The following is a 72089-nucleotide window of genomic DNA, read 5'->3' as shown; positions in this document are numbered from 1 at the left end:
TGTAGATAACATTATAGTACATTCAACAAAACCTCCTTAAAACCCTTCAAAGAGAAAATTCACAATAGCCAAACTATGGAACCAGCCTAGGTGACCATCAACAGATAAATGGGTAAAGAAAATGTGGTACATATACATAACAGAGTTTTATCCAGCTGTAAAGAAAAATGAAATTATCTTATTTGCAGGAAAATGAATGTAAATAGAGACCATTATGTTAAATGAACTAAGCCTAACTCAGAAGATCAAGGGTCATATGTTTTCTCTCATTTGTGGAAGCTAGAAAGGAAACAGCAAAATAAAAGAGGATGGGGTGGAAATCTTATGAAAATCAAAAGGAAAGGACTAGTGGATGGGAGGTAAGGAGGGAGGGGAGAAGTGCTGGTATGATACTGGCCAAATTACTTTGTTATACTGTGTGCATTTATGAACATGTAACAACAATCCCTATGGTCATGTGTAACTCTAATGTACCACCAAAAAAAAAAAAATGTGGAAAAACCTCCTTCTCAGACCTCCCCTGCTTGCCAACATTCTTCTCCACCCCTCTTTGCTGTGTCACACTCTTCTTCCATTTTCCACAAACAGGTCAAATTTCTTTGCCATACCTTCATTTGTTGCCCCCAAGTTTTTAAAGTCTAGTACAAGCACTCAGGCAACACTGAATGGATTGGACTTACTGCTATGTACCCACCACTATAATTCACGTCATATTTACTTCATCTAATTTTTTATTTAACAAAAAATAAGATATCATAGGATCAAAATTGAGAAACTTTTTAAAAAATGTTTTTGGTAATTGTTATTATTACTAAAATACTGGTGAACCCAGACCTGTCCTTACGCCTTTTGGGGCGCACCTCGGCATTTGAGCCCTCTTTTTAGAGCGCCTTTGACCTCTTTGTTGCGAAGGCTGTCGATGAACGGGTTCAAGGTCGGTGTGACCACTGCATACACCACGCTGGCCAGGCGGTTGTAACACACGGAGTAGGCAGATGAAGGTCGGAAATATACAAACAGGACAGAGCCAAAGAAAAGCGACACCACCACCAGGTGGGCCCCCCAGGTGGAGAAGGCACTGCTACTGCCTCCTGCCGACAGCACTCGAAGCACCGTGTCAAGGATGTGCGCATAGGAAAGCCACACGAGAATCAGTGGGGTCAGCACCACCGCCCGGCCCTCGGAGAAGATGGCAATCTCCGCGGAGGATGTGTCCGAGGTCGCCAAGCTCAGCAAAACTGTAGCATCACAAAAAAAGTGACACACGGGGGCAGAGTGGGGGTAGGAGAGCGTGGAGATGAGCATGGTGTGGAGCAGCGAGTGCAGGTGAGCCACCGCCCAGGACGCACCCACTAGCGCAGCGCCAGGGTGTCATGACCGCGGTGTAGTGCAGTGGCCGGCAGACCGCCACCACGCGGTGGTAGGACATGGCCGCCAGGAGATAGCTCTCCGTGATGCCCAGAGCCAGGAAGAAGTACATTTGGGCAAAGCATGCTTGGAAGGATATGGCCTGAGCTGGGTGGAGCAGGCTGACCAGCAGTCGGGGGACTGTGACCATGGTAAAGCAGGCATCCACAAAGCTCAGGTGACCCAAGAAGTAATACATAGGGGAGCACAGAGCCCCATCGGACCTCACCAGTACCACCATGCTCAGGTTGCCCATGGCGTTGAGCAGATAGACGCTGAGGAAGAGCAGGAACAACACTGGATGGGCAACTGTGTCATCCATCAGGCCAAGGAGGAGGAAATCTGGGCCGGATGTGAGGTTGACCAGAGCCATACTCCAAGCCAAGTAGGAATGCTGAGGAGTGAGGAGTCAGCAGGTCCGAAATCCGAGGAACCCCAGGTGGACTTTCTGCAGGTTGAGGTTCCATATGTAAATTTTTATACACATCCACCTTGCAGTATTTACAAACATTTTGATAATATAGATTTCTGCTTGCTAAAAAAAATTGAAAACCACATTGCTCGTTGAATGATCCTAATTTTATGAAGAAACTGAATTTCACAAGGGTGTTCTAAGGTAATGGTTGAGTCTCAAGTTTTGTTGTAAGTGATACCTGATTTTGAGTCCTCACTTTACTGCTAAGGTAGTATGTCCTCTTTGAGTCTCAGTTTCTTCTTCTTTAATGAGAAAAATACTAGTTTTTATCCGTGGGTTAAGTGAATAGTAAGTTTAAAATTAGTAGCACAGTGCCTGACACATACTAAGTCTTATAACTTTTAACTGTCAACTCATCATCAATCTATCATCATCATCATCATCACTATTTAGTCAAAATGAGTTAGGACCCAGGCCATCTAAATACCACTCTAAATCTCTTCACAAAACACCTTGCTGCATTTGCCATTCATGAATTATGCTAATTCATGAATTGACCAACTTCTTCTGTAGGCTTGTGGGCCATATGGTTTCTGTTGCAACCATACCACTCTGCCTTTGTGGTGCAAAAGCAGTGACCCACAATGAGTAAGTGAATGGCCATGGCTAGGTTGCAATAACACTTTATTTATAAAACAGGTGGAAGGCTGGAATTGTGCTGTCAGACATGATTTGTTGACCCCCATATAGGATACTGTGGGAGACAGGGAGATGAAAGGATATCAGCTTCTATCCTCAAAAAGTTAGATCTGGAGCAACATGCAGAGTGTCTTAGTATGTTTTTAATTTTATGAACCATGTGGGAGTAAATTATTCTTCTTGGAGGAATTTGGGAAGGATTTTTAAAAAAGGTGTAGGATTTGAATCGGGCCTTGAAGAATGAATAGAAGTTCACCAAAGAGACATGCTCTGGTGTAGGAGGAGGGGGTATTCCTGAGAGTGGGAAGAGATTGTGTGGAGTTGTTGGTAGAGGCGGCATGGACTGGAGATGGTGAAGCATCCACATTATGACACTGAGACCCTGGGCAAAGCTTATTCTTGCTCTTATCTCAGTGCATAAAATCAGTTGTACATAGAGGACAGGAAAGGCAGCAGAATACAACAGACACTAGTATGGCAATATGTAAATCAATGGAAGTGTAACTGATGTGATTCTGCAATCTGTATACGGGGTAAAAATGGGAGTTCATAACCCACTTGAATCAAAGTGTGAAATATGATATATCAAGAACTATGTAATGTTTTGAACAACCAACAATAAAAATTTTAAAAAAATCAGTTGTACAGTTATATTTCTCAGCCAATGGCTCCAGTAATTTCAGAAATAATGCACTTATTTTGTCTCCCATTCAATCTCTTCCCTAAAAGACCACACTTTTCGCTGCACCAAAGTCTCTACAAGTGTTCTCCGACTAAGCTAAGCTGTCCACCCTTTGCCAGGAAAACTGGCCAGGCTTTGATGAGATCCCAGAGAATGGACCAAGTCAGCTCCTAACAAAAAAGCTCTTCACAAGAAGAAGCTGTATCTCCCTGCCTTGTCCAGTGAGCTGTATACAAAATTTATCCAAAATTATTTGTTGAATGAAGCTCTTTTGAAGAACAATGAGTGGAAAACAGAAATGAAGAGAGGATGATGGGGAAAGTCCAATAGTCATATATCACCTGTCAACTTCCAGGACAAGCCACAGATGTATCCTGTTTTCATTTTTCTGCTTCTCTGTCATTATCACCCATTAGCTGTCCCAGAGAATCTACCTCCTTAGTTCCTGCAAACCTTACTCCTTGGCCCATCATAGAACAGGAACATGGAAGAGCTGGTCTCTGGCACTCCTCAAATCCATCCACTTTTATTTCAGTGCACTATTCTCCTTGACAGAGCCCTTGACCTTCACTTCCCACCCCCGCCCCCAGGCAGCTGTGTGATGCTGCAGAAAGAGCATTGGCTGTAAGTCACAGCTACATAAGCTTTCATCCTGACTGCTGTGTAAACTTGGATTCTCCTTCATTTAATCTCCATTGTAAAATGAGGATCTTGATTCCTGCTTTACATGGCTGATGCCAAGATTAAGTGAAGTAATGTACATAAAAGGAGTAACAGAGAATGGATGCTGATAGGTCTTGGTTTCCTTTCTGCCATACATAAATGCACTGGCTTTTTTTCTATGGCTTCTTGGGATGATTCAGTCCAGTATTGGAGGGCTTTAAATATTTAGTTGTTTTTCTTAATCTCAACTAAAATCTGCTTTTCTGCAACAAATGGCCACAATTTTGGCCTCTAGGAACAGGGTCCTGCTTGGGAGGGTCCCTGGATCCTGAGCATTCCTTCTCCACTGTGGCCTTTGGGTGAGCACCCCTTGCCCATCAGTGCCCAGTGTCCTCAGGGTCCTGTGGGTGTGAGCTCCCATCTCTGGAGTGGCGGCCCAGCAGGCTACTCGTCCTGGGTGGGGATGCTGCCGATTACTGCCCCTCGCTTGCCTGTTTGCGGTTGCAGGGGCCTCTGGGGTATGCCCCCCAGGCTCGCTATGGACCACTGACCTCTGCGGCCCGCGGGTTAGCGCCCCTGGCCCATGAGTCCCCACTGTCCTCTGTGTCCTGAGGTTAGTGCAGATGAGCTGTCTTCTGGGTCCTGTGCGTGAGCGCCCCTCTCCCAGCAGTGCCCTAATGGTCTCTTTTCGTTCCTATATATGTTCTTGTCTCTTGCCAGTGCTCAGTCTTCTCTGGGTCTTTTAGGTGTGGGTCTCTCACCCTCCAGGGCCCGTCCTCTCTGATTTTTCATCCCATCTGGTGCCTGGAATGGACTGTGTGAATCGGTGTTTTTTTCTCCCAGGTGTAGGCAACCTCTTTGTTCTGAGTTGTGGGTTCCTGTCAATACCATCTGGTAAACTTGGAGCAATCTGGGCAGTTCGTCTTTGCATTGGCCTGCTTGGTTTTTGGTGAGGCTCTACATATAGGCTCTCAACAAAACCTTTCACCACAATAAAATTGTTAGGAGACCTCACCTCAAAAAGCTCTGAGGATGGGAATCCATTCTGCCTGAGCCACCATTTCCTGGCCATTTTGCTGAGGAGGCTGTTCTTTTGGGCATGATGGAATCATGCCCAGGATTTCAGAAGTCCCTGGGATCAGTTTGTGAAAGGCCAGTTTCCAACTGTTGTCAGGATCTCCTGTTACTTGCCACTGGGTGCACTCTTGGCTCCATGAAAACTCATTCTGATACCTCTGGATCGGGAACAATACCCACCTTGGCAGGATAGTGGGAAACCTGGCAAAAAATAGCTCCCTGCCATCAGGGAGGACTTTGTGACACCTGTGAAACAGCAGCACTGTACCACCCTCACTCAGGTAACTGAGACATGGGGCTGAGGGATCCTCTCCCCAATGTTCCAAGGACTCTGAGGCCTGTGCGTGAGTGCCCCTTTCCCAGCATGGTGCCTGTGGGTGTGCTGCCACAGCCCCCCCACCTTGTCTGGGTCCTGTGGGTGAGTGCCCCACTCCCACCAGTGCCCAGTGTCTTCAGGGTCTTGTGGGGCGATGCTTGTTTTCTGTCTCCCACCAGGACGCAGTCTCCTGTCTGGGTCCTGCAGGTGAGTGCCCCTCACCCGCAGGTTTCCAGTGTGCTCAGGTTTTGTGGGTGAGCACCCCTGGCTCACTATGGACAAGTGTCCTCTATGGCCTGCAGGTAAGCACCCCTGGCCTGGCGGATTTGGGGAAGATTCCAAAGAAGTTTTGAGGCTCGAATTAAGTTTGGAAGAATGAGTACAAGATCACTTTTGGAATGGGAAAGGCAGAGCAAGTAGGTGTAATAGAATGTAAAGCAAAGGAAGATACTTTTTGTGTTTGGGAGAGTTGGAGCTAAAATGTGGCTTCTTCTTCCTTAATACTTAATGCAGTGTGGATGGAGATGGGGTGGGAGGAAGATAGAACACATGGTAAGAAGATAACAGAGAAATGTTGGTTTCTGTCACCTGAAAAGCAGCATGTCAGACCTCAACCCCTTCCTCAGAGTCTGTAGGCTGGTCTCTCTCCTGGCCAGAGGTGTCCCCATTCTTGGAGGAAGATGGTGATCATCTGTCTCTTCCCAGAGACTTCAGTGTGTTTCCTGTGGGTTGGGACAACAGTACTATGTAGACAGAGGCAGACAGACATAATTGCAAGGGCCCTGGGAATTCCTGAGCGATGCTCTTCCCGCTCAGCTTACTGCCCAGCCAGTCTCCATGCTGCCTGTTGGATTCAGTGCAGACTGCTCAGCCCAGTGTCCAAGGCTTTCCAACATGGCTCCCGATATTCTCTCCAGTCTTCCCCGCAACTGCTTCCATAGGCTGCTGCTTCCCCTGACCCCAGCCAGGCTGGCCTTTGTGCTGCCACTAACAGCTTTCTCACACACCTCCCCTGCCCTCTCTACCCTTCCTGGAATGCTTTTTCTACCTTATTCCAATATCCAACTCTGGTGACACTTCCTCCCAGAAGCCCCGTGCCCTTTCTAGACCCTGCAGCCTCCACATCTGCTTCTCTCCTCTATCTCTTGTAACTCTCATTTGGAACTCAGCCCTCCTTTGCTGACACTAAAGTGACTTCTTCTGCCGTGATGCTCATCTTTCCACTAAATGATGAGGCTTCTGACAACAAATATTTAGTTATCCTTTCACATCTGACCCTTGGTCTCACACAGAGCTTTGCCCTAAATCTCTCAACCATCAGGGAAGGCTCCAGAGAAGAGGTGGCACTTGAGCAGGGCTAGCTAGAAGGTGTTCACTGGACAGACAAGGGTGGAAGATAATTTTATAGAGAATAAATAGCATGTGCAAAGGAAATTACAAGGGAAGTTTAAGAGGTTACATAAAATCTTTGAGCTACATTTTTTTTCTCTAAAAATGGATCATTATGCCCTCTTCATGGTATAGTGTTTGAAGCAAAATTCAGCAAATCGTAGGTGCTTATTAAATGTCAAACCCCCCACCTCCTAACTACTTTCAGGGATGGGGAGATAGGTTCACTGGATTTATGTCAGTTCCCCCTGAAATGTCCGGCACAGGACTGAGCAACTGAAGTAAAGGACGAGTGTGATAGACTTCTGGGTACTGACCTGCTTCTGTTGAAGCAGGGCCCTTTTCCTGAGGCCCAGATATTACAGGTGCTGCTTTGAAGTAGGTAGGAAGGACTCACTTAAAATAGAAAAATGAAGCAGGGATGCATCAGACAGATGTAGAACCACTGCCGTGTCTCCCACACAAGTTGCTGCCCTAAACCCTACTGCAGACAATGTCACTCAGATACACCAAGACACAGAAGTACGCAGGGCACACACCTGCACAAAGGTGCAGGGATATCTTGATACACTCAGATACATGGGCATGCCAGACATGCACTCACACTCACTAGGACAGGAACACACACACATGCAAGCACACACGGACAGTCATAGTCACTAACACACAGACACAGACATGATCCATGCACTACAGGAAACCCAGCACATGTGCCACTTACATATGAAGATGTACACACAGATCCCCCCACACTCACATAAATGACAGAGACACAGAGACCTCAGTGGGTCCTTCCAGACATAGTGGGACTCAACACAGGTTCACACATAAATGCCTGCTGGCTGCTCCCTCCCCACCTCCCACCCTTGCTCAGGTCTGTCTGCCTTATTAGAGAGGTAGTGGGCAATGGTGCACAGGGGAGACCATCACTGGCCCCTGCACTCTCAGTCCTGGGGGCTTCTATCCAATTCCATGAATCCAGTCTCTTCCTAAATAGTCCAGATTTGTCTCTCAATGGAGTGCAAAATAACTTTCTCCTTGATGACAGTTTTGACCCAAAATGGATTTTTCTATTCCAAAGATCTCCTCCCCTCCTCTAATTCTCTCTGCCAACATCTCACTCATTTCTCTTCAATAATCTATTCAACCATCTTACCTGTTGTGTCTACTCCGTGTTAGGCAGGCACTGGAGCAGAAGGCAGGGGAGGGACATTCAGAGATGAGTAAGACATCGTCAAGGAGTTCCCCTTCCTGTCTTGATAGCAGGCAATTGGTAATGATTCTTAGATATCATTTCACCCAATACCATGTCACAAGCTGGGAAAGCAGTACCTGGAGAAGACTGTGCCTGAAGCCATTCAGCAATCAGGGGATGAGCCAGGATTCCAGTTCCAGGTTCTAAATCCCACCTGTGGTTAGCCACTTCCCTGTGCTGTCTGCCACACGTGGGCAGGTACTTATTTAACTCCCTCCCTCGGGCATTTGACCTACCTACCTTGCCTTTCTCCTCTGATTATTCTACTCCCTGCCAATAAGTCCCCTGCATGTCATCTCACCTGTGGACACAATCAGGCTCTGGCCACCAGGACATAGACCTAGAGCTGGTCTCCTTGCAGCTGAGTGGGGGGAGTTATGGCAGGTGTACCCTGAAGAGGAAGACTTGGCTCCACAGTCAAAGGTGGGAGGGGTGACAGGCAGGTCAGAGCAGAGGGGGTCACCCACTAATTAATTAACCAGGAAACTCCATGGGGAGCTAGAGCAGCCTCTGCACCCCTGGCCCCATGAGGACCCCTCAGCCCTTGGCCAACCTGGCTTCCCCTCGCTTGCCCTGCTAAAGAGACAGAGTGGGAGAGTAGGAATGAAGGTGTAAGGGATCCTGGAACTAAAATTGACAGTCCTCAGTGTGGTGGCTGGCTGTGCTAACCCACCAGGCTCAGAGGATGATGCTGTCACTCCTCAGCTTCCTACTCAGGGAAAGACCCAAGAGGGCTGGTTAAAGACCAATAGCCAGGAGACTCAGTCCTCTTCTCCCTGGCTTTCTCCATGTGGAACTTCCATCATCACCCCTAAGGTTGCAATATCACCATGTGACTCCTCCCTTACGAAGGAGCTCCTTCTCCCAATCCCCATGTGAGAAGAATATTGTGCCAGAGCTGAGACCTGGATGTCCATCTCCCAGTGTGGGCCCAGCAGCCCTTCCCTGGGCCCCAGGCCCACCTTGGCCCCAGAAGTCCAGCCTAACCCAGAATCAAGGGAGGGAATGAGGAGCCACAGATACTAGCAGTCATCCCAGGACAGCAAGATTGAAATTGGGGCAGCTGAGCTTCATGTCCCAGATTGAGATACTGCCCTTACTCCATGGCCAGATTGGAGATGCCAGGATCTCAGTCCTGTCCAGCCTGTGCCAAAGCAAGATGGAGCCTGTAGTCAGTAAGAAACCAATCTAAAGTGGAGAAATATGAAGGATTTTTTTTGGGGGGGGGGGGGGGGATGCAGGGGATTTAACCCAGGGGTGCTTAACCACTGAGTTACATTCCCAGCCCTCATTTATGCTTTATTTTGAAATAGGTTTTCACTAAGTTGCTGAGGGCCTCGCTAAATTACTGAGGCTGACTTTGAACTTGCAATCCTCCTGTCTCCTGTCTCAGCCACCTGAGTCATTCAGATTACAGGTGTGCAACACCATGCCTGGCATGGAGAATTCTCTTAAGATAAATTTCAGAGCCCAAATATCCTTATGGTCTCAGTGAGGCAGGAAAAAAATGGGCTTATGAAAACAGAGGGAGAATAAACTAATTAAATGAATAATAATGATAATACTAACAACTACACTATATTAAATATCAGGCATTACATTCATTTCTCATAAATATATCATCATTTAAAATTCCTAACCGTTCCATGAAGTACGGTATTATTATATTCATTTTATAGATGATAAAACTGAGGCTGAGCTGTGAGTTCCCAAAAGTTATACAACTTATAGATGTAGGAGCCAGGATTTGTACTAGGTCTACAGGTCTGGCCCTGAGAGGCCATTATTTCCTAAAGACCCTCTTCTAGGAGCAGTGAGATTGGCATTCAAATTTCCTAAAGCCTCAACAACTATCTGAATTGTGAAGAAGAAAAAAATAGATGAAATGGCTGGAGAAGAATCTCTTTACTGAAGATTATGCTAGTTTAAGAAGAACCAATGAGCCGAGGATTCCAGCAAAGACAAACAGAGTGGAATATAAATTATTAAACTTGGTGGGATCCCACTGTGTGGCAGGTTCTATGCTGGGTGCTGGGATGTCAACTCAGTCTGACATGTCCCTACCTGAAGAGTATGGTATTTTCTAGGGAGAGAAAGTATCAAATTAGAGAATGACACGTACTTAGAGCCGCTGTTCTCAGACTGTAGTTCCCAGACCAGCAGCAGCAGTTTCACCTGGGAACTTACTAGAAATGCAAATTTTTAGGCCTGTTCCAGACCCAGTGAATCAGAAGAGGCATCTGAGAAAATGCTGCATAACCTTTACAGGCGATTAGGTGCCCACCAGGTGAGATAAGTGAGGGAGCTGAGGAGAAAACATCATAACTGACTAGTAGTTGTGGGGAGGTGGAGAGGAGGGGAAGCCAGGAACTGAAGCAAGGTGGGAGGATAGGAAACCGGGGTGAGTTTGGGGGATGGTTTAAGACTATCCCAAGCCACTCTTGGTGGCCCACCTGGTGGCTATTTCCTTTCTTACCTCTCTTGTTTTCTCACTAATGAAACCATAATTTATTAGACTGCAGGTGGAGATCCTTTGAACTCAGGGAGGATGAGTCCCCTTACCTACCACAGGGGCTGATTTGTCCACACCAGTCTCAGGGTAACCTCATTCCTTGACATGTGATTTGTCTCATTCTTCTTGGCATATGACCTGGTCCTGGCTAATGAGATGACAAAGAACATTGGCTGGGAAGGCCTCCATTCCCAATCAAAGCATGAGACTGTGTGTCTTTAGAGGGATGAGCTGGAGAAGGAAGGTCCACAATATTCAACTGAACTGGTTGTTCCCTTTGACCTGGGATCTCCCTCTGTACATTATGGAGCACAGAGCTCAGAATAGTGTCCAGATTACCTTTATTCACAGACTTAAGAATTCCTGCCAAGACTGTCTTAGAGCTTGTGTGTGTGTGTGTGTGTGTGTGTGTGTGCGCGCGCGCGCACATGCAAAAAACTGAGACAATGAGAAACAGTTGAAATGTGTAAATCCTCATAATGGGGTTAAGGTAGAGTGTTATCTATTCTTGAGGTTGTTAATAATACTTCCTGTTTTCCTTTACTATTGTCTGAGGAAGCATTTCGTAGAAACTGTTGCAATTTTTAAATTTTTCTCTTTGCTGTTTCCAAGCTCTTGTGACATGAGGGAACTGTAACTTGAAACTATAATCTGAGTTTTCTGAAATATTTTTTGACTGTGAGAGACTGTTTATTTTAAAATCTCAACTAAATATTCCCCATTTCACTAATTTTCTTGCTTCAAACTAAGGAATAGGTCCCTATAACAATTTTTCTGAGATTCTAGGCTTAGCTATATTGGAACCACAAAGGTCAAGATAAAGATGAGAATCTCAACATCATGGCTGGTCTACACCCATTTTCCATTCCTAACCATTCTGTTATTTGCTTTGTGAAAACTACTTCCTTTACCTGGTGCACATGATCTGGGTTCAGGGCAGTAAAACCATAAGCCTAGCCTTTGTGCAATATTAAATTTAAAGAATTGTTGAAGGATCTTTCCATCAGATCTTTTCCATACACATTTAGTGCCTGAAATTTTGACTCTTGAATGGAAATGCACAGGACTAACAAAAGACTAGAGACCATTTATTTCAGGGGTGCTGCTTAAGACAGACACTCAAGGACTTCCTGTTCACTAATATACACATGAGGTCATTTGTGTTTTTTTCAAAGTCTCTCCTCCAATAAAAACCATTGTTTCCCCTAGGAAGACATGGATCCTAATCCATATTATGTTTTCTTAGTTTACACCTGTGATTTTTTCAGTCTGTTGCAAGCATTGCATTGGAAGGCATTTCATCAATTTGTTTATTTATTTATATTTTTAATGGAATCTTTTTAGTTATACATGACAATAGAATATATTTTGACATAAATAGATTATAATTATAAAAGTATAGAATTTTTTCCCTAAGGTACTCCTGCATAGTTAACCTAGTGTCTGGAACAATAAAGTTTTATAGAATAAGCTGTCACTTCCCAGATTTCTTAAGGACTTTTAACAGTTTCCTTTAATGGCCTGGTGAATGGTAGTGACACAAGCTGGAGTTTGTCATAATCAAAGGAACACTTGTGTCCATGACAGAGTTGGTAAGAGAATATTGTCATCTTATCAAACCCAGGAAAGATATTTATTTAGTTATCATTGTTACTGCAATTTTAAAGATTGACTTTCTAGAGGATGGGGGATAGTAGCTCAGTGGTAGAATGCTTGCATAGCATGCATATAACCCCAGATTCTATTCCTGGTACATGTGTGTGCACACACACAAGCACATAAATTGGCTATCTAGGTATGATAGTATAATTGTAATAGAACCAGGCAATTGAGCTTTCCAAAAGCACTGTTCAGCCTCTTTCAGATCAGTAAATACTTCTAGAGAAGAACTTGCCCTAAATACGTAGACTCCAACTACTAAGTGATTCCTCTGAACCTGCTCCACTCCCTGATCCTAGGCAGGCCTCACTAGCCTGTGAGCTCTCTGGTGCTTTTTTCTAAACAGAATTATGGTGGTGAAATATGCATAAAATATACCATTTTAACCATTTTCAATGTGCTGTTCAGTGGCATTCAATATATTCACATTGTTGTGCAACCATAATCACAATCTATATCCAGAATTTTTATTCTTCCCAAATTGAAACTCTGTATCCATGAAACACTAACTTCCCTTCCCCTTTCCTCCAAGTCTTTGGTAACCATTGTTCTACTTTCTGTCTGTGCATTTGAATACTCCAGATACCTCATTTAAGGGGATTCATACAATATTTATTCTTTTCTGTCTGGCTTATACTTTTATGTTTTTAGGAAGATGATCTCATGCTGGGCTCAGTGGTGCATACAATCCCAGCTACTTGTGAGGCTGAGGCAGGAGGATTATATTTGAGGCAAACCTGAACTTAGCAATATCCTGCCTAAAAATAAAATGAAAAGGCTGGGAATGTAACTTAGAGCTAGGTGCTTGTCTATCATGCACAAGACTCTGGGTGCAATTCCCAGTAAAGAGAAAGAAAGAAAGAAAGAAAGAAAGAAAGAAAGAAAGAAAGAAAGAAAGAAAGAAAGAAAGAAAGAAAGAAAGAAAGGAGTGAGTGAGTGAAGGGAGGGAGGGAGGAAGGGAGGGAAGGAAGGAAGGAGGAAAGGGGGAGGGAAAGAAAGAGAGGAAAGGAGGAGGGTAGAGAGAAAGAGAAGAAAAAAGGAAAGGAAGAAAGACACAAGAGAGAAGAGGAGATATTCAATTAGGGATTGATTTTCACCTTGACATTATAGAAATAGATTATTGTAAGTCCCAAATTCACCCACAAGGATTCCCCTTAAAACCCTGGGTGATATCACCACATAGAGTGCAAACTTTGGGTACACTTTTAAAATCACTCTAAGAACTTACATTGTACCTATAAAATGAGTATAATGATGATGATGCCAAATTCATGAAATCTGTGTGTGCGTTTGAAGATGAAACAAAATTGTGCATACAAAATACTTATTATAGGACCTAGAACAAAATAGAGATTCAGGAGATGCTTCCATAATAAAAATCAGTACATTATCTTAATAAGAATGTTTTATCACAATAATGCAAGTATTATGTTATACTATGTTCTATTAATAATAATCCACTGTCACTTTATGTTTCGTCTCCTTGAAGAGCTCCAAGAAGAGGAACACAGATCCACTTGACTGTACAATCTCAATAGGGGCCCTGTTTGGAACCAGTTTAACAGAGAACAAGAGAGTGCTTCAAATCACTCTAAGGCACGTACTCCATGAGATCCTGAAAGATCTTGTCTAGTTAAACCAAGAGAAGTTTCCAAAATAAGAGACTCAACAAGAAAGAGTTCTTAGAAAAATTCCCTCCTCAAATTTTAAAATAAACAAATATGGTTATCATTGTAGAAAACTGAGTTAAGACTCTAGAAGCAACTGTTAAAACTTCTCCAAATTTATACCAACATTACCTGGGGATTTTGTTAAAATGCAGATTCTGATTTGATATGTTTGGGGAAAGAACTGCTATTTTTAATTGCCAAAAAGCTTTCATCTAAGATTGCAGAGTATCCTTTAGGTGGCAAGTTTCTAAAAGATTTGTAGGAAGGCTTATAGGAAAAGAAAAAGAAAAAAAAATAGAATAATTAGGAATTAGGAATGAAATAATAAAACTATGATGGGAAAGGTTTTTTGCTTATTTTTTATTCTCTTAATTCTCTAACCTGTTTTCTTTTTAAGGGATTTCCCTCTCCTTGACTGTGTATAATTTTTTTTTCCTTGTGGTGCCGAAGATTAAACCTGAAACTTACACATACTAGGTTGTTAGTTTTTTTTGTAACTGTGACAAAGATATCTGACAGGGACAAATCAGGGGAGGAAAAGTTTGTTTGGGGCACATTTTTAAATATTTGCCCATGGTGAGTTGACTCCTTTGCTCTAGTCCAAGGAGAGGCAGAACATTATGGCAGAGGGTATGGTTGAGGAGTACGGTTCTGTTCGTGGTGGCCCAGAAGCAAAGAGAGTAAGTAAAGGAGCCAAAGGGAAGAAGAATCCTTCCAGGGCAATCCCGCAGTGACCCATCTCCTCCAGCCATTTCCCACCTGTCTACAGATTCCACCCAGTTAGCCCATTCAAGCCAGAATATACTGATTTGCTAACAGCTCTCCTAATTCAATCATTTCACTTCTGCACATTCCTGCATTAACCCAGGAGATTTGGGGGGATACCTCATATCCAAACCATAGCACTAGGCAAGCACTTTACCATTGAACTACATTCCCAGCCATTGTGTACAAGTTCAATGGGTCTAAATCTCAGTGCCTTGTCACTCCATCCCCCTTGGCCAAGGAGTGGACCTAAGATTCTAGACAGGCCAGCTGGGCACACTCTCCTGGGGTCTTGGATGCTATGGTTGAATAATGCCAAGAAAAGGCAAAGCTGATGGATCCCATTCATTCTTGAGATGTTGCTCAGGTGAGAGTGCTAAGCAGTTTCTACTACTGAAAGCCCTAGGCCATCCAGACAGGCCCCCTGAATTTTCCCCATGCTCAGTCCTCCTTAACCATCTCCTTCTTAAGGGTAGAGTGTCCTCAGGGATCTATGTTTGACTTTTTTTTTCTTTGCTGTTCTCCCCAGCCCCCCTACACACTTCTTTTTTCCTTAACTTTTTTTATATCTACTTTGATTAAAGCAATACATGCACAGAATTGTGGAAGGGAGCCAAAAACACTGTAAGACTTATAACAAAAATAGTGGTTCTCTGACCCATGTCCTCCAGAAAAAAATTACAGAGGCATATTGGTGTTCATATTAGTGGATATATTGTCTCTAGAGAAACCGAACCAATAGTCCATATTTATGCCTAATTATCTGTCTACTATCTATCCTGTCTATCCTCTATCTTTATCTATTACCTGTCTGTCCAAGGAAATGGGTTTAAGGAAGAGGCCCATGCAACTGGGGGAGCTGGAAAGTTTGGAATTTGTAGGACAGGTGGCAGGCTGGAAACTCAGGTTAGAGCTGACATAGCTGTCTGGAACTGATCTTCACATTAGCAAGCTGGAGAGGTTGCAGGGCTGGGATTGTTCCTGGAGCTAGCTAAGGAAGAAAGCACTGGGGCAGGGTGCTACTTTAAACTCTAGAAAGTTTATTTTTTATTTATTACATAGGCTCCCATATACTGGCTTGTTAGAAGCCAGGACCAAAGGCACCTGCAAAAAAGCAAGCCACCAGACTTTTTCCAGGGACAGAGTTTGGGCTGATCTCAAAGTCACCACAGCTGAGGGTGCTCACATAGTTCAAACCCCATTTTCTTTACTTTCTCATGCTTTCTTCTGAACCGTGCTTTCTTTTATCTCGGGGGGGGGGGTTCCCTTTGGATTTTGTTTTTCCCGGTTATCCTCTGGTTCCCAAATACTTTTTTTTCCAGTGGTGTCCATAGTGTTATCAAAGTTACTTATATATTCTTAATTTGGGTTGTTATATTACTCAGTTCTGAAATTTTCATTTAAAGATGCAAAATTTCTAGCATTCTGCAGCCATTGTCAGTCTGTCCCCTCCCATCTCCTTAAAAATAATAACCTTGGCCCATTTCCTGATTGAGTTTTTGATTGTTTGTTTGTTGTTTGTTGTTTGTTTGTTTGTTTTGGTATTTAGCTTTTTAAGTTCTTTATATAACCTAGAGATTAGTGCTCTGTCTGATGTGTGAGGAGTGAAAACTTGCTCCCAAGATGTAGGCTCTCTATTCACCTCACTGATTGTATTTTTTGCTGAGAAGAAGCTTTTTAGATTGAATCCATACCATTTATTGATTCTCTATTTCAATTCTTGCACTATAGGAGTCTTATTAAGGAAGTCAGGGCCTAATCCAATATGATGGAGATTTGAGCCTACTTTTTCTTCAATTAGTTGCAGGGTCACCAGTTTAATTCCTAGATCCTTGAGTTTTGTGCATGGTGAAAGATAAGTGTTTAATTTCATTTTGTTGCATATGGATTTCCAGTTTTCCCAGCACCATTTGTTTAAGAGGCTATCTTTTCTCCAATGTATGTTTTTGGTGCATTTGTCTAATATAACTTTAATTATGTGGATTAGTCTCTGTGTCCTCTATTCTGACCATTGGTCTACCAGTCTATTTTGGTGCAAATACCATGCTGTTTTTGTTACTATTGCTCTGTAGTATAGTTTAAGGTCTGCTATAGTGATGCCATCTGCTTCACTCTTCCTGCTAAGGATTGCTTTAGCTATTCTGGTCTCCTATTTTTCCAGATAAATTTTATGATTGCTTTTTCTATTCCTGTGGGGAATGTCATTGGGATTTTGGTTAGGATTGCATTAAATCTGTATAATGCTTTTGGTAGTATGGTCATTTTGACAATATTAATTCTGCCTATCCAAGAGCAAGGTAGATCTTCTAAGGTCTTCTTTGATTTTTTTTCCTTAGCCAAAAATACAAATAACCCAATCAGTAAATGGGCCAAGGAACTGAACAGACACTTCTTAGAAGAGGATATACAATCAATCAACAAATATATGAAAAAATGGTCATCATCTTTAGCAATTAGAGAAATGCAAATCAAAACTACTCTAAGATTTCATCTCACTCCTATCAGAATGGCAGCTATAGAATCAACAAATGGGACTTACTCAAACTAAAAAGTTTTTTCTCAGCAAAAGATACAATAAGAGAGGTAAATAGAGAGCCTACATCCTGGGAACAAATCTTTACTCCTCACACTTCAGATAGAGCCCTAATATCCAGAGTATACAAAGAACTCAAAAAATTAGACAATAAGAGAACAAACAACCCAATCAACAAATGGGCCAAGGACCTGAACAGACACTTCTCAGAGGAGGACATACAATCAATCAACAAGTACATGAAAAAATGCTCACCATCTCTAGCAGTCAGAGAAATGCAAATCAAAACCACCCTAAGATACCATCTCACTCCAGTTAGATTGGCAGCCATTATGAAGTCAAACAACAACAAGTGCTGGCGAGGATGTGGGGAAAAGGGTACACTTGTACATTGCTGGTGGGACTGCAAATTGGTGCAGCCAATTTGGAAAGCAGTATGGAGATTTCTTGGAAAGCTGGGAATGGAGCCACCATTTGACCCAGCTATTCCCCTTCTCGGTCTATTCCCTAAAGACCTAAAAAGAGCATGCTACAGGGACACTGCTACATCGATGTTCATAGCAGCACAATTCATAATAGCTAGACTATGGAACCAACCTAGATGCCCTTCAATGGATGAATGGATAAAAAAAATGTGGCATTTATACACAATGGAGTATTACTCTGCATTAAAAAATGACAAAATCATAGAATTTGCAGGGAAATGGATGGCATTAGAGCAGATTATGCTAAGTGAAGCTAGCCAATCCCTAAAAAACAAATGCCAAATGTCTTCTTTGATATAAGGAGAGTAACTAAGAACAGAGTAGGGTCGAAGAGCATGAGAAGAAGATTAACATTAAACAGGGACGAGAGGTGGGAGGGAAAGGGAGAGAGAAGGGAAAATGCATGGAAATGGAAGGAGACCCTCAGAGTTATACAAAAGTACATACAAGAGGAAGTGAGGGGAAGGGGAAAAATAATACAAGGGGGACAAACGAAAGTCAGTAGAGGGGGCAGAGAGAGAAGAGGGGAGGGGAGGGGAGGGGAGGGGGGATAGTAGAGGATAGGAAAGGCAGCAGAATACAACAGACACTAGTATGGCAATATGTAAATCAATGGATGTGTAACTGATGTGATTCTGCAATCTGTATATGGGGTAAAAATGGGAGCTCATAACCCACTTGAATCAAATTGTGAAATATGATATATCAAGAACTATGTAATGTTTTGAACAGCCAACAATAAAAAATTTAAAAAAAAAAAAGAACACAAACAATAAGTATTGGCGAGGATGTGGGGGAAAATCCCACTCATACATTGCTGGTGGGACTGCAAATTGGGGCAGCCAATACGGAAAGCAGTATGGAGATTCCTTGGAAAACTGGGAATGGAACCACTATTTGACCCAGCTATCCTATTCCTCAGTCTATACCCAAAGGACTTAAAAACAGAATACTACAGGGACACAGCCACATCAATGTTTATAGTAGCACAATTCACAATAGCTAAACTGTGGAACCAACCTAGATGCCCTTCAGTAGATGAATGGATAAAAAGAATGTGGCATATATACACAATGAAATGTTACTCAGCAATAAAAGAGAATAAAATCATGGCATTTGCAGGTAAATGGATGGCGTTGGAGAAGATAATGCTAAATGAAGTTAGCCAATCCCAAAAAACCAAATGCTGAATGTTTTCTATGATATAAGGAGGCTAACTCATAGTGGGGTAGGGAGGGGAAGCATGGGAGGATTAGATGAACTCTATATAGGGCAGAGGGGTTGGAGGGAAAAGGAAGGATCAGAGGGTTAGCAAGGATGGTGGAATGTGATGAACATCATTATCCAAAGTACATGAAGACACCAATTTGTGTGAACATACTTTATATACAACCAGAGATATGAAAAATTGTGCTGTATATGTGTAATAAGAATTGTAATGCATTCTGCTGTCATATATAACAAATGAGAATAAAAATTTAAAAATAATTACCTTGTTACTTTAAATTTTGAGTCTGATAATTCAAATGTGTAAATTGGAATGTGATTCAGTTCATTTTCTATTGTTCGTAGTGGTTTTAATTTATGTTATCTTATGTTCTGACATGCTTGGTCATTTTTGATGGTAAGTTGTATCTATATTTGCAAATTTTTTGATAAAAACTGTGTATCTTACAAGGTCTAGAGTGAGGATTTACATTTATTTCTTCCAGGCATGTGGGAGCCCTGAAAGTTTAGGATCATATCAACTAAATATTAAGGATACAGATAAATTGGAACTGTCTATAGTTCCTGCAAGGGTTCCTTTTAGTTCAATCTTAACTATTAAAGTGTAGACATTTTGGATCCTAACCCAAAACAAAGGGGTTTATCAGACCCTGAACTCCCATCTCTTTTCTACAGGTCCTTTAGTATTGTCAGAAATCTGGTTAACTTCTTGATGTCTTAATCTTTTGGTTTCTCTGACTTAAATCAATGAGGGGAAATGGCAGCTGTTCTGAAGAATGGCTCAGCTCCACAGGGTTCCCTCTTCCTCCAGGTCCTGTCCAAACAGTTTGTCACTTTTTAAAAAATCTTCTTTGTGGTGTCTGCAAGAATGTATTTTGAAATATTTTGCCCTGCTCTGAGAGTTGTTCTCAGAAGGAGGTTCACTCCAAACTAGGTAGCCAGCTGTGGAAGAAATCAAGGTCCATTTAAGTCCTTATCCTTCACATGAGAATGGAAACTTACTTCCTCCCAGCCCTGACTTGGAAAGCTAATAGATTATTCTCTTTGAGTCTAGTGATTTGAAATTTCACAGAGATTGCTTTGGAGTCAATCTGTTTTATCCATAATGTTTTGAATCTGGGCATTTTTTCAGTTCCAGAAAAAAATTTTTTTAATGATTACCTGGGTTATTTCTTCACCACATTTTCTTTGTTCTTTCTTTAGGGAGCTTTATTATTCAAATATTATAATATTTGGTCCTCATTTATAATTTATTTTTTAATTTTTTAATTGATTTTTAAAAATAAATGACAGCGGAATGCATTACAATTCTTATTATACATATATAGCACAATTTTTCATATTTCTGGTTGTATATAAAGTGTGTTCACACAAATTGGTGTCTGCGTATATGTACTTTGGATAATGATGTTCATCACATTCCACCATCCTTGCTAACCCCCTGCCCCCTCCCTTTCCCTCCAAACCCTCTGTCCTATTTGGAGTTCATCTAATCCTCCCATGCTCCCCCTCCCTACCCCACTATGAATCAGCCTCCTTATATCAGAGAAAACATTCAGCATTTGTTTTTTGGGGATTGGCTAACTTCACTTAGCATTATCTTCTCCAATGCTATCCATTTACCTGCAAATGCCATGATTTTATTCTCTTTTATTGCTGAGTAATATATATATATATATATATATATATATATATATATATATATATATATATATATACCACTTTTTTATCCATTCATCTACTAAAGGGCATCTATGTTGGTTCCCAAGTTTAGCTACTGTGAATTGTGCTGCTATAAACATTGATGTGGCTGTGTCCCTGTAATATGCTGTTTTTAAGTCCTTTGGGTATAGACTGAGGAGTGGGATAGCTGGGTCAAATGGTGGTTCCATTCCCAGATTTCCAAGGAATCTCATACTGCTTTGAATATTAGCTTCACCAATTTGCAGCCCCACCAGCAATGTATGAGTATACCTTTTCCCCCACATCCTCTCCAACACTTACTGTTGTTTGTCTTCATAATAGCTACCATTCTGAATGGATATGTTAGAGTAGTTTTGATTTGCATTTCTCTAATTGCTAGAGATGATGAGAAATTTTTTCATATATTTTTTGATTGATTGAATAAAAGTGGTGAAAGAAGGTATCCCTGTCTTGTTCCAGTGTTTAGTGGGAATGCCTACAATTTTTCTCCATTTAGAATGATGTTGGCCTGGGGCTTAGAATAGATAGGCTTTATGATGTTGAGATATGTTCCTATTATCCCTAGTTTTTCTAGTGTTTTGAAATAAAGGGGTGCTGTATTTTGTCAAATGCTTTTTCTGTGTCTATTGAGATAATCATATGATTCTTATCTTTGAGTCTTGATCATGGTGCACGATCTTTTTGATATGTTTCTGTATTTGATTTGCCAGAATTTTATTGAGAATTTTTGCATTTATGTTCATTAGAGATATTGACCTAAAGTTTTCTTTCTTTGATGTGTCTTTGCCTGGTTTTGGAATCAGGGTAATATTGGCCTCATAGAATGAGTTTGGAAGTGCTCCCTCTTTTTCTATCTCCTGAAATAAATTGTAGAGTATTGGTATTAGTTCTTCTTTAAAGGTCTTGTAGAACTATGCTGTGTATCCATCTGGTCCTGGGCTTTTCTTGGTTGGTGAGCTTCTGATGGTGTCTTCTATTTCATCACTTGATATTGGTGTGTTTAAAATGTGTATATCTTCCTGGTTCAATCTGGGCAAATTGTATGACTTAAGAAATTTGTTGATGTCTTCAACATCTTCTATTTTATTGGAACATAAGTTTTCAAAATAATTTCTAATTATCCTCTGTATTTCTGTAGTGTCTGTTGTGATATTACCTTTTTCATCACGTATGATTCTTATCTTTGAGTCTATTGATGTGATAAATTACATTTATTGATTTCCTTGTGTTGAACCAACTTTGCATCTCTGAAAAAATCCCACTTGATCATGGTGCACTATCTTTTTGATATGTTTCTGTATATTTTTAAATCTTTTGATTGGTGAGTTTAAGCCATTAACATTCAGGGTTATTATTGAGACATGATTTGTATTCCCAGCCATATTTGTTTATTTTTTCTATTTAACTTGACTAAATTTTCTTCTTTGATTAACTTTTTCTTTAGGGTAATACCCCCCTCTGCTGATTTTTATTGTTGTTTTTCATTTCTTCTTCATGGAATATTTTGCCAAGGATTTTTGTAGTGCTGTTTTTCTAGCTATAAATTATTTTAACTTTTATTTATCATGGAAGGTTTTTATTTCATCTTCAATTCTAAAGGTTAAGTTTGCTGGATACAAGATTCTTGGTTGGAACCCATTTTCTTTCAGAGTTTGATATATGTTGTTCCAGGATCTTCTGGTTTTCAGGGTCTGTGTTGAAAAATCTGCCATTATCCTAATTGGTTTTCCCCTATATGTAATCTGATTCATTTCTCTTGTGGCTTTAAAAAATTCTCTCCTTATTCTGAATGTTGGACATTTTCATTATAATGTGCTTTCATGTGTGTCTGTTGTGATTTTGTATATTCAGCATCCTGTAGGCTTCTTAAATTTCAATTTCCAATTTATTCTTCATGTTTGGAAATTTTTCTGATATTTCATTAAATAGATTGTTCATTCCTTTGGTTTTGACCTCTATGCCTTCCTCTAGCCCAATAACTCTAAAATTTGGTCTTTTTATGCTATCCCATATTTTTTGAATGTTCTGCTCATGGTTTCTTACCATTATCACTGTGTGGTCTATGTTCTTTTCAAGATTATATATTTTATTTTCATTGTCTGATGTCCTATCTTCTAAGTGGTCTACTCTGTTGGTAATGCTTTCATTTGAGCTTTTAATTTGGTTTATTGTTTCTTTTATTTCAAGTATTTCTGTGGTGTTTTGTTTTTTGTTTTTCTTAGAACCTCTATCTCCCTGTTGAGGTAATCTTTTGCTTCCTGTGTTTGTTTATGTAGCTCCTTGTGGAATTGATCTTTCCCTGTCTGTGTTTGCTCTCTTATATCTTCCTTGAGTTTACAGAACATTTTAACCATGTACATACTGAACTCCTTCTCTGTCATTTCTTCTGCTATTGCTGCCAATGATTCTAATGATGTGGTGTCTTCATTTGTTTGGGGCACCTTCTTCCCTCGTCTTTTCATTTGCTTGTGTGTCTTCCTTTCCAGCTCTGTGGGTCTAGGGTGTTATTGTTTTTACCCTTTAGGTTTGTAGTGCTCTTGTAGGGTTCCAACATCTCTCCTTTGTGGAGAAGGACTATATTAACAAATCCAAATATCAACAATACATCACCTATGAACAAATTGTTGTGATTAAGATGTTTACAGTTTAGTCTCAATGTCCAGAAATGTTGGATTCAATTATTATTTAAAATATAATCAGTAGTTTCAAAAGAGTTTCACAGTTTCTGATGGTGGACAATGAACTGGAGGTGGAGCGTAAGATAATATGCTGAAGAGGTAGGATGTGAGGATATAGAGTTCATATATCTTAGAAAGTATGAAATAGAAATCTAATGAAGAGGGTTAGTAGCAAGTGAACAGACAGGAATTTATTTAGGGTAGACAAGTACATGGAAGACAGTAAAGTAAATAAAACAAACAAACATATGTATTTAGAATTATACAGGATGTTAAAATAGTAAAACTTGGAGAGGGAAAGAAAAATGAAAGAAGAAAGAAGAAAAGAAAAGAAAAGGGCATATACAACCCTCTATATTATATTATTCAGGTGACTCTGTCCTCAAAATCCTACTTTATGCAAAATTCTTGGTTTCACATATGTTCGGGATGTGAGGCCTGGAGGATAGAGGGGTAGAAGAGAAAGAAAAAAATATATTTAAAGGAAGAAACCATAGTTGTTGCTAGTTTTAGAGATCCATATCTTTCCTGCTTCTCTTCTCATCCAATAGTTGGGGTTGTCTGTTGTAAGCTGGTGTCTCTACCCTCAGGATGGTGGGATAACCAGGATGGGGTGTGGGGTGTTACATTTTGTTTGGCAGGAAAGAAATTGCCCAAGGCAATACATGTGATGCTTTAACATCTGTTATGATGTAGGTCCTGGGTGCTTAAGATTAGTTTGGGGGATTTAGAGGATGGTAGTTTTCCTTCAAAAACCTGGAAAAATAATGAAGACAATGTTAGACTGTATTCTTTTGTCAGATTTGTCTCCCTGTAGCTGTCTCCATGTAGAAGTAAAAATTATAACATTTGCCAAATAGAACTTTGGTTATAAGGATTAAATGAGTTGGTGTGTGTAAAGCTTAGTTTGTAGTGGGTTTTAGAAAAAGAAATAAATGAGGGTGGTTTTTGTTACTGAGTAGCAATCATAAAGCCATACTGATTTAGGAACAGACAATTAATGGAATAGAAGACAGACTATACACACATTTTTAGATTTATGATAATTTAACATGTGAATAAATTGAACATCACAAGTGAGTGGAGAATGTGGTAGGGAGTGAGACATTCATAGATAGTGCCAAGGGAAATGATCTTTTTTTTTTTTTTTAAGGAAAAAACATCCCTTAGATTCATATATTATAAAATGTATCAAAATAAATGCAGGCTGGATTAACATTCTAGGTACAAAAGCAACAGAAGGCACAAAGGAAAAGTATCAATAGGTCTAAGTATCTTACACGTAAACATTTTCCATATATGAATCTATAAAATGTTTTTTAAAGGTCTGGAAAATAATTCAAGTTAGAAGTCAAACAATGAACTTGGGGAAATATTTGCAGAATGTATGAGAAAGTTGGTATCTTTGCCCTCTAAGAACTAATATAAGTACATAGGAAAACACTGAGAACTTGAAAGGTAAATAAGTCTAGGACATAAAGGCACATTACAAAGGCAAAATTGCAAACGTGGTTAACATAATTTTGCCTCCCAAATTAGCAATGATTTAAAATAATGAATACTTGTGATGGTATGGTGAAATGGAAATAAAGATGCCATCTTCCTGATGATAGATAGATTAGCAATATGCATCAAGAGTTCTAAAATATTCATATTGAACATTAAAATGTCCACTTCACAATGGTTAAAAAAACCCTGTCATATATTGAAAAATAAACTTAATGAAAAAGCAAAATTCTAGACTTTAAAAGCCTACAAAATTCTTCTCTAGAAATAACACTTGATACATATCCCTATCTGGAAAGACCAAATATTGTAAAGCTATCAGTTCTCTGAGATCAATCTATAAATTTAACATAGATCTGAGTAAAATCCTAATGGGAGAAAAACCCCAGTTGGTATTTAGTGCTACCTATAGTTGAAATGCAAGAGAAAACATTTGAGACTAATCAAGGTTTGGGAGGGGAGAGTCAGAGGACTCCTTCTCAGAAATCCAAGCAAATCCAACTGAGAAGCTGAGGCTGCAGTGCTGGAAACACCATAGACCAACACAGTATGGTGGAGAATGTAAGGCTCAGATACAGACTAATGTATATGTTGTGGTTGGATCTGGAATGTCCCCAAAGGCTCTTGTGTTGAAGTTTTGGTTCCCCCATGAAACAGTGTTCAGAGGTGGGGCTTTGGGGAAGGGATCGGATCATGGGGACTCTGACCTCATCAGTGGATTAATCCATTGATAGCTGAATGGACTACTGTGAGTAAGGTCTAGTTGGGGGAAGTAGGTCACAGGGGGCATGCCCTTGGGGACTACATCTTTTTCCTGCCCCACCCCCTGCATTCTGGTTGCCATGAGATGAGCAGCTTTCTGTAGTCATACCCTTCGACCCTGATGTTCTGCCTCACCTAAGTCTCAAAAACAATGAAGCCAGCTGACCAAGAACTGAAACTGTGAGCCAAAATAGATCTATAAATATTTCCTCCTTTAAATTGTTCATGTATTTTGGTCACAGCAACAAAATCTGACCAACACAGTTTATATATATATATATATATATATATATATATATATATATATATATATATATATATATATATTTTTTTTTTTTTCAAAGGTGACACTTCAAATTATTATTGGGAACAATTTTGGGAGACAAGCTATAGAGCTAAAAAAATATAAAGAGGATGTATTCCTATATCACGCCATGTACTAAAATGTATTTGAATAGAAAAATTATAAAATACAAAATAAAGTCATAAAATAGTAGAAAATAGCTGATAATTTTTATAAACCTTAAACAAGAAAAATAATTTCAAGTGTGACAGCAAACACAGAAGTCATAAAGTAAATATTTATCTATCTGACTATATAAACTATCAAAACACTATTCGTGTTAAAGAGATAAAACCATAATAGGAGCAATATTTGCAGCACTCATGACAAAATGTTAATATTTGCATTAATATAAGACAGAAATCTCAGCCTTATTCACAAAAAAAGTGCAAATTAAAACAACAAGGGAAGTAATGATTCATGTATGACATAAAGATTTTTTGAATGGTAATTTCTAGGTTTGGTTAGGATTAGGGAAGTGGCCTTCTCACACTGAATTGATAGGAAAGTCAAATAAAGCAATCTGTCTAGTTGAAGTTTGTCAAATTTATAAAACTGTTGAAAATTCCAGGACATTGTGCAAAGTCCTTTCAGAGTGTGGCTCTTGATAGTGAAAAACTGGAAACCATCCAAAAGGTCAAGAAAGGAGTTTGATCAAAGAAATCAGGATGTGGTTATAAAATGACATCCATTGCAGATTATGAATCAGATGGATTTATTAATATGGAATCAAAAAAAACAAACAGCTTATGATAGAAAGAAGACCAGCAGAACAGGAGAGTGGGGTATACTGGAGAGAGCAAAAATGAAAATACCAATCACCAGGCAAAAACGTCAGGAACAGCTGGCTCCTATTTGCAGGAGGCTGGCCCAGGCCCAGGCCTTCTCTGTATCAACAACTTTTCCCTCCCCTCATGACATGGCTAATGAGTCTTGCTAATGACACTACTGAAACCACGCATTGTTAATTGGCTCCTCCACTCTCCAAGGTCCCAGTTCCTTTCAGACTAAGTGCTAAAAGGAAAGTAACTCTTTCTTGGTGGCCCTTCCCCCTGGTCTTATTAGCAGAAGACAATCTGCAAATCCCTGGGCTTCCCTCAGCCCCTAGGCTGCTTTATCCTAAACCCTCATTTGGGAGCTAATTAGAGGATTCTGTTCATGGAACTTACAAGGACTTCAGTCCCCAATCCTGACCCTGGCTGTCTCAATGGAAATAGTTGCTGGAGGGAGACTCTTGGGGCCCTGCAGAGCTGGGGAAATTCACAAAATTTATCAATTAGTTTACTCTTGTCTGATATATCAAAATATACTGAAGAGTCAGGGGACTCAAGAGATGAATCCCAGTGTATGAGGAAGACATGGTGGTTTCTACAGGTCTGAGCCCTTCACTAGTTCTTTCATGGAAGGGCAGTCAAATGTGGTACAAGGGCCATAGCACTGGCCACAGGACTGGAGTGGACATTATTTTGTGAGTTGGGTGGATAAATTCATGCTCTGCACCGAGAGAGAGAGAGAGAGAGAGAGAGAGAGAGAGAGAGAGAGAGAGAGAGAGCGCGCGCGCAAGCACAGACTCTAGGAATATGGTAACTCCTTCAACTAAAAATCGAATGGAAATTTAACAGCTAGACTATACCTAACATCAACTGAATAAATCTAAGCTCATTTCACTTAATCCTCAGAATAATCATTTTATAGATTAAAAACCTGGATGGAGGCTACAGAATCAATTGGCTTGATGTCACGTGGCGGTGTTAGCCCAGGACCCAGCTCTCACTACTCCTCACCCAATGCTTCCTTCACTTGACCATGGGTGGCTTGATGCAGCAAGAGCCTTAGCCTTCCAGCTTGCTCCCTGCCATGTAGAAGATGCTGGAATCATATTGGCCATTCCTGATATTCTCTCCTGAAAAAGCACCTTTAACTACCAAATAAATGTCTGAGCCCAAATAAGGCCCTGCTATCTTTGTTGCTCCAGATTCCACGAACACAACCCTCAATAACAAATATCTTCTGGTCAATGTTCCAAGGCTCCTTCTCAAGGTCACTTCTTTCCATTTTCATTCATTGCTGCCTCTCAGGCCTTCACATCTCTTCCTGGCTCACGGCTACCACATCCAATTTGAGCATCTGTCCAGTTGCTGATGCCCAAGTACCAGGTCTATCCATCAGAGATCCATGGTGGTGAATTGTTGATGGGTTTATGCACCTGTTCCCAGCTTTATCAGTGAAAACTCTATTTAATTTCCCATAGTCATTTATTTCTCTCCATTTGCTGGCATCCTGTGTGAGTCTGAGCATCTACCATAGTAGGTGAATTTTAAAAAAAAGCCTAAAATTCTTGGAAGAGACTAATTTTACAGATAGAGAAATTGAGACTTCAAGAGCTCACCTAGGCTAAGGGCTTTAGAGTTGGATTAGAACTGTGGTCTCCTTATGTCCTGTTTATGGCTTTTCTTCATTCAGCTTTACTGCCTTTTGAATTTCTGAGACTTGCTGCTAGAATCAGTATCACTCAGTGATTTCCTAAAGGCAGAGAGAAGATAAAGACACTGGCCTAGAAGCCAGTACTTAGAAGCTATTCTACATTCTAATTTCATAGGCTCTGGCAAATCACTTAACCTTGCCGCAGTCTCGCTGGGCACAAAATAACCGAGCCACCACCAAAGCCTTGTAGATTCAAACAGCAACTCTTTATTCCTGAACTCTCACCGACACTCTACACGCACGCACGTTCTGGGAAAATACACTCCCTCCACCAGGCTCTGCGTACTTTCAGAACCGTGAGAACTCCACGGGAACTCTAAAGGAGTGGGCGCCTGAGGCAGCAGGATACGCCCTAATCCTGGAGCTGCCCTATTCCCAGCAGGATCCACCCTAAACCCTGAGCAGGGTCACCTTTCAAACCAAAAAGCCATGCGTCATTTCTACTTGGCTATGGCTCTCAGCATAACCTGTCTGCACCATTTTTTAATCTGTGAAATGAGGTTTTAAAAAAAGCTGGCTTACTTACTCTCTAATCCTGGTCCTGGTTATCACTGTGGATGATATTCAACTGTGCCGTTGCAAAATCCAAATTAGAACTTAGATTTTAAAGTGCTTTATAACTACTATTATAAAACCAGACATGACCAAAAATCAGACATAGTCCCTGCACACATGGAGCTTACAGTTTGTCAGATGTTAACCAGTTATCACCTGATCACTGTGTCTCTGGATGCCATGAGTGTTTGCACGTGTACACACATTTATACACATGCATTTTTTAATTCTAATCTGTTATATGTGACAGCAGAATGCATTACAATTCATATTACACATATAGAGCACAATTTTTCATATCTCTGGGTGTATACAAAGTATAGTCACACCATTTGTGTCTTCATACATATACTTAAGGTAATGATGTTCAACTTATTTCACCATCTTCTATTTCCATGCCTCCTACCTTCCCCTCCCACCCCTTTGTCCTATCTAGAGTTCATCTAATCTTCCCAAGCTCCACCCCTCAACCCCATTATGAATCAACCTCCTTATATCAGAGAAAACATTAGGCATTTGGTTTTTCGGGGTTGTTTAATTTCACTTAACATTATCTTCTCCAACTCCATCCATTTACCTGCAAATACCATGATTTTATTCTCTTTTATTGCTCAGTAATATTACATTGTGTATATATACCACATTTTCTTTATCCATTCTTCTACTATAAGGTATCTAGGTTGGTTCCATAATTTAGCTATTGTGAATTGTCCTGCAGTAAACATTGATGTGCTGTGTCCCTGTAGTATGTTTTTAAGTCCTTTGAGTATAGACTGAGGAGAGGGATAGCTTGGTCAAATGGTGCTTCCATTCCCAGTTTTCCAAGGAATCTCCATACTGCCTTCCATATTGGCTGCCCCAATTTGCAGTCCACCAGCAATATACAAGTGTAACCTTTTCCCCACAGCCTCACCAATACTTACTGTGTTTGTCTTCATAATAGCTGTCATCCTGAATGGAGTGAGATGAAATCTTAAGAGTCGTTTTGATTTGCATGTCTCTAGTTGCTAGCAATGATGAACATTTTTTCATATATTTGTTGATTAATTGAATATCCTCTTCTGAGAATTGTCTGTTCAGTTCTTTGGCCCATTTATTTATTGGGCTATTTGTTGTTGTTTTTTTGTTATTGTTGTTGTTATGTTTTTAAGATTTTTTTAGTTCTTTATATATCCTAGAGACTAGAGCTCTATCTGATGTGTGTGTGTGGTAAAATTTGCTCCTAAGATGTAGGCTCTCTATTCACCTCACTGATTGTTTCTTTTGCTGAAAAGAAGCTTTAGAGTTTGAATTCATCCCATTTATTGATTCTTAATTTTAATTCTTCTGCTATGGGAGTCTCATTAAGGAAGTCAGGGCCTAATTTGACATGATGAAGATTTGGGGGTAATTTTTCTTCTATTAGATGAAGTGTCTCTGATTTAATTCCTAGGTCCTTTATTCACTTTGAGTTTTGTGCTTGGTGAGAGATAGGGGTTTAATTTAATTTTGTTGCATATGTATTTCCATTTTTCCCAGCTATCTTTTCTCCAACGTATACTTTTGATGCATTTGTCTAATATAACTGTAATTATGTGAGTTAGTCTCTATGTCCTCTATTCTATACCATTGGTCTACCAGTCTATTTTGGTGCCAATACCATGCTGTTTTTGTTACTATTGCACTGTAGTATAGTTTAAAGTCTGGTATAATGATGCCACCTGCTTCAGTCTTCTTGGTAAGAATTGCTTTAATTATTCTGGGTCTCTTATTTTTCCAGATGAATTTCATGACTGCTTTTTCTATTTCTATGAGGAATGTTATTGGGGTTTTGATTGGAATTGCATTAAATCTGTATAGTGCTTTTGGTAGTATGGTAATTTTGACAATATTAATTATGTCTATCCAAGAGCAAGGAAGATCTTTCCATCTTCTAAGATTTTCTTTAATTTCTTACTTTGTAGTTTTTGTTGTAGAGGTCTTTCACCTCTTTCATTAAGGTTGATTCCCAAGTATTTTTTTTGAAGCTATTGTAAATGGAGTAGTTTTCCTCATTTCCCTTTCAGAGGATTTGTCACTAATATACAGAAAATGCTTTTAATTTATGGGTGTTGATTTTATATCCTGCTACTCACACATATGCATTTTTACATTTTATTTTGTTTATGAAAATACATGCGATTGCATAAAATTTTATTTTCAGCTTTCTTAAAAACAATCTTTATGTTTGAGCATCATTTAATAAGCACATTAAATGTTGTGACTTTCTCATATATGCTATTATGTGCATGTGCCAAAATTTCCTTGATCAATGGACATTTTTTATTGATTTTAAAAAAAAATAAATGACAGTGGAATGCATTGCAATTCTTATTACACATATACAGCACAATATTTTCATATCTCTGGTTGTATATAAAGTATGTTGACACCGATTCATGTCTTCATATATATACTTTGGATAATGATGTCTATCACATTCCACCATCCTTGCTAATCCCCTTCCCACTCCTTTTCCCTCCCACCCTTCTTCTCCTATCTAGAATTCATCTAATCCTCCTATGCTCCCACTCCCTACCCCACTATGAGTCAGCTTTCTTATATCAGAAAAAAACATTTGGCATTTGTTTTGGGGGGATTGGCTAACTTCACTTTGCATTATCTTCTCCAGCAATATCTATTTACCTGCAAATGCCATGATTTTATTCTCTTTTATTGCTGAGTAAAATTCAATTGTGTATATATGCCACATTTTTTTATCCATTCACCCACTGAAGGGCATCTAGGTTGGCTCCACAGTTTAGCTATTGTGAATTGTGAATTGTGCTGCTATAAACATTGATGTGGCTGTGTCCCTATAGTATGCTGTTTTTAAGTGTTTGGGTATAGACTGAGCAGAGGGGTAGCTGGGTCAAATGGTAGTTCCATTCCAAGATTTCCAAGGAGTCTCCACACTGCTTTCCATATTGGCTGTACCAATTTGCAGTCCCACTAGCAATGTATGAGTGTACCTTTTTTCCAATATCCTTGCCAACACTTATTTTTGTTTGTCTTCATAAAAGCTGCTGTTCTGACTGGAGTGAGATGATATCTTAGAATAGTTTTGATTTGCATTTCTCTAATTGCTAGAGATGATGAATATTTTTTTCATATATTTGTTGATTGTATATCCTAATTTCAAGTGTTTCACTATTATCAAAAAATAATGCAACCTAGTCTTTGCATCTCTGAATTTTGTCCTATATTTTGAGGAGTGACTACCTTCTAATTTGTGCAAGTACTTTGTCTCATCCAAAATAGTGCACATTTACAAGATCAGATTCCTGTTACCTTGTGACATAAGTAAAAATGACTCAATTGCTTATTTTTATATGAGAAAGGAGAAACACATATTATTCTTATCCCCTACTTATAGTCTTCATATTCTTTTTTAAATTTTTTTAGTTGTAGATTGCTATAATACATTTATTTATTTATTTATTTATTTTTATATGGTGCTGAGGATCAAACACAGTGCCCCACTCATACAAGGCAAGTGCTCTACCACTGACCCACAACTCTAGTCCTTCATATTCTTTTTCTATGTCTTTGTTTTAAGGGAGTTTTGGCTCGTGGCTTGATTTTTTTTTTATTTAATTGGTTCTGCCTGGTTATAATAAGTATAGAATTTATTTTGATATAATTATAATATATGGGATATATCTTATTCTAATTAGTTCCCCATTCTTATGGATGTACATGATGGTGGGATTTACTATGATGGATTTACATAAAAACAGAAAAATTATTTCTGATTCATTCCATTGTCTTTCCTTTTACTATCGCCCCATCCCTTCATTCCCCTTTGTCTAATCTACTGAATATTTATTCTTCCCCTTATCCCTCTTATTGTGTATTAGCTTCCACATGTCAGCAAAAATATTCAACCTTTGGTTTTGGGGGACTTATTTAGCTTAGCATGATAGTCTCAAGATCCATCCATTTACTTGTAGGTGACATAAAGTCATTCTTCTTTGTGGATGAATAATATTCCATTGTGTATGTATACCATATTAACTTTATACATTCATCTGTTGAAGGGCACCTCGGTTGGTTCCATAGGTTAGCTATTGTGAACTGAGTTGCTATAAACATTAATGTGGCTGTATCACTGCAGTATGCTGATTTTAAATCCCAGGAATAACTGGGTCAAATGGTGGTTCCATTCCAAGTTTTTTGAGGAATCTTCATACTGCTTTACAGAGTGGTTGCACCAATTTGCAATCCCACCAACAATGTATGAGTGAGCCTTTTTCCCCATGTCTTTACAAATATTTTTTGTTACTTGTATTTTTAGTAATTGCCATTCTGACTCAAAAAATTTAGCACCAAATAAATAAATAACCCAATCAATAAATGGGCAAAGGAAATGAACAGATGCTTCTCAGAAGAAGAAATACAAATTGTCAGCAAATACTTGATAAAAAATTTTCAATATCTCTAGCAATTAGAGAAATGCAAATTAAAACTATACTGATATTTCATATCAGTCCAATCAGAATGGCAATTATCAAGAATACAATGAGAATAAGTGTTGGCTTATTTGTTAGCAGAGATATTTTAATGCAGTTAACTATGAAGGAAAGGGGAAAAAACATTTATTTGATAAACATGGCAAATTCAGAGCGCTCGTGAAGCAAATTTCTTTGAGTTTTTAGACAATTTAATCTATATAAGGATGATGATGATGATGATGATAGTGATGGTGATATAATATTTAATTATAGATGATAGGGATATAGATTTTATTCAAGAGCATGAGCTTGCTACAATGCCCACAATTCAGGTCCCCATAGTGCTAAAAGATTCTATAATGTCTATCTTTATGATTATTTTTCTATTTGACTAATAATACTTTGCCCCATTCATTTTACTTTTTATTATTTCATTTTATTTTTTGCCTTTTCAGCCATTTATTTATTTTTATTTCTATTATGTTCAATGCAAATCAATTCCATAACATGATAAGTTACTATGAATCAAAGCATACATACACAAACACAATATACAACACAAATAGACATACAAACATTCAGGTATGAAGCAAAGGTGCGTGTTCATTCACATTCACAGTAGCTTTAGATCTGTTTGATCTGGTTGTTCCTGTGTAGGTTTCTGAAGGCAAAAAAAAAAAAATGATTTGGGTTATCAAGACTACTGTGGTCATATTAGATACTGCAACATGTAAGCATCATTGTATGACCATTGTGAACAAAAGATTTCAGGGAGTGTCTCCTTTTTAAAAGATTTCTGTGTATCAAAGCAGTTATAAAAGATTTAGAGGATCAAGACTGTTTTTAGGCTTAAGATCAGGTTCTAACTACTTAAAAATATTAACTAATAACAGAAAGTGTTCCAAATGTGGCATTTCTGATCCATAGTTTAAAAAATATATATTTACAGAAAAAATACAAAAGTTTGTGTGAATTAAATTTGCAAGCTGCACTTCCAGTTTTCATTTCCCAAATGCTTGATTTATAGTTTTGGCTTTTTCTCATAGTTGCCTTTCTCATTTTAAGACTTGACATTTTACCTCCAAAACTGACCAGTTTTAAATTGTGAAAAATATTCAACAGATGCAGAAATAAAAATCAGCATTTTTAAATTAGTTGAGGTCAATGCAATTCTATTCTTTGGAATCAGTTTAGATAAAGGAATCTGGTACTCTCGTTGAATGAAAACAGGAGATGGGGACACCTACCATTTGACTTTGAGAATATAAGATTTATTCATGATGCCTGGATTTGGGGTGGATTCCAATCTATCATTGCCCTGACGCATGCCAATTACCACACAAAAGTTCAAACAGTTCCCAAGGGATCAGAAATAACTTAACAATATGGAACTTCATCTAGAATATATCAGCATTAAATTAGTACTGCCGAAATAAAACATTGACAATTTACAGTAACACCAGGAAGTTCCTTCTCATATATATATAAATAGAATCATGGAAGCTTTTTATATTACCTGTTTTATGGTCTTATAGATTTCATGAGCCAAATGAAAGCTGAATCTTCATCCCACATTCCATCCTTTATCTCTAGATAAAATCTATTCTTGTTTTTCAAGGTTGAGTTTTAAGTGTTCATATTTCTTAAGCCTCATTCGAGAAAATCATGTCTTAATTTTGGATGTTATCTCTTTTTATCTCATATGTGACACTCCAGCAGATTTAATATTGGAATGCATCACCTGTGAAACCCTTCACATGTCCTTCAAACCAATCAATCTGGAATTCTCAGCGCTTTCTGTGCCAATAAAGTCGGGTGTGGAGTTGGTAGATTTAAAGCAGACCTGCTTCTTCTTCGACACATTGGATTTCTAGTCACCATTTGGATTGGGTTTAAAAGATGAGGAAGTAGAGACATTTCTTGGCCTGAGACTCTAACAGTAGAGATATAGAAGAGAAAGTGAGATCACAAGGAGACTAGCTATTGACTGCAGGGCCCTGCCAGCTGCCTTGTGGGTAGAATTAGTTGAATTGGGAGCAGCCAAAGTACTCTGTGAGGAGTTTCTTGAAAGTGTCACAACAGCTGTTTGGTTTGAATAAATCTGTGTAAATAGGAGCAATGCCAGAAGCAGCAGCCGCAACCCCAGCCTGGCGACCATTACTCCACCCATGTACACTCCATCGGTACAAGGTGGGCCCCTCTGGATGCTTGATGCACGGAGATAGATTGATTCCAGGAGGGCACAGGCAGAATGGACCATTTTATTTTTAATGCATTTCATAAACCCAACACTAATACAGGCCTAACAATATTAGATATGTAGTGGAACTCTCAGCTTAAGAATCAGAATTACTTCACCTTGAAATTCAGACAGACCTTGCAGCACCGGATCCCACCAGGGTCAACATCCATGGGGATGGGAGAGCTTCCTGCAAGAAGGTAGACCAAGTTCATAGGCCCAAGTCCAGTGACAATGCATAGAACACCAGAGAGAGCTCATCTTCTGGTGCCAGTCCTCTTTGGTCAACCTCCCACCTGCTAAATTCAAGGAAAAGAACTTCAGCAACAACACCTATATAAATGGTCTCTATAAGAGCGATAAGTCACAGGTCATTCTCTTTTGTAGTGCTTATTTCACCCAGTATTGTTTGTGTGGCTCTCTATACCAGTGCCTACAGCTGCTATTCACTTAATTCCATGATTGCATTGCATCAGTGTTCCATGATGGATCATTTCTTTTCTGTTTGAAGGTATTGTGTTTGCTTCTGTGTACATTCTTGCACACATTTCCTGGTGCACACACACAAGAATTTCTCTAAGGTCTCTAATTAGGATTGGAATCAATACAACTTAGGTTTAAAGAAAAAAAAGTCATTTTCCAATGTGCCCCTCATGTATGTTGAACTTGCTGGGACCTTCCCAGTGCTGCCAAATTTGTCTGAATTCCAAGGTAAAGTAATTTTGATTCTCAAGCTGAGAGCTTCACTGCATATGCAATATTGCTATGCCTGTATTAGTGTTGCATTTATGAAATTCAATAAAAATAAAAGGAATGAGGCAAGGTATATTCAATCAAACAAAAATAATTAGAGAGACACTGTAGCACAAAATTTGCTGCTCTCAACAGCAGTGTGTAAGAGTCTTTGTTGATCTCTGTTCTCCTTAAAACTTGATATTATCTCATTTCTTCATTCAGCTCAAGATAGTAATTGTACAGTGACATTTCCATTGTGATTTTACCTTGCATTTGCTAGATTACCAATAAGTCTGAGTTTTCTTTTCTATGTTCATTGACCATTGTTGTTTCATCTTCTGTGAGATTTCTATTTATATCCTTTGCCTGTTTTCTATTGAGTCTTTATCTTTTTCTCATTGGTTGCAAAAGTTTTTAATATGTTTTGGATACTTCAGAATAGCTATATGTGCCAAAATGTTCTTTTTAATCCTTGGCTTGTCTTTTTACTAATAAAACAGTTTAAAATTTGAGTTAAAGCTTATTTATTGGTCTTTTTAAAATGTATTTAATATTGTGGGGGCTTCTTTAAGAAATCTGTACCTTCTAAAAGGTCATAAGAGTACTCCATAGAATATATTTAGGAATGTATTATTAGAATATATTTAAGATTGTACGTTGTTACTCTGCAATATAAGTATCTCATCTACCTGAAACTGGGCTTTGTGCATTGAATGTGCAATGAGCAGGAGGGTATCATCTTTTTCTCCGTGGATCCTTGATTGCCCCAGGGCTGTTTACCAAGAGGCCTCTTTCCTACCAATCTGCAGGCTAGCCATGCCATGTGCCCTGTGTCAAATTTCCACATATTAATTACAGGCTGTCTGTTGTGCTGTTTTGGTTTATTTTTCTAATTTTGCTCAAACATGACTTGTCTTAATTACCATGCCTTTAAAATACATTATAATGGGCAGGAGCCACCTGGTAAAACAGAGTTACACCATGGGTGGTGGCAGTTTTTATCTGGAGTTGGAATCCAGAGCTGAGGGCTGGGCTTGCCGGAGTGAACATGCCCAGGATGTGGCTCCCAGACTTGTTCATTACCTAACAGGTACCAGGCGCTTTGACAAGTCTAATGGCAAACATCTGAAGGCCACTAACCCTTTTCCAATTGGCTAGCACCCTGTAGGTGGAGATAACCCGTACTGTATCATGAAGGAGCTGCCAAGGGTTGGCACCAACATCAGAGCCTTGAGGAAAAAAACAGAGTCCCAGTGGTGGGATGAGGGGCCTTAATTGCTTAGCAGAGGGAGGAAGAGGGAAGGGAAAATCTTGGGGAAAAGTTGTTAAAATCTTGTTTTGGGGTTTAGTTCCAGCTCTGCCACTTCCTGGATGTATAACATCAAGCAACTTACTAACCTTCTTTGAGCCCCAGTTTCCTCCTCTGTAAATTACAGCAAATAGTCAAATCACATCAAAGACTTGTCAGGAAGATTAGGTGAGATAATCCACAACTTAAACTAACTATCAGTGATGGCTGTTTGATCATTACTAAGTACCTTACATCTGTTATTTTATATAATTCTCAGACCAACCTGGGTGGTTGGAAATATTATTTTGATTTCACAGATGAGGAGGCTGATGACCAAGAAGTTCAGCAGCTGGTCCTAAGTCACACCATTCACAAATTAGTTTGACAGTAGACCCCATCAGCGTACTTCATGATGCACCAGGCTGCCTTGGGAGAGTATCAGAGCTGGGCTCCTATAGCTAGGGAAATGCACGTTCTCCATCTGGTGGGAAATCAGAAATGGAGCAGGACACTGAAGGAGAGCCAGATGACCTCTCCACATTTTCTGTCCATTAATCTCATCACAGGACCCTCAACTTCTAATTAGGCCTAGAAAATCCCAGTGCGGGGTGACATCCCTGGGGACCCCTAGAACCCTCTTAACTCAATTCAGCTCTTCCACTACCACTTCCAAAATTATTATGGGATCCCCCACCTGCAGAATGCAATCCCAGTAGTCCGCACTAACAAGGTTCTGAGAGGGAAGCATTGCATCCCTGAGGACTCACAGGAAACCGTGTCTGGAGAGAGCATCTCCCCTTTGCCTCTTTCTCTACCTCCTTCTCACCTCCAGGGCAAGGCAAGCCTGGGAGTTGCTAAGATCTCACTGGGCCAGGAATCTGGAGAAACAAACTGTTTGGTCTGGGGACTCTGGTCTGGCTTTCGCACCACCATTAACTCCATGGGTGATTTTAGAACGATGAATAAACTCTCTGGGCTTCATTATCCTTGTGTAATAAATGTCTTAATGACCCTCTATTTACCCATGGAACTAATATGAGAGGTGGAGTAGGGAATGGGTGTGAAAAATTTTTAAGAACAATCAAAAGCATCACAAAATCATTATTGGGTTCATTAAATGCTTGGATTGTTTATATGTTTGTGGCTCCCCAAGGTCCTTTCCTTCCTGGGGGGCTAATTTCTGAGGTCCCCAGAGCATAACATTGCAGAAGATGGAGCTCCATGACAGGATGATCTCATCTCTCTTTTATTCTCTTATATATGGTCCTTCCTTGTTCTCTGGGGCTAGGGCCTGAACAGTGCCTCAAATTCTTCATTTCCCTTCTGCAGAAACCTTGCTGGCTATCACACCTGTAACAAGGTGAGTACTCTCCAGCAACTTGAGGCACCCAGGGTGTTCCCAAGTAAGCTGAACCTCTCATTTCACAGAGGATTTAGTAGGGAGAGTCTTGCTCAGGGAAACACATCAAAAGAGAGAAAGTGCTGGGACCCTCCTATGTCAGGGCACTCTGTCTGCCTTGACAAAGTCTTTGGATGGAAACAGTTTATGTATCTATTGGATTTATGAGGGAATTCAGAGCATACGGCCTTCTGCCTGGACCCATTCCTCAGGAAGCAACCTGGAACCAGAAGCCTGCATCAGAAGGCCACATCAAATGATAAAGGGCTTTGTTGAAGTGTCAGAGCACAGGACCATGAATGTTGTATAAGGGTGGCCTGAAGCTCATGCTAGCCACCTAGGAATGTTAATCTAGGAGGATTTCTTTACTCAAGGCCATCACTGTCTTAGGTGCATAGATGATGCTCATCCTAGATTCTTGGTAAAGACAAGTTTCACCTCAACAGAGTAAGAATCATAGAGCTTCTTTCTGAGGTGTGTGGGGTTTTTTTTGGCATATATATATATATATATATATATATATATATATATATATATATTTTATTCACAGGGCCTACCCCTTATTGCCAAATCTTTTGGGGCTGTTTTTGTGAAAAGGCAAATGTCATATCAATGGATAGATTTAACTGCTCCCAAATGAGTCCTTAGAAATGCCCCCATCTAGACAAAGGGAGCTGAATTTCCTACAGCAGTACATCTGTGCCTTAGACTTAAACCTATACTGTAAAATCATATCAATTTTTCATCGTCTTGCATAAACTCCAGCTCATAAAAAAAAAAAAAAAACTTTCCCAACTTCTACAGCCCAACCTTATGTTCTCTCCCACTGATCTTGTTGATCTTATGGTCTTGGTTTCTAAGTTCACTGGCTCATTTATTTCAGAAATATCAAACACCTTCTATATGCAAAGTACAGTGGCAGGCATTGAGAATGCAAAGCTGAATCAGGCATACATTTCTCTGAAGCCAGAGTGTAGAAGAGGTGTGTCCTATAGAGGAATGACCCTGCAAGGGGTTAACAGAGATAAGAGCTGTGAAGTATTCAACTCAAGTGTAGTGGGAGTTTAGTGGAAGGAGCCTGAGATGGGGAAAAATCATGAAAACTTCAGCAGAGGAGGAACACTTTAGTTGAGTCAAAGGATTTGAGAGCCTGGAGGAAGCAAGAGGATATCCCAGTTAAATAGTTTCAGAAAAGATTAAGGATTTTTAGGAAAGTTTAGGAAACACTACATCAAATGTCTCACCTATAAGCAGTCGCCTACACATCAGATGGCCAAGAATGGACTGTTTATGTTACATTCTTGTTGGACATTTGTGTGTCTTGAGAACTGTCTATCCAGATCATTTACCCATTTTAAAATCAGATTATTTTTTTTCCCTGTTGAATTGTTTGAGCTATTTATATATTCTGGATATTAATCCATTGTCAGATGAATAGTTTGCAAAACTTTTCTTGCATTCTGTTGGTTTTCTCTTCACTCTGTTGATTGTTTTTTTCTTTATTTCTCTTCTGTGCAGAAGCTTCTTATTTTGATACAATTCCATTTGTCTATTTTTACCTTTGTTGTCTGTCCTTTTGGGGTCTCATCCGAAAGTCTTTGCTTATATCAATATCTTGAAGTGTTTCCCATATATTTTCTTCTAGAATTTCTTAGTGTCATGTCTTACATTTAGGTTTTTGTTCCACTTTAAGTTGATTTTTGATGAGAGACAAGGATGTAGTTTCATTCTTCTGTGTATGTTTGATGGATTTTCTAATGCTTCCTTAGGTATCAGGAAGTGCCTTTGGGGTACTCAATTAGATACTCTTATCTAATGGCCTCTCATCTGATGGCCTCCTAGTTATTTGGGGGTTAACAAACGTAAAGTGAGTAGGCTTATCAATGGGTACTATTTTGGAAAATATAAAACCAGAGATCTCATAGGTACATCTCATAGGTACAGATCTCTGTGAAGAGAACATAGTGGATTAAATTTCTTCACTCTAAACCCTATAATTCCACCTCAATTGTGTTTCACATTAGTCTCCTCATTGGTGAAATAAGGAATAGATAGTCTCCAAGATCCCAATTAACTTAAGCCAGTGTCCATGGGACCAATGTCATGGGGTATACTGAATATAGTTATGGGCACTAGCAAGGACACTGTTGTGTGTAGAAACTGTTCAAACTGGTACTCTATGCCAATGGATTCCAGAAAATATGACCCTAGATGTGGCATCCCCATAGTAACTGGAGGTCTACATTACCAGTAGGAAATTAACACCATGTATTTTATAATGATCAGGAATTTATTTTCATTATCTCTAGATCGTGGCAATGAAAGTTTCAGAGCTCACATCCTTTGGTTATTGTTATCTATGAGGGTTTTAGCTATATTCTTAAAATGATCTAAATACTCATGGGCACCAAAAATATTATCTAGTTATTAAATTTTGAAAGATCCATCAAAGAAAACAAAGTATGGTAAAGCATGCACACAAGAATAAAGTAAAACAGGCTTTCAGCTTCCATTGATGGACACCACAGTGGTTAATTTTGGTGGACACTGATAAACTAGTTAGTTGATTTGTTATTAGCAGACTTTCTGTGAAGAGAACATAATGAATTAAATTTTATTTTATTATTTCATAGAGCTACGAAGCAAATATATGTAGCATTGTACACTTTTATTTAATCTGTAGGAGAATCAACAAAGCAATCATTGAACCACTATATCTTTGGCCATTAAGGAACTCTGTAATCTTAAGGAACCAAAATATGCAATTATATTGATATAAAATATATATGATTATAAAAAGAATCCAATTCACTGTAGATCACCTGAGGGAAAACAGAAAAGGAGGAGCTGAGAAGCTCCCATGTTCCCACTGTTGGTGGAATCCATAGTTATTTCCTTCCTGCCATTTTCTAGGCTCCTGTGTCCATACTTCAGGTATAAACTTATTTCCTATGTACTCTTAATTTTATGTCAGAAGATATTATCTACTATGAATTAGAATGTTCCAGTTTTCTAACTAATTATTATCAGTGTTTCACAAATCTACTGGCTTGTGTATAATTACTTTTTATCTGACTTGCCAATTTCTTGACAATTCTATTTCCTAGGTTTGTTTGTTTGTCCCTCTCTTGGGTTTTCATTTAGACAACTTTGTCATTTCCAATTATTCTCTTCTTTCTCCTCTAATGTTTAAACTTCTTGTGTCTCTTTGCCTGAAACTTTTAGGATAATGAAAAATATTTGTAGTAATGAAGACCAGGGCTCTCTTGCTCCTGATTTTAATAGAAATATCACTTTTATTTTACCTTTAGGAGGGATACAGGCTTTCAGTGGTCATTTCCTATTATATAAAGTCATATAAATTACATATTTCCATTCCATGGAGCTATAGAAGTGTTTACTTTTTTTTCCCTACATTACAAATGGATGTAGACACTTATGAATTGCCTTTTAGAAAGATTTCCTCTTTTAATCTAATAATATGATATGTTGGTAAATTTACTAACGTTAAATTATTCTCTCTTTTCTATAAAATTTGATTATGATAGGCTTAATTTTTTGTACTTAGGGTTTTCGCATACATCTAGCCAAATGAGGGTAGGATAGAATAATTCCACTTTTTATCATTGTTACATTTTAGTATCAGGATTTGGTAATGATGAAAAATGAATGGGAAGGCTCTCTTTATTTCTAAGCTACAGAAGGTGTCCATGATGTAGACATTCTCTTTATATTGACAAATTTAAAATAATTTGCATATAAATGGAATAAAACTGGAGCCTGCACATTTGGAAGTACATTTCTGACCATGTTTTGTTGTTATTGTTTCTTTCTTTTAATTTATTTATCTATTGGTTTATTTCATTTGGGAATGGTTCTGATGGTTGAAGAATCAATCATTTGTCCAAATTTAGGAGCAGATAGTGTTCCATGATTATTTAAATTTCTTTTTCATCTATGAATACTATGACTTTCTGATTACTAATTTTATATATTTTATTTTTTTTTCTTCTTTATATTTGCTAGAGGTTTGTTTTATTTTATTTCTAATAGATTTGTAATGATTTATGATCAATTCATGTGTTCTGTTCTTTTTTACTTTTAGCATAATTTTCCCTCAGATCTCATATAGGACCTTGAGAGAAGGACCTCATTCATTGACTCCAGGGAACAAAGTGAGAAAGGACTTAAATACCTTTTGAGAAGAAAGAAGTCCAAGGTAGGGGTGGCATTGGGCAATGCACATGGAAGTCAGATAAGGATACTATGGTGAAGGCAGAACATGGACAATAAGTGAGGTGTGGCCTGAAGAGTGAGAAATACTCACTAAGGAATTAGGGGGTTTTTCCTGGAGCAGCAAGTGTAAGTAGGTCAATATATTTTTTATTGACTAACTAAATAATCGAGGCTGATCCCTTCCACTCTGGAATGTCTTATTACAGGGGCTCATTACCTGGAGCCAATAGAACTGCAGTGACTGAGTTTATTCTATTGGGCTTGGTGGAGACACCTGGGCTGCGACCAGTTGTCTTTGTGCTCTTCTTCTTTGCCTACCTGGTCACAATCGGGGGAAACCTCAGCATCCTGGCAGCCATCTTGGTGGAGCCTAAACTCCACACCCCCATGTACTTCTTCCTGGGGAATCTGTCAGTGCTGGATGTTGGGTGCATCACTGTCACTGTTCCTTCAATGTTGAGTCGTCTCTTGTCCCACAAGCATACAGTTTTATATGGAGCCTGCCTCACACAGCTCTTCTTCTTCCATCTGTTGGCTGGTGTGGACTGCTTCTTGTTGACAGCCATGGCCTATGACCGATTCCTGGCCATTTGCCGGCCCCTTACCTACAGCACCCACATGAGCCAGACAGTCCAGAGGATACTGGTGGCTGTGTCCTGGGCTTGTGCCTTCACCAATGCACTGACCCATACTGTGGCCATATCCACACTCAACTTCTGGTGGCCCCAATGTGATCAATCACTTCTACTGTGACCTCCCCCAGCTCTTCCAGCTCTCCTGTTCCAGCACCCAGCTCAATGAGCTGCTGCTATTTGGTCTGGGTATCCTCATGGCAGGTGCACCTGTGATTCTCATCGTCACCTCCTATGTCCATGTGGCAGCTGCAGTCCTGAGAATCCGCTCTGCTGAGGGCAGGAAGAAGGCCTTCTCCACGTGTGGCTCCCACCTCACAGTGGTGGGCATCTTCTATGGGACAGGTGTCTTCAGCTACATGTGTCTGGGTTCAGTGGAGGCTTCAGACAAGGACAAGGGCATTGGCATCCTTAACACTGTTGTCAGCCCCATGCTGAACCCACTCATCTACAGTCTCAGGAATCCCGATGTGCAGGGCGCTCTGTGGAAGGTGCTCACTGGAAAGCGAGCACTGTCATGAAGGGTGTCTCAGGAAGGTAGAAACCATGGGAGTAGTCCCTCCTAGAGTCTTGAACAAGATGACTTTTATTAGGAAGTAATATTCTTGCTCCCCAAGGATGCTTTACCTGATGGTAGTATACAGTCCTGGACCAGAGCCCTGGGTACTTGCCATTTGGTCCTCTGAACTCTTCCTAGTCCAGATAAAAGGCAACCCAAGATATCTGTATCTTGGGAGGTTCTTGGTCCTGCAGGAAGAATCTTTTGTTTATTTATTTTGCTAAGGTCCCCAAAAGCACCAGCAAAGATTGTCTCTAAACTGGAACATAACAAGTCACAGCCTAGTGCCATGAGTCAGCATACCCTTACATTAAGCTCCCCCAAAGCAGCTCCCACCACCTGTTTTCACACAAGGTCACACAGTGACCTAGATCTAGTACAGTATGAATTGAGACATTGATTTCCACTAGCCTGTCAACACTGCAAGATTCTGGGGTGCTTAACTGTGGAGAGTTTATATTTCCTTAGGGATTTCTCTTTTTTTTCAAAATGGAAATATCCGTTGACTTTAAATTTTTTTGATTATGAATTGTACTCATGAAAATGAAAACAAAATTTTAACAGTAGAAAATCAAAACCTTTACTTTTTCTGCCCCCACTCTTCATAATAACCACTGTTAAAAATTTGGTGATTGGGTTGGAGTTGTGGCTCAGTGGAAGAGCACTTGCCTAGCACAGGTGAGGCCGAGGGTTCAATACTCAGCACCACATAAAAAAATAAATAAATAAATAAATAAATAAATAAATAAAAATAAAGGTTAAATTCTTAAAAAATATATTTGGTGCCTATTCTTTTAATTTTTTAATACATACATAAACATGTTGTGTATCTTTATATCAATATAAATATGTTTATGCATATGTTGTATCAATAGGGGTATGCTATGTCATGGTTGTTATTTACACAGTACATGGTAGGTAGATTTTTTAACCTGTCAAATATCTAAAATCTTATGTTTTCCATTTTATTGATTGCCCAGTGTTAATTTACAAGTAAATAAAAATTTATTTAGCCATATGCCTTTTTTTAGAATTTAAAGTGTTTCTAGATTTTCTGCATTTACAATCAATAACATGTAGAATATTCTTTAGAAGTGTATTTTTCTTTTTTATTTACTTTTATTTTTGATACCAGGGATTGAACCTCAGGGCACTGAGCCACATCCAAGCCCTCATTTTTACATTTTTATTTTGAGACAGGGTCTCACTACATTGCTAAGGCTGGCTTTCAATTGAGATCTCCTGCCTCAGCCTCCTGAACCACCAGGGTGTTTTTATTATTCTGCAAGCATTTCCATAAGTTGTGATAAACAAAATTCTTGAGTTGAATGAAATAAAATTTTAGATTTTTATGTATAGTTTCCTCTTATTCTACAAAAAATTTGCATTATTTTATTATTCCAATGATGAAAGAAATTGCTTATTCTCCAAGCTTTTGATAACTGTGGCTATTATAAATAAATTCTACTAATTTTTGATAATATAGTGGTTGAACATTATATTTATTATTTGATATGTATTTTTTATGTTCACATAAGAATGAATGTATTTCCAAATATTTATTATTCATGGATGTGTGTTGAATTGTGTTTCTCTAAAAATTTCATGTAGAAGTGCTGACCCCCAATTTATTTGGAGATATAGTCTTTAGAAAGTAATTTTGGTTAAATGAGATTATAAGGGTAGGGCCCTAATAGAATAGAGCTATGGCCTCATATGAAGAATCCCTCTCCCTCCCTCCCTCCCCCTCCCTCCCTCCCTCCCTCCCTTTCTTCTTCTTCTTCTTCTTCTTCTTCTTCTTCTTCTTCTTCTTCTTCTTCTTTTTCTTTCTTTCTCTCTCTCTCTCTCTCTCTCTCTCTCTCTCTCTCTCTCTCTCTCTCTCTCTTTCTCCTTTTCATATGAGGATACAGAAGAAGGTCTGTCTTCAATGCAGAAAGAGAATCTTCATCAGAATCTGACCATGCTGACACACTGATCTTGGACTTCCTGCTTCCAGAATTGTGAGAAAATTATTTTCTCACAAAATCATTTTATTTAATCTATCCTATCTATTTATTTTGTTATGGCAACATGAGTGGACTAATATAATCCATTTGTATTTCATCATTGATAATTAGCTTTTCATGTCCTTTGCCTCTTTTTTTAATGGCTAATTAATTTTGCTTATTGATTTGCAGGAACTCTATATAATGTGGATATTAATCCTTTGCCACTATTTTGCAAATAATTCCACACAATCTCCCAATATGCTATTATTCTTTCATTTTTTAATTGAATAAAGTGATCTTTTATTGATCCATTCACAAGATATTTCATTCTTCTCCCAAATTAAATCATTCTTATTGCTTGGAACATATATGTAAAGTCCTTTGGTTTTTAATATCTTCCACCAATTAGAAGTTTTATGTTTTTGATGTCAGGTTCCCACACTACCAGTTATGATTTGTTTCATTGAGAGTAAGTAGCAGATATAATGGAAAAGCAAAAGAGTTAGACTGGGGGTAGCAGCTGGAAGTAAGATTTAGTGCTACAGATGGCTATTATAGATGGTGCACAGGTTGTTATTACTGAAATAGGGATGTCTTAGGTTCATTTTAGAACATATTCCATGGTTTATGTGACAGCAACAGTCACCACAATCAGAAGCGAAACTTACATTTGTCAATAGGAGCTAATAGAAGGATGTGGAGAGTAGGTCACATGTCATAGGTGTTGAGATTATATGCCTTGAAATCAGGCAAATGCTAGCTTGAAGCCCTACTCCTCAAATTCCTATGTGCCCTCAGGTAATGTACTGAATCAATTTGAACTTCAAATTGCTGCAATAACTTGGCACAGTGACTGCACAGCACAAAAACCGCTCTCAGTTGAACAGGAGCGCAGTGCGACCAGGAAGCAGCCCACCTGGTGTGAGCCTGAGGGTGAGAGGTCCTGCAGTTGGGACCTGATAGGCAAGAGAGGGGAGGGGTCTAAACCTGGAGCAAAACAGAGAGACCAGGATCGGGGGAAGCTCCAGGCAGGAGAGGGATATGATACCGGGGGCACAAGTCTTCTCACCCTGGTTACCTACACCACCCTGAGGGCAGACACTCAAGCTTAAAATAGACAACTACACCTACTGGAAGAGAAGAGAAGCAGGAAATAAATGTAATTCTAAGAGTATTTTTTTTCCTTCTTATAGTTTTTCTTTCTCCTCTACCATTCTATCCTCTGGCCCTCACAATCCCAACATAAGTGAGACCAAGAATTTTGCATGAAACAGAACTTTGAGAACTGAGTCACCTGAATAATATAATATAGAGGAATTGCATAAGCCCCACCCCTTTTTAATTTTTTCTTTCTTTCTTTCCCTTTTTTCCTTCTCTTTGTTCCTCTTTTAACCTCCAAATTTTAATATTTTTTATATCCTGTAATTTTCTAAATACATATGTGTGTTTGTTTTATGTACTCTACTGTCATCTCACGTACTTGTCTACCCTAAATTATCTCCTGTTTATTCCCCTGCTACTTACTCTCTTCATTAGACTTCTCCTCCAAATTTCCTAAGTTATATTAACCCCATACCCTCATATCTTTCCCTCTTAGCATATCGTCCTACGCCCGACCTCCAGCTCACTGTCCGCCACCAGAAACTGTACACCTTTCATGAAACTACTGATTATATTTTAAATAATAACTGAATCCAACGTTTCTGGGCATTGAGACTAACTATAAATGTCTTAATCACAATAATTTGTTCATAGGTGATGTATTGTTGATATTGGGATCTATTAACATTGTCCTTCCTCACAAAGGAGGGATCTTGGAACCCTACAAGAGCACTACAAATCTACAGGGTAAAAACAATAACACACCAGATCCACAGAGCTGGAAAGGAAGACACACAAGCAACATGAAAAGATAAGGGAAGAAAGTACCACAAACAAATCAAGACAACATTCATTAGAAGCATTGGCAGCTACAGCAGAAAAAACTACAGAGAAAGACTTCAGGATATACATGGATAAAGTGCTCTTGAACTCAAAGAAGACATAAGAAAACAAATACAAGCAGTGAAAGACAACTTTGTCAATGAGCTACATAAACAAATCTAAGAAATAAAAGATCACATCAACAGGGAGATAGAGGTTCTAAAAAAACCCCATAAATCCTTGAAATGAAAGAAATAATAAACTAAATTAAAAACTCGAACGAGAGCATCACCAACAGAGTAGACCACTTAGATGATAGGACCTCAGACAATGAAGATAAAACATATCATATTGCAAAGAACATAGATAGCACAGTGAAAATGATAAGAAACCACAAGCAGAACATCCAAGAAATATGGGATAGCATAAAAAGACCAAATTTAAGAGTTATTGGGATAGAGGAAGGCATAGAGGCCCAAATCAAAGGAATGAGCAAACTGTTCAATGAAATAATATCAGAAAACTTTCCAAACATGAAGAATGAATTGGAAATCCAAATCCAAGAAACCTACAGGACACTGAATGTGCAAAATCACAAAAGATCTACACCAAAACACGTAATAATGAAAATACCCAACTTACAGAATAAGAAGATAATTTTAAAAGCCACAAGAGAAAGGAATCAGATTACATAGAGGGGTAAAACAATTAGGATAATGGCTGATTTTTCAACACAGACCCTAAAACCTAGAAGATCCTGGAAAAACATATATCAAGCTCTGAAAGATAATGGGTGCCAACCAAGTATCTTGTAGCCAGCAAAATTAAGCTTCATATTTAAAAATGAAATAAAAACCTTCCACAATAAACAAAAGTTAAAATAATTTATAGCTAGAAAACCAGCAGTACAAAACATCCTTGGAAAAATATCTCATGAAGAGGAAATGAAAAACAACAATGAAAACCAGCAGAGGGAGGTAGTACACTAAAGGGAAAACTAATCAAAATCAAGTTAAATAACAAAAATAAACAAATATGGCTGGAAATACAAACCATGTCTCAATAGTAACCCTAAATACTAATGGCTTAAATTCACCAATCAAAAGACATAGGCTAGCAGATTGGATTTTTTAAAAAGACCCAACAATATACTGCCTAAAGGAGACTCATCTGATAGGAAAAGACATACACAGACTGAAGGTGAAAGGTTGGGAAAAATCATACCACTCACATGGACTGTGGAAGCATGCAGGGGATTCCATCCTCATGTCAAATAAAGTAGACTTCAAGCCAAAGTTAACCAAAAGGGATAAAGATGGACATTACATACTGCTCAAGGGAACCATACACCAACAATACATAACAATCATAAATATATATGCCCCAAACAATGGTGCAGCTATGTTCATCAAACAAACTCTTCTCAAGTTCAAGAGTCAAATTGACCACAACACAGTAATCTTGGGTGACTTTAACACACCTCTCTCACTCTAGATAGATCTTCAAAACAAAAGTTGAATAAAGAAACTATGGAGCTCAATAACACAATTAATAACAGACTTAACTAACATATATAGAATATTTCAACTGGCATCAAGTGGATACACTTTCTTCTCAGCAGCACATGGATCCTTCTCTAAAATGGACCATACACTGTCACAAAGCAACTCTTAGAAAATAAAAAAGTAGAGATACTACAATGCATTTTATCAGATCATAATGGAATGAAATTGGAAATCAATGACAAAATAAAAATTTCTGCATCACATGGAGACTAAACAATATGCTATTGAATGAAAAATGGGTTCCAGAAGACATCAAGGAGAAGATTAAAAAATTCTTAGAGGTAAATGAAAACACAAACACATCATATAGGAATCTCTGGGACACTATGAAAGCAGTACTAAGAGGAAAATTCATTGCATGGAGTTCATTCCTTAAAAGAAGAAAAAGTCAACAAATAAATGACCTCACACTACATCTCAAAGCCCTAGAAAAAGAAGAACACATCAGCAGCAAAAGCAGTAGAAGGCAAGAAATAATTAAAATTAGAGCAGAAATCAATGAACTCAAAACAAAAGAAACAATTGGGAAAAAATGACAGAACAAAAAGTTGGTTCTTTGAAAAAATAAATAAAATTGACAGACCCTTAGCCATGCTAACGAAGAGAAAAAGAGAGAGAACTCAGCATATGTGATGAAAAAGACAATATCACTGCCGCAGACCGGCTGCAGCAAAATAACCGGGGGGTGACGAGCAACTTGTGTACATTGATACAGCAGGAGTGGGAGCCGTTTATTGTAGGACAGGAAGGGTATATATACATTACACACAGCTTATCTTAATTAACATAAACTAGATACAGCAGTCAACCAATAAGGAATCTCCACACTTAATGGCTCTCTGGCGTTACTTCACAAACCACTCCCTCTGGCAAAATGCCAGGCGCCATCTTGGCTTGTTTACAGACCCTAACATATCACAACAGACACTACAGAAATACAAAGGATAATTAGAAATTATTTTGAAACCTTATACTCCAATAAGATAGAAGATATTGAAGGCATTGACAAATTTTTTAAGTCATATAATCTGCCCAGATTGAGTCAGGAAGATATACACAATTTAAACAGACCAATATCGAGTGAGGAAATAGAAGACGCCATCAGAAGCTTACCAACCAAGAAAAGCCCAGGACCACATGGATACACAGCCGAGATTTACAAGACTTTTAAAGAAGAATTAATATCAATAATATTCAATTTATTTCAGTAAATAGAAAAAGAGGGAGCACTTCCAAACTCATTCTATGAGGCCAATATCACCCTGATTCCAAAACCAGACAAAGACACTTCAAAGAAAGGAAACTTCAGACCAATATTTCTAAACATAGATACAAATATCTCTGAACATAGATGCAAAAATTCTCAATAAAATTCTGGCAATTCGAATACAAAAATATATCAAAAAGGTTGTGCACCATGATCAAGAGGGAGTCATCCCAGGAATGCAGGGTTGGTTCAATATATGGAAATCATAAACGTAATTCAACACATCAATAGACTTAAAGATAAGAATTATATGATCATCTCAATAGATGTATGAAAAGCATTTGACAAAATTCAGCACCCCTTTATGTTCAAAACACTAAAAAAACTAGGGATAATAGGAACATATCTCAACAACATAAAGGCTATCTATGCTAAGCCTCAGGCCAACATCACTTTAAACAAAGAAAAATTGAAGGCATTCCCTCTAAAATCTGGAACAAGACAGGGACACCCTCTTTCACCACTTCTATTCAACATAGTTCTTAAAACACTGGCCAGAGCAATTAGATAGATGAAAGAAATTAAAGATAGATAGATAGATAGATAGATAGATAGATAGATAGATAGATAGATAGATAGATATGAAAAGAAGAACTTAAATTAGCTCTATTTGCTGATGATATGATTCTATACCTAGAAGACCCAAAGAAACTCCACCAGAAAACTTCTAGAACTAGTAAATGAATTCAGGAAAGTAGCAGGATATAAAATCAATACCCATAAATCAAAGGCATTTCTGCATATCAGTGACAAATCCTAAGAAAGGGAAATGAGGAAAGCTATCCCATTTACAATAGCCTTAAAAAAAACTTGGGAATCAATTTAATGAAAGAAGTGAAAGATATATATATATATAAAATGAAGACTATAGAACCCTAAAGAAAGAAGTCAAAGAAGACTTTAGAAGATGAAAAGATCTACCTTCCTCTTGAATAGGCAGAACTAATATTATAAAAATGACCATATTACCAAAAGCATTATACAGATTTAATTCGATTCTAATCAAAATCCCAACGACATTCCTCATAGAAATAGAAAAAGCAATCAAGAAATTCATCTGGAAAAATAAGAGACCCAGAATAGCTAAAGCAATTCTAAGCAGGAAGTGTGAAACAGGTGATATTGCTATACCAGACCTTAAACTATATTACAGAGTAATAGTAACAAAAACAGCATGGTATTGACACCAAAACAGACTGGTAGACCAATGGTACAGAATAGAGGACACAGAGTCTAACCCACAAAATTACAATCATCTTATATTAGACAAAAGTGCCAAACACATGCATTAGAGAAAAGATAGCCTCCTCAACAAATGGTACTGAGAAAACTGGAAATTCATATGCAACAAAATGAAATTAAGTGCCTATCTCTCACCATGCATAAAACTCTGCTCAAAATGGATTAAGAATTTAGGAATTAAACCAGAGACCCTGCGTCTAATAGAAGAAAAAGTAGGCCTTAATCTCCATCATGTGGGATTAGGCCTCAACTTCCTTAATGAGACTCCTATAGCACAAGAATTAAAACCAAGAATCAATAAATGGAAGGGACTCAAACTAAAAAGTTTCTTCTCAGCAAAAGAAACAATCAGTGAATAGAGAGCCTACATCCTAGGAGCAAATTTTTACTCCTCACATATCAGACAGAGCACTAATCTCCAGGGTATATAAAGAACTCAACACCAAAAAAACAAATAATCCAATAAATAAATGGGCCATGGACCTGAAGAGACACTTCTCAGAACATGATATACATTCAATCAACAAATATATGCAAAAATATTCATCATCACTAGCAATTAGAGAAATGCAAATTAAAACCAATCTAAGATTTCATCTCACTCTAGTCAAAATGGCAGCTATTATTAATACAACAACAGTAAGTGTTGGCGAGGATGTGGGGAAAAAGGTACACTTATACACTGCTGGTGGGCCTGCAAACTGGTGCAGCCAATATGGAAATCAGTATGGAGATTTCTTGGAAAATTGGGAATGGAATCACCATTTGACCCAGCTATCCCTCTCCTATGACTATAACCAAAGGACTTAAAAGCATACTATAAGGACACAGCCACATCAATGTTTATAGCAGCACAATTCACAACAGCTAAACCATGGAACCAACCTAATGCCCTTCAACAGATGAATGATTTTTTTAAAAAATGTGTCATATATACACAGGAATATTGCTCAGCAATAAAAGAGAACAAAATCATGGCATCTGCAGGTAAATGGATGGAGTTGGAGAAGATAATGCTAAGTGAAGTTACCCAATCCCAAATAACCAAATGCTGAATGTTTTCTTTGATATAAGGAGGCTGATTCATAGTGGGATAGGGAGAGGAAGCATGAGAGGAATAGATGAACTCTAGATAGGGGAGAGAGGTTGGAGGGGAAGGGATGAAGCATGGGTTTTAAATGATGGTGGAACGTGATGATCATTATTATCCGAAGTACATGTATGAAGACACGAATTTGTATGAATTTACTTTGTAAACAACCAGAGATATGAAAAATTATGCTCTATATGTGTAATATGAATTGTTATACATTCTGCTGTCATATATATAAAAAAGAATACGTGGCCAAAGGAACTGAACAGGCACTTCTCTCACCCACGTCCCACTTGGGCAAGGGAAAAGGTTCCTGTGAAAGGAATGGGCTGGCTGTAAAATAAAAAAGCTAGGAAAATAGTACCATGAAATAAACACTAGAGACCATAATTAAGTTTTCGGAATGGGGGCAGTGACAGTTTAGGCCAACCAAATGCATACGGCTTCTAACAAATGAAGGAGCCCCCACTTGCTTTATTTATACCAGTATAGACCAAAATGGATCCACAGGAGCTTCTTCCAAAAAACAGGATATGGGTGGAGGTAAGCAGGATGTTCAGTTCTTAACAGGTCATGCCCATCTCTGGTGCTCTGCTGAACTTGTGATGGAGCTGTGTAGGAAGCCACATGAACCAGGCATTCTCAAACCAGCAGGATTGTGGCTGGGAGTTCCTGATACCAGACTTTCCTGCCTAATGGCTTCAACATCATTTTAGTTCATGCACAGTTCATGGATGGCTCTCTGCATACTTTCCAGAAGAAATCTTATCAGTCAACAAGTATATGTTCAACATCTCTAGCAATTAGAGAAATGCAAATTAAAATGACAAAGAGATTCCATATCACTCCAGTCAGAATGGCAATTATCAAGAATACAAGTAACAATAAATGTTGGCAAGCATGTGGGGGAAAAGATACACTCATACATTACTAGTGGGACTGAAAATTGATGCAATCACTCTAGAAAGCAGTATGGAGATTCCTCAGAAAATTTGGAATAGAACCACCATTTGACCCAGTTATCCCATTCCTTGACATATACCCAAAGGACTAAAAATCATCATATTATATCAATATTTATAGCAGCTCAATTCACAATAGCTAAACTATGGAACCAGCCTAGGTGCCCCTCAAAAGTTGAAAGGATAAAGAAAATATGGTACATATTTATAATGGAATATTAGCCAAAATATGAATGAAATTACGGCATTTTCCAGTAAATGGTTGGAACTGAAGCCTATCATGCTAAGTGAAATAAGCCAATCCAAAAAACAAAGGCTAAAATGTCCTTTCTGATATGCGGATGCTAAAACACATTGAGAGGGAAGAATAGAAGTTCACTGGATTAGACAAAGGGAATGAATGTAAGAGAGAGAGATGGGAATAGGTAAGACTATAGAATGACTAGGACATTACTTTCCTATGTTCATATATGAATACATGATTGATGTTACTTCACATCATGTACAACCACAAGAATGGGAAGTTATACTCCATGTATGTATAATATATCAAATTACACTCTAGCATCATGTATATCTAAAAAAAGAACAAATTTTTTAAAAAAGGAAACTTCTTCCTGACAGTAGCAGTTTCACCTTAAAGATGAAGCTGTGGATTAAATAATTTTACAAGGTTTCTTGCACCCAAAACATTCTAAGAACAAAAGCTAACACTCATAGGTTTTTAAGATTTATGGTCTTTGGCTTTTGGATAACTTTACTTGTTTGAAACGTGTCTATATTATTTTGGATAACTTCATATTCTAAATGAAAAACTTTTTTAGTTCTAAAATACCAGAATTTTCCAACTATTAATCCATTCAATCCTTATTACTGTGTGAGAATATTGTGCTCACTATCATGATTATTTCCATTTTAGTAGTGGATAAGTTAAATAACTGTTCAAGGCCAGTTATACCCAGTAAGCTGCAGAGTCAGTCAGTGGTCATGCTGTCAGGGCTTACAGTCTTCACCATTACCTTCTACAGAAGATAGTGGCTCACTGCCATAGGAGGTGCTAAATCATTGGACAATGACAATTATTCAGAGCTATTATAAGGGAACACATACATAAAGTGGACTAGACAACATCTAGATCTTTTCCATCTTTAAGTACCTAGAAAATGTGAAGACCAACTCTCAGCATGCTACATTAAAGAGAGTATACCTTGCACCTTAAAACTCTCCAAGTCAAATTCAGTGGAAAAGATGAAGTATATTTCTTTTTTTGTCAAACTTAACAGGATAGGAGGAAAGAAATACCAGCAGCTCAACTAAACCATAGTCCTTGCAACTCCCAAGAGTTGGTTTCAAGTTTAAGTTGAACAACAGAAGATAGGAGATCACAAAGAAGGTGGAATAGGTCAGCCCACAGCTCAGACCCTAGAGACACAGTCTCCAAGAAGTCTTTTTATCCATCCTTCCTTCTGGGGAAGATTACTGTTGGGAGCCACTATATCCCCTCAGGGACCCACTCAAGGAGTGTCAATGAGTCCCAACAATTACGCTTTGACCTGAATGAAGACACAAGAGAGTCATGGTTTAGGAGACTTATAACCTGGTGGCTTCTTCCTAACCATCTTTCTGCTAAGGCAGAATTGGAAACTAGATCTCTCATTCTCAGTCTCCATTCTGAACAGTTCCTTCCATCCCTTCTATTCCATAGGTCAACTAAGAGTGCCTCTTTCCAAACCATTCTGGACCTGTCTTCTCTACCTCGCTCACAGAGACCCAGGAAAGCTTGAATTCCAAAAGGAAGGCTAGCAGAAGGTACACCAGCTGCCTGCAAACTTCCCACTTGTGGAAAATTAACAGCCTCCTGGCCAGGACATTTCTTGACAACCTCTGAGCTGACTCCACAGGTGAGGGCTGTGGACATTACAGATGGTTTATAACACCAATATCAAGCAGTAGATCGCCAGCATCTTCACCACAAGCATTCTTTTCCTTGACCCTTAAAAAGCCCCCACAAGGTAAGTTGAATTATTATGCCATTTTACAAAATATAATTTACCAGGTGAAGTAAATGACCAAAAGTCACATTGAGTTGCAGTAGTTAAATCAGGGTAGGTACAAGCCTCAGCCTGACTCCAGATCCTAAAGTTCCCAAGATGTGATATAAAACAGAGATGGTATCCTCCCCACTGATCTCACTTCTCCAGGGTTCCTGTCTATGCACACAGGATCGGGGTGAAGTAGGCAAGACAGGTTATCTAGATCTTAGGTCCTATCTGTTTCCTGAAGTCATAATCTGTGTGGCTTTGTGCTGTGTGCATGCACACTCACACACCTACATGGCCTTAGAGAGGAGATGCTGTCCACTTGCACACTCAGCAGCACTGGAAAGGGCCCTTCACAAGGTGGTGGTGTCTCCTTGTCAAAGCACAGGTGAGAATCTAAAGCACATGAAGGATACCTCCTTGACATCTCTGTTGCCCCGCACCCCAAAAACAAGGGGAAGCACTTGGCCTCTTCTGTCAATTGTCCTCAGCACCATAACACTCATGTCATTGACTTCTCAGAGCACAAACATGTCCCAGGAAGTGGATATTGGTGGTCAGCAGTGTCTGAGGCTCTGACTTCCCTCCAGTGAACTCAAGGTTCTGATTCTGCCTCTAGCATTCATGTGGATGCATCTCCATGGTAGCATAAGGGTCTTTTTACCTCTTTTTCCCTGGTTTCGACATAAATCCTCTCTCCCTGTAACCACACTGTATTATCACACCCTTTGACTGTCTATCCTGAAGACCATCCCTGTGCTCAGATCTTTTGGTTCCCTGTTGCTTTGGTTGCTGCATTGATTATTTCAACCCTTTTTCCTATTCTTGCGCCTCTCTTTCTTACATTCTTAGCCCACCACACTTTTTTTTTCTTATCCCTTTGAGGTTGTCCTTATACTGGATTGTCAGTCAGAATATTTCCATCTTCATTGGTCATTTAGTGTATACCTTCAAGCACATACATTTACAACTAAACAAACGAAAAATGGTTAGTGGAACCCACAACCACCTTATAAATTCTTAGTACTTAATAAAGAATAAAGACCTTGCATTAGATGAAAATCCTCCTTAAAACAAAAACACAACTAGTTTTCCAGTCTGATATCTTCCCATTCCCTGTCCTGTCATGTTCTCTCTGCTCTGATAGATACATAACACTTTTTTTCCTGGAATCATCCTCTGATGTCTGAATTTTTGGTACTTGAGGTTATTTCCATGAGGACATTGAACTTCATGCATAAAAATTAGTGATTTTAAAGAAATGGACACAATTGTATCTGTGTATTATATTTTTCATTCCAACAGATGACATCTCTATAGTCAAGACCAATTCAGAAAGGAAGAATAGAGGTAAGAAAAGGAGTGGTGGTTACAGTTACAGGACTGAGGACGATTCACTGAATGACTGAAGAGGGTACAATATGTTTGTCAGTTAATGGGAAAGAGCTGGTACAAGGTAGATAATGAAAATACTACTGCATTTTCTCTCTCACATAGCTTAATGTATGGATTTCTCTCCCCATGTATCCACTTTTTGTTCTCAGCTTACTCACAAAGAAAACTCTATCTCCTACCTTCAGTGAGTCAGAGGCTTAAACCAGGCATGGTACTGCACACCCAATCCCAGGGACTCTGGAGATTTAGGCAGGAGATTACAAGTTTCAGTTCAGACTTGGCAACTGAATGAGACTCTATCTCAAAATTTAAATGCCTGGAAATGTAGCTCAGTGGTAGAATGTCCCTTGGTTCAGTCTCTAGTACTGGGGGAAAAAAATGGACTTGATCTGCCAACACCATGGCTACCCTACTAATGAAATCATCACCAAACATGGGAAATATCTATTTTGAATTGAATGTATTAATTATTATACTGCTAAAATGCCAGAATAGCAGAGAATAATATGACAAAAATTTGTGTAAAATTAATTGCGTAGAACTTCATATTTCCTCCAACTTTTAAGATAAATATTACAGATATGCTTGAAATGTCCTTGTTCCCATCCAAAAATCTTTCTGATTCCCACTCAGAGATAATCACTTTTCTACTCTTAGTAAGATACTTTACATTCAGGACTTATACTCCCGCTACATTTTGGATATATTACTTTAGATTAACATGTACATATATTTTCTGATGTGCCATATATCTTCCAGCAACCCACTTTCTATCACCACATTAATTTGTGTCTGAAGTATCTATGTGAATTCATGTTAAAAACCATTGAAAGGAATCCATTAGTAATAATGTAGCACAATTTTCTTATTCATCTCTCACTGAGTGGCCCATTTATAACTTTCCTTTGTAGCAATACACATCTCCTGCATGTCTTCTTGAGGCCATGTCCTGGGGTTTCTCTGGGGCTAGTTAGGAAGATTAATTGCTGTGTGGAAGGTGTATGGATTTCAGCTTCCCTACATATAGGCTCATTGTTTGCCAATCCCTTCCACAAATTGTTTTAGTTTCAACCAGTTTGTTAAGTTTTATGTGTAAAGGAAACCTGTGGCATTTGCATTGAGACTTCATTGAATTCACACATTAACTGGAAAAGAACTGAGGTTTCTATAGTGAGACTTTCCATGAACATTCTCTATAGCCCCATATTTCCTTTCCTTTTTTTGGTCCTTCATTAAAGTTTATTAAAATTTATTGATATTGGAAACTTCTTTTGGACCTCTTTAGTTAGAATTATTCCTAGATGACTCAAAACTTTCTACAACTATTTTAAAATTTTTTTGTCTTTTTTTAACATTTAAAAATCATTTTAACATCTTTAACATTTAACAATCATTACTTTAAAAATCATTACTTAAAAAATGTTTTTAATTAGTTATACATGAGAGCAGAATGCATTTTGTTTCATTGTACACAAATGGAGCACACATTGGTTGTACACAATGTAGAGTTGCACCATTTGTGTAATCATACATGTACCTAGAGTGATGATGTCCTTCTCATTCCACCATCTTTCCTACCCCCAAGCCCCCTCCCCTCCACCCTCCTCTTTGCCCAATCCAAAGTTCCTTCATTCTTCCCATATCCCCTTTCCCCATTATGAATTAGCATTCACTTATCAGAGAGAACATTCCGCCTTTGGTTTCTTGGGATTGGCTTACTTTGCTTAGCATATTCTTCAACTCTATCCATTTACCTGCAAAAGCTATGATTTTATTCTCTTTTAATGCTGAGTAATATTCTATTTGTATATATACCACAGTTTCTTTATCCATTCATCTATTGAAGGGCATCTAGATTGGTTTTACAACTCCTTTTTTTGAGGAGTCTTTTTGAAATTATATTTTCTAATTTATTTATATAGCATCAATTTTTCTACATAGTGGCTTATAACTAACAAAATTTTTGAAATCTCTTTGGTCATCCAGAGAGTTCATGGATTTATTTGTAGATAATCATATTTTCTATGAGTAACATCTTTTGTTTACAATCATTACTTAGTAAATTCTTTCTAGTGATGTTTCCACAAATAGGCTAATACTTCAAGTATTTTATGTAGACTACTAATCTCCAAGCTTTATGTGGCTCTGTGGCCACATCTGCTCTACCAAATGGCACAAACACCCCAAGCCCCAACCATGAGGGCTTACCTGATTGCTGATCACAAACCCTAAAGGGCCACCACAGCATTGACTATGGCTTATATTTCTTTATCAGGGTTTTCTTTTTGCCCCTCAACCAGGTATGCCTCTCTCTTTCTTTTACATTTGGTTATGTTTTTGATGGGAGTTTTGTGTTTGCAATTTTCTAAACTTTCTATGTATTTTATTAAGAATAGAACCTGTCAACATCAGCTTAGTGTGCCAGGTTGCTTAGAGGCCAACCTCTGAGATCTTTCATTTCTGTATTATATAAAATAAACATAGTCTCTGAGCCTCCAGGCTCATAGAACCCTTTGAAATCAAAGGTATAGGGATTCTAGATGAAGATTAAAAAAAAAAGAAAGACAACTTAAAAGACAAACCCAAACTGCTTTAAATTTAGATACAAGAATGCATATCCTGATTAGATATGACAAAGATAAGTAGACCTACATCCATCATGCCTAGCATATAATTCACATTTTACTATCAGAAACACTGAGAATTGGTGATTGAATTAATTACAGATTTATTTAGTTTTTAAGTGGAAACCTCTTCAGGAAAATTGGCGAGTTAATTATGAAAATTCAGATTACTGCAACTAATTGATCACACAATGCAAAGTGGCTTTAAGAGAATAAGAGATTACATCTCTCCTAATAACAGTCCATGTGGGTACTCTTGGTGGTGGGTGTCTCTCCTGGATATGAAGAACTAGGGATACAGGCTCATCCTCCCCATGTGACTCCATCATCCCATTCAGCATCCTCCATATTTGCATAGATTTGGCACAAGAGAGAATAGGGAAGCCCAGCACTGGATCACATAAGTGGATTGGCTAGAACTCACTCATATGACCAAACCTCAACAGAAGGGAGCCTGGGATATGTAGTCTAGTTGAATATCCAAGAAGAAGAGAATAGTATGTATTTGGACAAGCAGCTAGTAGTCTGTCATAGTTAGTATGTCTTAAAATGCAAGATGGGACAAAGAGGAACCTGCAATGGAGCAGTGAAGGCAGAACTTATGATGTTTCAGTTAGAAGAGTAAGATGGTGTGAGCCAAAGCACCGAGATATGAGGTATAAGGGCAGTACATAAACATTATATTAAAATATGAATCAAAATAACCAAGGCACTGATGAAAGCTAAATTGGGAGATTGTTCTTGTGAGCATGCTACACTTAGGGAATGCAATAAACCAGGATTTCACTCAAGCAATATGGAGGGAAAACTTATGGGTGTTTGCAGTGAACAACACTTATCTATCATCAGTCCAGAGAAGTTAATATAAACAATGCATGATATTCCTTTCCCCAAAATCTTGAGTAGCAAGACATGTTGTCCAGATGACTGGACATGAAAATATGGGAAGAGGAGACCAGGCCTGCCAAACTAGACCTGTGAGTTTATTAAACAGTTGTTATAGGTACTGTGGAGTTACATGAATCACAACACAAAATAACCAAGAACAGAAAGAAGTCTGAAGAGAAAAGCATGGTGATTCTGTATGTTTGAGGGCTTGTCAGATATAAAACAACTTAAAGGAGATGATCAAATATAAAAGAATCAAAATAATACCATTTTGTTCTGACCTGACTCCATTTTATGTTTGCTTAAAATGTTTTCTTTTCAGCCTCCTGACAGCTGTATGCATGTTGACAGTACAACAGGACCTTCCCATGACCCTGACTATGGCCCTGATATATAACTAAAATGACTCTGAAATGTATAATCAAAACAATTCTCTCATGTAATCAAAATATCTGTCTCAACAAAGTCTTTTCTCACCTACCTCCTTGTGGTTTTGGTGGTTTTTGTCTTTATAAACGCTGTGCTTCCACAATTCAAGTGCTGGGAGTTCTTTGAGGCACTAGCCTGCTCCCAGTCGCTTGCCTGTCTTGCTCACTAAAGAACTTTTTTCCCTTTCAATTTTGCTCAATAAGTGTGGTGGCCTGTGATTCTCACACTCTGTAACAGTAGTAAAGTCTACTTCCAAAATGGGACACCCAGGGAGCAAATTCACTGGTCTATTTTGGTGGAATCTAAACCCAGTGATCCTTGTGATTTACAATCTCCCAATGCCCCTACAGACCCATCACCTTATGGGGTCTCGGATCACTCTTTGGTCTACAGAACAATTCCACATTTCCAGGCCAGTCCCTCCACTAAGAAATCCTTGCCCTGGAGAATTTAGTCAAAAACTCCAAAATGCTGTCTGTTCCCTATCATGTATAATACAATCAGTGTGTGATTCTGTCTTCTCCATTACACTGTCAGGTCCTTGAGAGCAGGGACTATGACATATACACTGATGAATGAATGAATAAACTGTATTTGTCACATGCTTACAATTTTTCCCTAAGGTCTAACAAAGACTGTAGACCATGGAATGTGAGATTTAATTATGAAATGATTGAGTCTTGGGTGTTTATGGCATGCTAATAGGGGAGAATGAGCACTTCTTTTTAATTATTTATATATGACAGCAGAATGCATTATAATTCTTATTACACATATACAGCACAATTTTTTCATATCTCTGGTTGTATACAAAGTATATTCACACCAATTTATGTCTTCATACATGTACTTTGGATAATAATTATTATCACATGCCACCATCATTTATAGCCCCATGCCCCCTCCCTTCCCCTCTGACCTGTCTAGAGTTCGTCTATTCCTCCCATGCTCCTTCTCCCTATCCCACTATGAATCAGCCTCCTTATATTAAAGAAAACGTTTGGCATTTGGTTATTTGGGATTGGCTAACTTCACTTAGCATTATCTTCTCTAACTCCATCCATTTACCTGCAAATGCCATGATTTTATTCTCTTTTAATAGTGAGTACTATTCTATTGTGTAGATATGCCACATTTTTATCCAATCATCTATTGAAGGACATCTAGGTTAGTTCCACAGTTTAGCTATTGTGAATTGTGCTGCTATAAACATTGATGTAGCTGTGTTCCTGTAGTATGCTGTTTTCAAGTCCTTTGGTTATAGACCGAGGAGAGGGATAGCTGAGTCAAATAGTGGTTCCATTCCCAGTTTTCCAAGAAATCTCTATATTGCTTTCCATATTGGCTGCACCGATTTGCAGCCCCACCAGCAATGTATAAGTGTACCTTTCTCCCACAGAGGATGAATACTTCTGATTCACACATTGCTCATTTTTTAGACATGAGTGTCCTGGTGAATGTCAGTTAGTTCCAGAGACCAACAGAAATGTTTCTCCAAAGTTTGAGTATCTCTGGATTTTATGAAGGCAGGTATTGAGAAAGCCTATCACTAGAATCAAAAGTGTTGCATACAGAACATCATAATGCACAGTAATGGCATTAATCATTATTATGGACTCTCCCCACCTTTCATGTCAAAGGAACCATGAAGAAAGAAAACGAGTCTTCTACCATGGAGTTCATCCTCTTGGGAGTCACAGGTCAGCAGGATCAGGAGGATTTCTTCTTCATCCTCTTCCTGTTCATTTACCCCATCACCCTGGTAGGAAACTTACTCATCATCCTCGCCATTCTCTCTGACATTCGCCTCCACAACCCCATGTATTTCCTCCTGGCCAACCTCTCCCTTGTTGACATCTTCTTATCCTCTGTAACCATCCCTAAGATGCTGGCCAATCATCTCCTGGGCAGCAAAGCTATCTCCTTTGGGGGATGCCTGACACAGATGTATTTCATGATAGCTTTGGTCAACACAGAAAGTTACATACTGGCAGCAATGGCATATGACCGAGCCATGGCCATCAGCCGCCCTCTTCATTATACAACCATCATGAGTCCAAGGTCCTGTGTCCTGCTGGTGGTTACATCCTGGGTGATTGGAAATGCCAATGCCCTTCCTCACACTCTGCTCACAGCTGATCTGTCCTTCTGTGGCAGCAAGGAAGTGGCCAACTTTTACTGTGACATTTCCCCCTTGCTCAAGCTGTCCTGTTCTGACATACACTTGAACGTGAAGATGATGTACCTAGGGGTTGCTGTTTTCTCTGTGCTGTTACTGTGCATCGTTGTCTCCTATGTTCGTGTCTTTTCCACGGTCCTCCGCATTCCATCCACAAAGGGTGTACGCAAAGCCTTCTCCACCTGTGGATCTCACCTCACAGCTGTTTCCTTATACTATGGGACAGTCATGGGCATGTATTTCCGACCTCTGACCAGTTATAGCCTAAAGGATGCTGTGCTTGCTGTGATGTACATGACAGTGACCCCGATGTTAAATCCTTTCATCTACAGTATGAGAAACCAAGACATGAAGGCTGCTCTGAAGAAACTCTTTCAGAGAAGAAATTCTTCATAACCAATGTGAGGTCATACATTGCACACAGTGCTCACCACTGGGAGGAACTTGGAATATCACCTTCAATGTTATCTCCTACAAGAAGCTTCTTCCAAGCTCTAGAGCCATAAATCTCTAGTCTCCAAAATCTTATACCCATTTAGTGGAACAACTTATGGAAATTATCACTTTGACCACATTTCTATTTTGGTTGGCTGATCAGCAGCACAAGCTATTGGGTTTACATTCCCCCTATGCAACTTACTAGCAGAGTAAAGTTGAAAAAAGTTTGAGCCTAGGCTTCTACATCTACATATTGAAACAACAATATCTGCCCTGCTGGTGTCACAGAGTGTGGTCATAGTAGCTCATGCTTTGAAGACTACAAGTCAGCATTTTTATGTGGCTATTATGTTTAATCCTGCCTAGTAGGCTTGCAAGCCTCTGAGGGCAGGAGCTGTATTCACATAAGACTATCTTCACAATCCTGGTCATATAAGGTATACCCAGTAAACGCTGGCAGAGGTAGAATGGGTGAATGACAATAATGTCTCTGATATGCAATCAGATAAAGATTACAAATAATTGGAGTGGACATAATTTATCCATCTTTAAAATCTTTGAGGAATTTGGGAATATCTTTTTATGTTTCCTTCATATTGATTAAAATAGACTGTCTTTTAAGATCATAGAGTTCTCCCTAAAATTTTACTAAAATGATGGTAATGTAGGTTTTTCATGGTTTAAAGGAATAATGATTCTGATCTAATAAATAAAATCAATGCTGGTATAAATTCATTCCAACACAAAATAAAGCTACAATGCTCAAAATCTTAGGTGGCATATAATAAACGAAGAAAAAAGACCAGTGTTGATAATGATGTGACTGGGTTTCTCCTGAGTGGTGCAGGGAAGATGAGGCCATAATTCTGGCCATTAATTCTGATTATGTAGGTAACATTCCCAAAACAGAGTTAACCCAGCACATCACTGAATACCCACTAAGGAACCCTATGATCCAAGTTTTGTTCTACTTATGATAAAATCAGAAAACTTTCTCAAAACATTAATGACATATAAATGATCTCTCATCGATCTCATTTTTTCCAATAAAAAATGTTCTTAAAAGATGGCTTGAGTATATCCTAGAATAATACACAGGTTGTTTTATTATCCACTTTTTAACTGCAAGATAAAATATAAAATTATTATCTTCTATATTTAATTCATATTGCCAAGAATTTGTCCATGAATGTTTGAAAATGATGGTACTCACATTTTAACATCTTCTGGGACCCTAAAACACCAAGGATGAGAACTACCACAATTTTCTTCTTTTAAACTGAAAAGGATTTGATTACAAATTATAAATTTGTATGAATTAATGATCACAGGATGCAATAAATAAAGGTATTTTATTAGGGCATTTTCAAGGTTAGGCAATGAAAATGTCACATAAATTTTATCTGTTCTCTGTCTCTCCCAGCCTGAATGTGAAGGTTGGAGATCTATCTTGTTCCCTGCTCTACTTCAGCAGTTAGAACAATTGACATATAGTAACTACTTAATAAAATTGTGTTAAATGAATAAGTGAATCCTTCAATAATATGTTTGAATAATATATACAAGGTTAATATTTCTGCTATGGGTATAACTCAATAAGGTCAAATATAATAAGATATTTCAAATATTTTCTATAGAGAAATATTAAGTGCCAAAGAGAACACTACCGAAAAAGAGCTGAGAAAATATATATTCTTAGAAGAAGTCTAAACACCTAACTGCTGAAATCAAACTCACATTATTCCTCTGCATTAAGTTAGATAAGAGAAGTTGACCTTCTTTTTTATTTCCTATAATAATCATAAGAATCTATGTGTATACATATAGATTTCATTGCAAATAAAAACTACTACCCCTATCTTTCTGAGCTATCTCCCTTTGATTCTGTCAAGTATGCTGTCCTGAAATAATATTAACACAGTAATTTAAGTTACTCCATGTAAACCCTAGGATTGACTAAGTTTGGAAAAGCCTTGATAGCAGATACGTCAATGAAGTTTACTTAGGATAGTTAAGGAAACAGAAATCACATCTGTTATATCTAAACCCAAAACACTGAATACAAAGAATCTGATACAAAGGTGTATTCTGAAAAAGATTAACAGAAGGGAAAAGAATGCTGAGGTTGCCCAATGATTATTGAGTGCAGAAGTGACTTCCTGTAGGACCAGAGTCATGAAAGGGAAAGGTGGTGGTGGTCATCCGGACCTAGGGACATGGAGGAGGGATGACCATATCTCTGATACTCTAATCTCTGAGGACCACTCAGCTGCCCCTCAGTCTTCACTTGTAGAGGTGACTTCTATTTGGGGGGAATCTAAATCCTCAAAAGCACTATTTAGGGGCAAGATGATTTTATGGAGTTGCTATTTGTTTTATTTGTTAGTCATGGAAATATTAAAAGGCATCCCAGACACAGCACCAGACAGTCCTCTTTGTCCTCCATCATATAGCAATAACATGATGCCCTTGGTCATTGGGGTCAATCACCCTCATCAACAGAGAAATCTCTTTTTTCATGAGACATTCTACAATTTGATTGAATCTTAGCAACAAAATACTACATTTAAAAAATGCAAATTCCCAAAGATTATTATTGATACCATTTTTATAAGGCTATAAAGAATGAAAACAACAAAATTTTTTTTCAAGAATAAACACGTATGCCATTGAAGCACATTAAAAACAAATGACCAAAATTTAAAAAAAAATAAAAATAAAAATAAAAAAATGACCACAGGCTCAGATGAGCGGAAATTCAAGATGCGATAGTCAGGGGAATGAAACTAGGGGTACTATGTTGGTAGGTAAAATATATGACCACAGTCATAATCCTTTGTCAGATGAATAGCTAGTAAAGATTTTCTCCCATTCTGTAGGCTGCCTCTTTACCCTATTAATTGTTTTCCTGTGCTATGCAGAATTTTCTCCGTTTCTAGATTTTTCAACGTGTTCTCATATAATTGTTCATAATAAAAGTTTCTAATGATCCTTATAGTTTTTGGTATCCATTATAATGTCTCCTTATTCATCTCTTTGTTAATTTATTTGAATTCTCTTTCTTTATTTTTCCCTTGGGTAACCTGGCTAAATCTTGTCAAATTCATCTTTTTTAAAAAAAAGTATTTCATTGATATTTTATATTTTTTTAATTCTTCATTTTATTTCCCTTTTTTATATTTCTTTCCTTCTCTTGATTTGGGGTTTCATTTGTTCTTTATTTTTATTTTCTAATTCTTAAGCAGTGAATTATTTTACCAGTGTAAAGCAGTTAGGAATGTGAACCATACTAGATGTTAGGTGATACAAATAAACCAGTGTTAAATTTTTAAGTGACATAATGGCCTAGTGGTTATTTCCTTAAGAAATACATAAATATATAACTCTTTCCTTAAGCATTTCTATTTTTATAAATACACATATACATTTACCAGTGAAATGATATGATATATAGAATTTGCTTCAAACTAATCTAAAGGGCTAGGGGATGAGGAGGAAATTGTAGATAAAAACAAGCAAATCTGGCCATGAGACAGTGACTGTTAAAAAGGGTGACAGGTATTTAAACTGACTTCATATTGGCTCACTTTTTTTATTTAGCTAAAAATAATGCTGATGAAATCATGGGTCTGATGGTGGTTTAGGGTGGAGTTGTTTCAAATACATAACCTTCAAAATAAAATGTAGTAGTTATATTATATAATATACACTATATCAAAATATAACAGACATACACAATATAACAATTGTTAAACAATAGAGAATGTAGCCAATATTAAATTAATAAGAACAGATATTACACCACAATGAAATATCACTTCACAACTGTTGGAATGACCATTATCAAAGAAATACAAGATAAATGTTGGTAAGGATAGGAAGCGGGTGATGTGAAGGGACATGAAGGTACCCTTACAGGAAGTCATCACTATAGGAAATGCAGGTTAACCTCCGGAGTGCTACCAGTGGGCCTTTATCCTAAGTATCCATGATGTTTCCGTTTTTAAAAATTTTTTCTTAACTTCCCAGCTTCATTTTATTACCTAACACATTAGCATCATTGTTGTTCAGCCTGTGTCTGTTAATTACAGAATTCCTACATGCTTTCCACGTGTTGGTTCTTGCTTTTGGAATCTTATTTCCTTGTATGTCTACTTTGTTTATGTGTTGAATATTATCCTTAAAAAATATTGAGAAAAATAATGTGAAGTCTAAGGGACATTGTTTTCCTCCAAACAATTTTTTTTCAGTTGCTTTTACTTAGTATTTGAAATCATCTTGATCCAAGATTAGTGTCTGAGATTTTCCAGATCTCTAATGGTTCAAAGCTGGATTACAGAATGCATGGATTCCTCTTTATTTTTCATTTACCCTTACTCCTAGGGCAACTTTTAGGACTGATGCACGGTAATGGTTTGTTTACTTCTTGTAAACTAGACTCATTGCCCAAGATCTTTGCCTATAAATATCAATATTAGAGCAATTGTCTGTGTTCATCTCAAGAAGCTATCTTGGGATTGCCTCCCCAAGGCCTCTCCAAAACTGATAAATGGGCCCTGTTCAGCCCCATTCTACATGAAACTGGGATCCAAGCCTCAGTTCTCAGATCCTCCAGACCAATTAGGCATAAAGAGCTTTAAATTCTGTCTCCCTTTTTATAGGGACTTAAACCCAGGGAACAAGTTCCTGCTCCTCATCTTTAGTCAAAAACATAAGTGGTTAAGCCCTGTTCAGAAAATTATGCATTAGAGTCCCTTATGCACTTTTTAGCCTGTATAGGAGAAAAGTGGAGACAGCTGAACCAGAGAACTCCAAGAACCGCACAGAGCAGTGGGTAAGGTCTCAGGCTTACATTCTCTTCTAGTCTCTGCCACCCCCGGCCCACAGAGGCAGCTGAATTTAAGGTCGCTTGTATGAATTTCCAGGGACACCAAATAAAACACAGACACACACTTTACCTTTAAACAAGCTTCAGGAAGGCTCCTCCACTCTTGGCCTCAAGCTTTCCAAATGGGAGAGCTAGGGATAGTCTCCAGAGGCTAGTGAGAGAGAGAGAGCGAGCACGTTTGGAAGTGGGCTTTTATTGGGAGGGCCCTCATTCTTAGAAAATTCTATCCAAAAAAGGTAAGAAGGGGAGGAGTTACAAGGGACAGGTGAGTGTCATTCGACCCAAGGGCTGTAGGGCAACACCTATGTCTGAAGACACATCCTCAAACTTCCAGGATCAGGGCAATGTCCAAGTCACTATGAGATGTAGTGACAGTCAAAGCCTCTCTGCTCCTAAACGAAAGACGCAAATCATTCAGAATGGCTCCCCACACTTCTCTCCAGCCCTCCCCCCACTCCCTCTCACCTCTATTTTGTTTTTCACATAATATGTAATCTAACCTCTTGGTGTTTAAAGGTATCTTCAAATCTTTTAAGTGCTGTAGGTTTTCAAATTACTACCACATGCCCTGCTGCCTGCGATTCCCACCACCTGCAAGAACGGCTATTCAGGTGAGTGAGGGAGGTTGTGCTCTAGTAGAACGGACAGAATGGAGGAGGTGCCAGAGCCTATTGCGAGTCTGGAGTCCTTTTCCATATTGCCCCTGCAATCTCCCCCTCACAGCTGAGCCACATAATAGAAGGGTTTGTGCCTCCAAGGACCATCTGAGCACACCAAGGTCCAGAACCTACTCACTCTTCCAGACTCAGAGCAGCTTCCTAAGCAAGGGATTAGAACTGCCAGGTGCTTGGTAAAATGGACTTGGTTCTCAGAATAGAACCAGTACTTTATGGGAAAAGGACAGGGGATTAGCATTTTGCTTTAAATCATCACAAGTGACCCCGGCACTCAGTAAAGTGCAGGAGACTCTTGCATTAAGCACTAGAAAGCAAAGGCCTCTGTTCTTCTGAAGGTCCTCTGGCTTTCCAGATCTTGTCATCTGCCCCCTACTTTCCCTTCTGTCAGGCAGATGTCCCAGAGAATCTGACTGGAAGAAAGTAGTTTCTTCTGGAGTCTAAGGAGGTGGAAGACCTTTCTCCATGGCAGAAACAGACATGGCAGCTGAGGGTGCCCAAGACTTAGGTCACTGTGGGGAGTGAAAGTTTCCTCTTTAATTTGCAAATTCTTTTTGTTGTTGTTGTCATCTTTTAATTTTGGTTTTGGTTTTGGTTTTGGTTGTTCGTGGTCCTGGAGATTGAATCCAAGGCATTTGGTGAGCTATACTCCAGTCCCTTCTGTTGTAATTCTTTTGTTTGTTTGTGTGTTTTGTCATTGTTGATTTTTCCAGTACTGGGGATTGAGCTCAGGGGCTCTCTATCACAGAGATACATCCTCAATCCTTTTTATTTTTGAGAGAGGGTCTCACAAAGTTGCTAAAGCTGGCCTCAAATTTGCAATCCTCCTGTCCCAGAGTAGCCAGGATTATAATCATGCACCAGTGCACCCAGCTACAATTCTTTATTTTTTTCTAAGTGGCAAGCAGCCTCCTTTTTGCTGGTCACAAGTTTCCAGGTTTTCTCCTTCCTCCAGGTGGTGGGCTAACACAAGGCAAACACACAGCATGGAACTCCTAGTCACCACTCCTCTCTGCCATCAAATCACACTGTGATGTTGGGCAGATCCTCAGCTCAAAGCTGCACTTGCCCACTGCAAGAAATAATGGTATAGAACCACAGGAGAAGTATATGAGTAACAAATAAAAGATTCAGGATACACAGTTTCTAGAAGGGCTTACTCTAGTTTCCACTCAAATGCCAAAAGACCACCACATCATTACTGCATAATTCGATACCTTATTGTATAAAGAGACCGCAATCATCACCTCCTTGCCCTGAGAGTATTAATCAGCTCTGAAACAATCTCTCAGTCCACAGGCTCCTGCTGCCTGACTGTGTGTTCTTTCTGATGGGAAATTCACTTCTTCCCCAGAACCCTTTGCTTTCTCCTCCCTCAAGTCCTCTGGGTAATAGCCTCATGTCGTTCTGACTCTCTGTCATGTCCTCGTTCCTGACCTGGACAAATCACACCCCTTTGTACAGGAAGCCCAGATTTCCCACACTCTCCTCTCTCCTGTGCAGTTGTACTTCAGGACCTGACCCAAATAAATCACCAGCTCAATATCCTGGACCCTTCCCTGCAATCACAGGGTGGGCTGAGGCTGCTTCTGTCTGAAAGAGGGACAAAAGCAAGCCCAGGATGAAGAGGAAATACTGAAAAGGGCTGGAAAAATACCAGAAACTTGAGGAGTTGATCAAGAAGAGGACTCCCTCAGTCATCCCCATGATAGTCCCTCCAATTTACAATAAGTCTCTAACATTCAGAGTGTTTCCACATACATCATTTCCTCTCAGCAAAATAAACAATCCGTGAGGTGAATAGAGAGCCTACATCTTGGGAGCAAATCTTTACTCCTCACACATAAGATAGAGCACTAATCTCTGGAGTATATAAAGAACTCAAAAAGTTAAACACCAAAAAAAAAAAAAAAACCACCAACAACAAATAACCCAATCAATAAATGGGCCAAGGACCTGAAGAGACCCTTCTCAGATGATGATATACAATCAATCAACAAATATATAAAAAAGTTCATCTTCTCTAGCAATTAGAGAAATGCAAATCAAAACTACTCTAAGATTTCATCTCACTCCAGTCAGAATGGCAGCTATTATGAATACAAAAAACAATAAGTGTTGGTGAGGATGTGGAGGAAAAGATATA

At 38.7% G+C, this 72089-nt stretch overlaps 1 protein-coding gene and 2 pseudogenes across 1 annotated transcript; 2 read left to right on the top strand and 1 right to left on the bottom strand.

The window, feature by feature from the left end:
* Positions 1–840: 840 nt before the first annotated feature.
* LOC114081262 (olfactory receptor 1L4-like) lies at positions 841–1780 on the bottom strand (annotated as a pseudogene).
* Positions 1781–43350: 41570 nt separating this feature from the next.
* LOC114081750 (olfactory receptor 3A1-like) lies at positions 43351–44311 on the top strand (annotated as a pseudogene).
* Positions 44312–63409: 19098 nt separating this feature from the next.
* On the top strand, positions 63410–64339 carry LOC139702392 (olfactory receptor 1A1-like). The gene has a single exon (XM_071603461.1). It carries the CDS (start codon positions 63410–63412, stop codon positions 64337–64339), a length of 930 nt encoding a protein of 309 aa, XP_071459562.1.
* Positions 64340–72089: the final 7750 nt, after the last annotated feature.

Source organism: Marmota flaviventris, chromosome 17 (genome assembly GCF_047511675.1).
Source record: "Marmota flaviventris isolate mMarFla1 chromosome 17, mMarFla1.hap1, whole genome shotgun sequence".
Taxonomy (NCBI): Eukaryota; Metazoa; Chordata; class Mammalia; order Rodentia; family Sciuridae; genus Marmota; species Marmota flaviventris.
Note: the sequence above shows the minus strand (reverse complement) of the source record. Positions and strands in the feature narration are given on the sequence as shown.

What these genes read in the sequence shown, in the direction of transcription:
- LOC139702392 (XM_071603461.1), top strand. Translation starts at nt 63,410, where the DNA reads ATGAAGAAAGAAAACGAGTCTTCTACCATGGAGTTCATCCTCTTGGGA.